The sequence below is a fragment of the Bos taurus genome, chromosome X (genome assembly GCF_002263795.3).
Source record: "Bos taurus isolate L1 Dominette 01449 registration number 42190680 breed Hereford chromosome X, ARS-UCD2.0, whole genome shotgun sequence".
Classification (NCBI taxonomy): domain Eukaryota; kingdom Metazoa; phylum Chordata; class Mammalia; order Artiodactyla; family Bovidae; genus Bos; species Bos taurus.
In genome coordinates this window covers 73,308,684-73,380,772 of record NC_037357.1, presented here as the reverse complement: position 1 = coordinate 73,380,772, position 72,089 = coordinate 73,308,684, and the positions used below count along the sequence as shown (strand labels likewise).

Below are 72,089 nucleotides of genomic sequence, written 5' to 3'. Positions count from 1 at the left end.
TACATATGCTGTCGACAAGAGACCCATTTTTATCCTAGGGACATGTATAGACTAAAAGTGAGGAGATGAAAAAAAAAATTCATGCAAATGAATATCAAAAGAAAACTGGAGTAGCAATAAAAATAGACTTTATATATAAATAGACTTTTTATATTAAAAAAATAGACTTTTTATATAAAAAATAGACTTTAAAATAACTACTATTACAAGAGACAAGGAAAGGGCTTCTTTGGTGGCTCAGTGGTAAAAATCTGCCTGCCAATGCAGGAGACACAGGTTTGATCTCTGGTCTAGGAAGATCCCACATGCCACAGAGAAACTAAGCCCATGCAAAACATCTATTGAGCCTATTCTTTAGAGTCTGTGTTCCACAACAAGAGAAGCGACCACAGTGAGAAGCCTGTACACCACAACTAGAGAAAAGCCCATGCAGCAACAAAGATCAAGCATGGCCAAAATAAATAAATAAAATTATTTTTAAAAAGAGACAAGGAAAGGAATTACATAATAATTAAGAGATCAATCAAAGAACAAGATATAACAATTGTAAATATATATGAACCTAAAATAGCAGCATCCCATATATAAGACAAATACTAACAGCCATTAAAGGAGAAATAGATAGTAACTCAATAAGAGTAAGAAACTCCAAGAACCGACTTACAACAATTGATAGATCATCCAGACAGAGAATTAAAAAAGAAAGAGAAACTGATAGACTTAATTGGTATTTATAGGACATTCCATCTGAAAGCAAAATAATATAATATCTTCTCAAGTACACACAGAACATTCTCCAGGACAGATCACATCTTGGGCCACAAATCAAGCCCTAGTAAATTTAGGAAAATTTAAATCATATTAAGCATGTTTTCTGACTAAAACAATATAAGATTATAAATCAACTACATGAAAAATGCTGTGAAAAGCACAAATGAACGGAAGCTAAAAAAAATGTTACTAAAAAACCAATAAATCAGTGAAGAAATCAATGAGGAAATTAAAAAAAAAAAAAACTAGAAACAAATTACAAATGAAACACAATGATCCAAAAACCATGGGACATAGAAAAAGCAATTCTAAGAGGGATGTTTATAGGAATACAATCACCTCAAAAACAAGAAAAATCTCAAATAAATAGCATAAACTTACACCTAAAACAACTAGAAAAAGTAAGAAAAACAAACAGTAGAAGGAAGGAAATCATAAAGATCTGAGCAGAAGTCATTGAAATAGAGACAAAACAATCAATAGCAAAAATCAATGAAACTAAATGCTGGTTCTTTGAGATGATATACAAAATTTATTAACATTTAGCCAAACTCATCAAGAGAAAAACAGAGAGTTCTCCAGTCAATATAATGAAAAATGAAAAAGAATTTACTAGGAACACCACAGAAATACAAAGATAATAAGAGACTACTACGAGTAACTACACACCAATAAAATGGACAGCCTAGGAAAAAAACCAACAAATTCTTAGAAAGGTACAACCTTACAAAACTGAGCTTGGAAAAGATAGAAAATATGAACAAATTAATCACAAATACTGAAATTTAAACTGTGATTAAAGTTCTGAATGAGACAGGGCATTCAGGTCCGGTGCACTGGGACAACACAGAGGAATAGGATGGGGAGGGAGGTGGGAGGGGGGTTCATGATGGGGGACACGTGTACACCCATGGCTGATTCATGTCAATGTATGACAAAAACCACTACAATATTGTAAAGTAATTAGCCTCCAGTTAAAATAAATAAATTAATTTAAAAAAATCTTCCAACAAAGAAAAAGTCCAGGAGCAGATGACTCCACAGGCAAAATCTATCAAACATTCAGAGAAGAGTCAACACACGCCCTTCTGAAACTCTTCCAAAAGTGTGCAAATTGCAGAGGAAGGCCATCATAACTCTGATTCAAAAACCAGCAAAGGATATCAAGACAGAAAACAACAAAATTCTGCAAAGCATTATCCTTCAATTAAAAAATAAATTAAAAAAAAGAAAATTACAGGCCAATATCACTGATGAACATAGACACAGAAATCCTTAACAAAATCCTAGCAAACCAAATCCAACAACACATTAAAAGGATCATACACACATGGTCAGGGGGATTTAGCCCCATGATGCAAGGGATTTTCAGTATCTGCAAATCTATCAGTGTGATATACCACATCAACAAGTTGAAGAATAAAAAACATGATCATCTCAATAGATGCAGGAAAAGCTTTTGACAAAATTCAGCAAACATTTATGATAAACACTCTCCAAAAAATGGGTTTAAAAGGAACCTACCTCAACATAATGAAAGCCATAAGACAAAATCATATCCAACATTATTCTCAATGGTGAAAAAACATTTCCTCTAAGATGAGAAACAAACCTAGGATGTCCACTCTTGCCATTAGCATTCAACATAATTTTGGAAGTGCTAGTCATGACAACCAGAGGAAGAAAAGAAATAAAATGAATCCAAATTGGAAAGAAAGAGGTAAAATCGTCAATGTTTGCATATGATGTGACCCTGTACATAGAAAATTTTAATCATGCTACCAGAAAACTACTAGAGTTCAACAATGAAATTGGGGTATAGTTGATTTACAATGTTGTATTAGTTTCAGGGGGCTTCCCTCGTGGCTAGGCTCTCCTGGTGTCTTAGACAGTGAAGAGTCCACCTGCAATGCTGGAGACTTGGGTTTGATCCCTGGGTTGTGAAGATCTCCTGGAGGAGGGCGTGGCAACCCACTCCAGTATTCTTGCCTGGAGAATTCCATGAGCAGAGGTGCCTGGAAGGCTACAATACATGGGGTCACAAAAAGTTGAACACGGCTAAGTGACAAAGGAAAGCACATTAGTTTCAGGTGTACAGCAAAGTAAATCTGATATATGTATATATATAATCTTTTTTAGATTCTTTTCCATTTTAGATTATTTTCTTACATAGGCCATTGCAGAGTATAGAGTTTCCTGCTGTATACAGTATGTCATTATTAGTTTTATATTTTATATGTAGTATGAGGTATGTGCCAATCTCAATTTTCCAATTTATTCATTCCCCACTTACCCCTCCAGTAACCATAAGTTTATTTACTATATCTGTTTTGTAGATAAGTTTACTTGTATTCTTTTTAAGATTCCACATATAACCAATATCATATAACCAATATAACCAAATCATAAGATATTTGTCTTTCTCCATCTGACTTATTTCACTCAGTATGACAATCTCTATGTCTATCCATGTTGCTGCAAATCACATCATTATTTTGCTTTTTTATGATTGAGTAATATTCCATTGTATATATCGACCAGATCTTCTTTATTCATTCCTCTGTTGATAAACATATAGGTTGCTTTCTTTCCCTGGCTATTGTAAATAGTGCTTCTATGAACGTTGCAAAAGCTCTAAATAGGCATTTCTCCAAAGAAGACATAAAGATAGCTTAATAATACATGAAAGCATGGTCAACATAACTAATTGTTACAGAAATGTAAATCAAAACTAAAATGTGGTATCCCCTCACATTGGTTAGAATGTTCATTATCAAAAAATATCTACAAACAATAAATGCTGGAGAGGCTGTGGGGGAAAGGGAATCCTCCTAAACTGTTGGTGGTAATGTAAATTGGTACAGCCCCTATGGAGAACCGTATGGAGGTTCCTTAAAAAACTAAAACTAGAACTACCATATGATCCAGCAATCCCATTCCTGGGCCTATATCTGGAGATAAACAATTTGATATGATACATACACCCATGCATGCATGACACTCCTTCTTGATAGAAATTCAACAAACTAGGAATAGAAGGAAACTACTTCAATATAATAAAGGCCATATGCAAAAAGTCCACAACTAACATTATACTCAATGGTGAAATACTGGCATCTTTCCTCTCAATTCAGGAATAAGACAAGGATGCCTTCTTCCACTACTTAACACAGTACTAAAACTCTTAACCAGAGCAATTAGGCAAGAAAAAGAAATAAAAGACATTCAAATTTGAAAAAAAAAATAAACAGAGTTTTCTCTATTCACAGAAAACAAATTTTATATGTAGAACACCTAAATATTTCACACACGCACACACATACACACACACACACATGAACTTTAAGAACTAATAAATGATTTCAGTAAAGTAGCATAGTATAAAGTCAAACACTAAAGTTAGTTGCATTTCTAGACACTAACAATGAGCACTATGAAAGGAAAAGTTTAAAACAATTCAATTCACAAAATCATCAAAAAGAATAAAATACTTAAGAGTGAGTTTAATTATTGGGATTAAAAACTTGTATACTGGAAGCCACTCTGTGTGCTAACTCACTTCAGTCGTGTCTGACTCTTTGCGACCCTATGGACTGCAGCCAGCCAGGCTCCTCTGTTCCTGGGGATTTTCTGGGCAAGAATACTGGAGTGGGTTGCATGCCTTTTCCAGAGGTGACCTAGGGACTGAACCCACATCTCTTATGTCTCCTGCATTGGCAGGCAGATTCTTTACCACTAGTACCACCTGGGAAGCCCTGGAAGCCACAAAATCTTGCTTTAAAAATTAGGAAAACACCAAGAACTAAATGGAAAGACATTCTAATGTTCAGGGGTTGAAAGACTTTATATTGTTGAGATATCAATACTACCCAATGCAGTCTACAAATTTAATACAATCACTATCAAAATCCTAATAATATTTTTTCAGAAATAGGAAAACCCATTCTAAAATTCATGTGGGACCTTAAAAGGTTGCTGTTGTGAGCCCTGTATTACACTGGGATTTGTGACCTCCAAAGGAGATGATTTCCATCTGGGGTCAGAGACAAGGTTTGACTACTTGGAGATTTTGTGTAGCAAAGTTTTATTAAAGTATAATAGCAATAGGGAAAGCTTCTGACATAGACATCAGAAGGAGACAGAAAGAGTGCCCCCTTGTTAATTTTTTAGCAAGGGGTTTTATGTCTGTTGAAGTGAAAGTGAAAGTTGCTCAGTCGTGTCAGATTCTTTGCGATCCCATGGATGCTACACAGTCCATGGGATTCTCCAGGCTAGAATACTGGAGTGGGTAGCCTTTCCCTTCTCCAGCGGATCTTCTCGACCCAGCAATCAAACCTGGGTCTCCTGCATTGCAAGTGGATTCTTTACCAATAATCAGATAAGAGAGACATCTTAAGGCTGAGGGAGTTTTACCAGGCACCTCTCCCACAATGTGCACTTTTAGGATAGGATAGCATGAGGTGTGTCATCCCCAGGACATAAAATAACTGACAGGAATATGGGTTTGTTAAGCCATTATCAGCCCAAGGTTTGAGAAAAGAAAAAAGTTAGTCTTTTGAGGAACCATTTTGAAGAAAGGCAGATTCCAATGCAAATACACAGCTTCATTAACATAGCTTAAGAAAAACATTTCCATAAGAAAAATGTATTGGTTGGCTCAAGGCAGAACCAGGTGTCCTTAACAAAGAATTAAAGCGGTCTCTTTTAAATCTGTGTAGAGAAGGAAAAAATATCTGCCAATTGCAGTGTATTTCCTCCTGCCACTTGGGGATCTCTGGCCTTCCTGCTTGCTATCTTCTCAATTTCCAGGGGCCCAACATTCTGAGTGCATACTCGAATTTTTTTTAAGTAGGAAATCTCACACTTGCTGATAACCAATCTTACTAAAAATCCATAACAATAAAACAGTATTTATTAGCATAAAGACAAACATTCAGACAAATGGAGTAGAGCTCACAAATAAATGCTCATATGCATTGGTAAATGATTTAAAAAATATGTATTTAGCTGTGCCGGGTCTTAGTTGTGGCATGTGGGATCTTTTGATGCAGCCCACAGAGGAAAATTCTGAAAGAGATGGGAATACCAGACCACCTGACCTACCTCTTGAGAAACCTATATGCGGGTCAGGAAGCAACAGTTAGAACTGGACATGGAACAACAGACTGGTTCCAAATAGGAAAAGGAGTACGTCAAGGCTGTATATTGTCACCCTGTTTATTTAACTTCTATGCAGAGTACATCATGAGAAAAACTGGGCTGGAAGAAGCACAAGCTGGAATAAAGATTGCCGGGAGAAATCTCAATAACCTCAGATATGCAGATGACACCACTCTTATGGCAGAAAGTGAAGAGGAACTGAAAAGCTTCTTGATGAAAGTGAAAGGCTTAAAGGTCAACATTCAGAAAACTAAGATCATGGCATCTGGTCCCATCACTTCATGGGAAATAAGTGGGGAAACAGAGGAAACCGTGTCAGACTAAAATTTTTTCTGGGCTCCAAAATCACTGCAGATGGTGATTGCAGCCATGAAATTAAAAGATGATTACTCCTTGGAAGGAAAGTTATGACCAACATAGATAGCATATTGAAAAGCAGAGATGCTACTTTGCCAACAAAGGCCCGTCTAGTCAAGGCGATGGTTTTTCCTGTGGTCATGTATGGATGTGAGAGTTGGACTGTGAAGAAAGCTGAGCGCTGAAGAATTGATACTTTTGAACTGTGGTGTTGGAGAAGACTCTTGAGAGTCCCTTGGACTGCAAGGAGATCCTTGGACTAAAGGAGATCCTTTAGTCCATCCTAAAGGAGATCAGTCCTGGATGTTCATTGGAAGGACTGATGCCGAAACTCCAAAACTTTGGCCACCTCATGCGAAGAGTTGACTCATTGGAAAAGACTCTGATGCTGGGAGGGATTGGAGGCAGGAGGAGAAGGGGACGACAGAGGATGGGATGGATGAATGGCATCACCGACTTGATGGACGTGAGTTTGAGTGAACTTCGGGAGTTGGTGATGGACAGGGAGGCCTGGCCGTGCTGTGATTAATGGGGTGGCAAAGAGTCGGACAAGACTGAGTGATTGAACTGAGCTGAATAGATTCTAGAGTGTGAGTGCTTCTGTAGTTGCAGTACACAGGCTTACTTGTTCTGTGGCATGTGAGATCTTAGTTCCAAAACGAGGGATGAAATTCACATGCCCTGCATTGCAAGGTAGATTCTTAAGCACTGCACCACCAGGGAAGTCCCTCAAATGAGTTTTTGTGAAGGGAATCAAGACCATTTAATGAGGATAGATAATTCAACAATTTGCTTTGGAAAAATTAAGCATCCATATACAAGAGAATGAATTTGAAGCTTTATTTTTTACCTTACAAAAATTTACTTAAAGTGAATCAAAGAACAAAATAAAACCTAAAACTTCAAAGCTCTTAGAAGAAAATATTAGGAACAAGCTTCCTGACATTGATTATACAATAACTTTTTATGTAAGACATCAAAAGCAAAGGCATAATTTTTTTTTAATAGATAAGCTGAATTTCATCAAAATTAAAAACAGACACAAAGATCAAGTGGGGAAAAGAACAAAACTGGAACTGGAAATTGAAAAATGCATACTTTTCAATTTCAAACTAACTACAAAGCTACAGAAATCAAGCCTATGTGGTATTAATATAAGTATGAACACATAGATCAATTGGATATAACTAGAACCCAGAAATTAAAAATAATGATTTTTCTTTTCAACAAATAATACCAGGACAACTGGATATCCACATGTATATGATAAAATCTGCCCTCCTTAATTTACACACATAAATTAACTCTATGTGAATCACAAATATAAATGCAAGAGTTAAAGTATAAAGCTTCTAGAGTAAAACATAGCTTAAAGTATTCTTGATATTAGAAATGCTAATTATTACTTGCATATGACACAAAAATCACAGACAACACAAGTAAAAATAGACTAAATAAAACTTTGAACCTTCTGTGTTTCAAAGCACACAATGTATAAAGTAAAAAGGCAATTTACTGAATGGGAAAATATTTGCAAATCATATATATGATAAGGGATTAAAATCCAGAATATATAATTAACTCCAGCTCAACTGAAAAAACAAAACAACACACTTTAAAAAATTATAAAACATTTGAATAAATTTTTTCCTAGTAACATATGCATTAATGCTAAGTTGCTTCAGTCATGTCCCACCAGGCTCGTCTGTCCACAGGATTCTCCAGCCAAGAATACTGGAGTGGGTTGTCATGCCCTCTTCTGGGAGATCTTGCTGATCCAGGGATGGAACCTGCATCTCTTAATTCTCCTGCATTGGCAGATGAGTTCTTTACCATTAATTCCACCTGGGAAGCCTATAAAATGGACCAAATAAGTACATGAAGAGATGTTCGTTATCACTAAACATTCAGTTCAGTTCAGTTCAGTTCAGTCTCTCTCTCAGTCATGTCAGACTCTTTGCAACCCCATGGACTGCAGCACACCAGGCTTCCCTATCCATCACCAACATCTAGAGCTTGCTCAAACTCACGTCCATCGAGTCAGTGATGCCATCCAACCAACTTATCCTCTGTCATCTCTGTCTCCACCTGCCTTCCATCTTTCCCAACATCAGGGTCTTTTCCAATGATTTGGTTCTTTGCATCAGGTGGCCAAAGTATTGGAGCTTCAGCTTCAGCATCAGTCCTTCCAATGAATATTCAAGACTGATTTTCTTTAGGATTGACTGGTTTGATCTCCTTGCTGTCCAAGGAACTCTCAAGAGTCTTCTCCAATGCCAGAGTTCAAAAGCATCAATTCTTCGAGCTCAGCTTTCTTTACGGTCCAACTCTCACATCCATGCATGACTACTGGAGAAAACATCTTTAACTAGATGGACCATTGTCTGCAAAGTAAAGTCTCTGCTTTTTAACATGCTGTCTATGTAGGTCATAGCTTTTCTTCTGAGAAGCAAGTGTCTTTTAATTTCATGGCTAAAGTCACAATCTGCAATGATTTGGGAGCCCAAGAAAATAAAGTCTGCCACTGTTTCCTTTGTTTCCCTATCTATTTGCCATGAAGTGATGGGACAGGATGCTATGATCTTAGTTTTTTGAATGTTGAGTTTTAAGCCAACTTTTTCACTCTCCTCTTTCACCAAGAGGCTTTTTTAGTTCTTCTTCACTTTCTGCCATAAGGATGGTGTCATCTGCACATCTGAGGTTATTGATACTTCTCCCCACAATCTTGATTCCAGCTTGTGCTTCATCCAGCCTAGCATTTCACATGATGTACACTGCATATATGTTAAATAAGCAGGGTGACAATATACAGGCTTGACTTACTCCTTTCTCAATTTAGTACCTGTCTGTTGTACCGTGCCCAGTTGTAACTGTTGCTTCTTGACCTGTATACAAGTTTCTCAGAAGGCAGGTAAGGAGGTCTGCTATTACCACCTCTTGAAGAATTTTCCACAGTTTGCTGTGATCCACACAGTCAAAGGCTTTGGTGTAGTCAATAAAGCAGAAGTATATATTATTCTGGAACTCTCTTGCTTTTTTGATGATCCATTGGATGGTGGCAATTTGATCTCTGGTTCCTCTGCCTTTTATAAATCCATCTTGAACAACTGGAAGTTCATGGTTCACATACTGAAGCCTGACTTGGAAAAGTTTGAGCATTACTTTGCTAGTGTGTGAGATGAGTACAACTGTGTGGTAGTTTGAATATTCTTTGGTATTGCTTTTCTTTGGGATTTGAATGAAAACTGACCTTTTCCAGTCCTGTGGCACTGCTGAAGTTTCCAAATTTACTGGCGTATTGAGTTTAGCACTTTCACAGCATCTTTTTTTTTTTTTTTTAATTTATCCATATTTTTGCTTATTGTATTTTTTAATATAAATGTATTTATTTTAATTGGAGGCTAATTACTTTACTATATTGTATTGGTTTTGCCATACATCAATATGAATCCACCATGGGTGTACATGTGTTCCTCATCCTGAATCCCCCTCCCAACTCCCTCCCCATACCATCCCTCTGGGTCATCTCAGTGCACCAGCCCCAAGCATCCTGTATCATGCATCAAACTTGGACTGAAAATTCATTTAATATATGATATTATATATGTTTCAATGCCATTCTCCCAAATCACCCCACCCTCTCCCTCTCCTACAGAGTCCAAAAGACTGTTCTATACATCTGTGTCTCTTTTGCTGTCTTGCATAAAGGGTTATTGTTACTATCTTTCTAAATTCCATATATATGTGTTAGAATACTGTATTGGTGTTTTTCTTTCTGGCTTACTTTAATCTGTATGCTGCTGCTAAGTCACTTTAGTCGTGTCCAACTCTGTGTGATCCCATAGATGGCAGCCCACCAGGCTTCCCCGTCCCTGGGGTTCTCCAGGCAAGAACACTGGAGTGGGTTGCCATTTCCTTCTCCAAAGGATGAAAGTGAAAAGTGAAAGTGAAGTCACTCAGTCGTGTCCGACCCTCAGTGATACCATGGATTTCAGCCTACCAGGCTCCTCCATCCATGGGATTTTCCAGGCAGGAGTACTGGAGTGGGGTGCCATTGCCTTCTCCGTCACTCTGTATAGTAGGCTCCAGTTTCATCCACCTCGTCAGAACTGATTCAAATGTATTTTTTTAATGGCTGAGTAATACTCCATTGTGTATATGTGCCACAGCTTTTTTATCCATTCATTTGCAAAGCATCTTCTTTTAAGATTTGAAGTAACTCAACTGGAATTCCATCACCTCCACTAGCTTTGTTCATAGTGATGCTTCCTAAGGCCCATTTGACTTTGCATTCCAGGATGTCTGGCTCTAGATAATTGATCACACCATAGTGGTTATCTGGGTCATGGAGATCATTTTTAATAGTCTTTTGTATAGTGAAGCCCCTCACAAATCATTAGGAAGATGCAAATCAAAACCACAAGGAGATACCATCTCACAGCCATTAAGAAGGCTGCTATCAAAACAAACAGAAAATAGAAAGTGTTGACAGCAATGTGGAGATACTGGAATTCTTGTGCTCCAGTAATTAGACTGTAAATAGTGCAGCCATTTTGTAAAATTGTATAATGATTTCTCAAGAAATTAAAAACAGTTACCATGGGTCCCAACAATTTCACTGCTCATTATATAACCAAATGAATTGAAAGCAGGGACTTGAAGAGATATTTGTCCACTCGTGTTCATAGCTGCATCACTTACAGTAGCCAAAACGTGGCAGCAACCCAAGCGTTCATAAACAAATAAATAGCTAAACAAAGTGTGGTAATATAAATACAATGGAGTGTTACTTAGCTTAAAAAAAGAAGGAAATTCTGGCACATGCTACAACATGAATGAATGTTAGTGACATTATGGGAAGTGAAATAAGCTTGACACAAAAGGAGGCATACTCTGATTCCACTTATATATTTATCTAGAGTAATGAAATTAATAGAGACAGAAATTAGAAGAGTGGTTTTCAGGGACTGAAGGAGGGAAGAATGGGGAATTATTTCTTAATATTTATAGCATTTCAGTCGTACAAGATGAAAAAATTCTGAAGATGGATGGTACTGATGATACCATTCAGTTCAGTTCAGTTCAGTCGCTCAGTCGTGTCCGACTCTTTGCGACCCCATGAATAGCAGCACGCCAGGCCTCCCTGTCCATCACCAACTCTCAGAGTTCACTCAAACTCACGTCCAAGTCGGTGATACCATCCAGCCATCTCATCCTCTGTCATCCCCTTTTCCTCCTGCCCCCAATCCCTCCCAGCATCAGAGTCTTTTCCAATGAGTCAACTCTTCACATGAGGTGGCCAAAATACTAGAGTTTCAGCTTTAGCATTAGTAGGCAGTAGGAAGGCACTTATCTCAGTGACTGTAAAGTTAAAGTGAAAGTGAAGGTCACTCAATTATGTCTCACTCTTTGCAACTCCATGGACTATTTAGTCCATGGAATTCTCTAGGTCAGAATATTGGAGTGGGTAGCTTTTCCCTTCTCCAGAGGATCTTTCCAACTCAGGGATCAAACCCAGGTCTCCTGCATTGCAGGCTAATTCTTTACCAATTGAACTATGAGGGAATCCCCTCATACAGTGACTGAACTGTATAATTAAAATGGTTAAGATATTAAGTTTTATGCCATGTGTAAAACAGAAATACTAGAAAATTGCCAAATAGTATGGGAGACTAAGGGAACATAATGAGTAAATGCAAGTATGGTTCACTGGAATGGATCCTAGAACAAAAAAGGGATATCAGTACAAATACTGGTGAAATCTGAATAATGTATGATCTTTTGCTAATTATGTGGAATCAATATTAATCTATTATTTTGAGAAGTGTATCATAGTTATGACAACATCAATGGAAAATGGATATAAGATATCTAGGGACTCTGTACTGTATCTGCAACTTTTCTATATCTGTAAATTGATTTTGAAATTAGAAGCTTGGGAGGAGCTAAGATGGCAGAGGAGTAGGACGGGGAGAACACTTTCTCCCCCACAAATCCATCAAAAGAACATTTAAACGCTGAGTAAATTCCACAAAACAACTTCTGAATGCCGGCAGAGGACATCAGGCACCCAGAAAAGCAACCCAAGTCTTCGAAAGGAGGTAGGGAAAAATATAAAACACAAAAAAAGGGACAAAAGAAGGAGGGACAGAGTTCCGTCCCTGGAAGGGAGTCTTAAAAAGAGAGAAGTTTCCAAACACCAGGATACCTTCTCACTGCCGAATCTGTGCCGAGCCTTGGAAGCACAGAGGGCAACATAACAGGGAGGAAAAATAAATAATTAAAACCCACACATTGTGAGCCCTATGGTAACTCCCCCAGCGGAGAAGCAGCGCAGACGCCTGCATACTCCATTAGCAAGCGGGGGCTGGGCAGGGAGGTGCGGCGCGGGCTGCATCGCAAGGATCTGGCCTGAATACCCCGAGCACTATCTGAGCGAAATAATTTGGGCTAGCAAACCAGACTGTGAGATATCTACCACGCAAAAAGCCAGCCCTAACCTATGACACCGCCAGGCCCGCGCACGGAACAAAGGACTGAACAGAGATAGCCGGCGGCAGACCATCCCCCTCCGGTGATAGGCAGCCAGAGCCAGAAGGGGACAATCGCAGCCCCAAAGAGACATTATCTATGAAACTGTAAGCAGGCTTCTTTGCTAACTAAAACTTCTTGGGGGTCTGGACGGTCAACATCTGCCTGAGAAGGTGTGCCGGTGTGCAACTAGATAACCGAGCGGCAGGGAGGCGATAAATCGCAGCAATCACGCACGCAAAACACCTCATCACCTGAGCTGCTCGGATCTGGGAAGGGCACAAAACGCAAGCCCAATGGAGAGTCTGCACCTCTGAGGACTACCCGAGTGCCTGAACCTGAGCGGCTTGGACCTGGGAAGTACAGGCAGCCCAGGGCCAGCTGCGGATGGTTCATGGCGGAGCAACCTAGAGCCTGAGCAGCATGGGCAGAGAGGCTACACGCGCCGTGAACAGGGGCAGACCCAGTGTGGCTGAGGCACTGCGAGCACACGCTAGTGTTATTTGTTTGCAGCATCCCTCCCTACCTCCCCTCAGTGCGACTGAACAAGTGAGCCTATAAAAAAAAAAAAAAATTAAGTCCTCTATTATTCCTTTAATTTCCACTTTTATAATTGATTACTTTGCAAAAAAAAAAAAGAAGACCCTATTTTTTTTAAAGCAAACTTCATATATATATAATTTTTTTAAATAATTTTTTGACCTTTTTTTTTCTTTTTCCTTCTTTTCTTTAACATTGTATTTTTGAAATTCCAAACTCTACTCTAGATTTTTAATTTTAGCTTTTTAGTATTTGTTATCAATTTTGTACCTATAGTTTGTTTTTGTTTTTATATAATTTCTGGGACTCTTTTTTATTTTTTCTTTTTCTTTTTCTCTGTTTCTTTCTCTTCTTTTAAATAACATTGTATATCTGAAATTCCAAACTCTATTCTAGATTTTTAATTTATGCTTTTTGGTATTTGTTATCAATTTTGTACCTGTATTCTTTTTTTATATATATAATTTATGTGACCTTGTTTTTTTTTCTCTCTCTTTCTTTTTCTTCTTCTTTTTTTTTAACATTGTATTTTTGAAATTCCAAACTCTACTCTAGATTTTTAACTTTTGCTTTTTGGTATTAGTTATCAATTTTGTACCTATATTTTCTTTATAATTTTTGTGACCTTGTTTGTTTTTGTTTGTTCGTTTTTTCTCTCTTTCTTTTCCTTCTTCTTTTCTTTAACATCGTACTTTTGAAATTCCAAATTCTACTCTAGATTTTAAATTTTTGTTTTTATGTATTTGTTACCAATTTTGTACCTTAAGAACCCAATCTTCAGTACCCATTTTTCACTAGGGAGCGAGATTACTGGCTTAATTGCTCTCTCTCCCTTTGGACTCTCCTTTTTCTCCACTAGGTCGCCTGTGTCTCCTCTTTAACCCCTCTGTACTCTACCCAACTCTGTGAATTTCTGTGTGTTCCAGACGGTGAACACTTAGGGAACTGATTACTGGCTGGATCTGTCTCCCTCCTTTTCATTCCCCCCATTTATCCTCCTGGCCACCTCTGCCACCTTCTTCCTTCTTCTCTTCTCTGTATAACTCTGTGAACAACTCTGAGCAGTCGAGTTGTGGAGTGCACATAAGGAAGAGATTACTGAATAGCCCACTCTCTCCTCTATTGATTCCACCTCATCTCATTTGGGTCACCTCTAACTCTCTCCTCACTCTTCTCTTCTCCATATAATGCTGTAAACCTCTTTGGGCGAAACAAGTTTCAGGGCAAGACATACCAAGCAAATTCTCCAGCAGCAAGGAACACAGCCCTGAGCTCCAAGATACAGGCAGCCCAAAGTCACTCCAAAACCATAGACATCCCATAACTCATTACTGGACATTTTATTGCACTCCAGAGAGAAGAAATACAGCTCCACTCACCAGAACACCGACACAAGTTTCCCTAACCAAGAAACCTTGACAAGCCACCTGTACAAACCCACAAAGAGCGAGGAAACGCCACAATAAATAGAACTCCACAAACTGCCAGAATACAGAAAGGACACCCCAAACTCAGCAATTTAAACAACATGAAGAGACAGAGGAATACCCAGCAGATAAAGGAACAGGATAAATGCCCACCAAACCAAACAAAAGAGGAAGAGATAGGGAATCTACCTGATAAAGAATTCCGAATAATGATAGTGAAATTGATCCAAAATCTTGAAATCAAAATGGAATCACAGATAAATAGCTTGGAGACAAAGATTGAGAAGATGCAAGAAAGGTTTAACAAGGACGTAGAAGAAATAAAAGAGAGTCAATATAAAATGAATAATGCAATAAATGAAATTAAAAACACTCTGGAGGCAACAAATAGTAGAATAACAGAGGCAGAAGATAGGATTAGTGAATTAGAAGATAGAATGGTAGAAATAAATGAATCAGAGAGGATAAAAGAAAAACGAATTAAAAGAAATGAGGACAATCTCAGAGACCTCCAGGACAATATTCAACGCTACAATATTCAAATCATAGGGGTCCCAGAAGAAGAAGACAAAAAGAAAGACCATGAGAAAATACTTGAGGAGATAATAGTTGAAAACTTCCCTAAAATGGGGAAGGAAATAATCACCCAAGTCCAAGAAACCCAGAGAGTCCCAAACAGGATAAACCCAAGGCGAAACACCCCAAGACACATATTAATCAAATTAACAAAGATCAAACACAAAGAACAAATATTAAAAGCAGCAAGGGAAAAACAACAAATAACACACAAGGGAATTCCCATTAGGATAACAGCTGATCTTTCAATAGAACGTCTTCAAGCCAGGAGGGAATGGCAAGACATACTTAAAGTGATGAAAGAAAATAACCTACAGCCCAGATTATTGTACCCAGCAAGGATCTCATTCAAATATGAAGGAGAAATCAAAAGCTTCTCAGACAAGCAAAAGCTGAGAGAATTCAGCACCACCAAACCAGCTCTCCAACAAATACTAAAGGATATTCTCTAGAAAGAAAACACAAAAACAGTGTATAAACTCAAACCCAAAACAATAAAGTAAATGGCAACGGGATCATACTCATCAGTAATTACCTTAAAAGTAAATGGGTTGAATGCCCCAACCAAAAGACAAAGACTGGCTGAATGGATACAAAAACAAGACCCCTACATATGTTGTCTACAAGAGACCCACCTCAAAACAGGGGACACATACAGACTGAAAGTGAAGGGCTGGAAAAAGATTTTCCATGCAAATAGGGACCAAAAGAAAGCAGGAGTAGCAATACTCATATCAGATAAAATAGACTTTAAAACAAAGGCTGTCAAAAGAGACAAAGATGGTCACTACGTAATGATCAAAGGATCAATCCAAAAAGAAGATATAACAATTATAAATATATATGCACCCAACACGGGAGCGCCACAATATGTAAGACAAATGCTAACAAGTATGAAAGGAGAAATTAACAATAACACAATAATAGTGGGAGACTTTAATACCCCACTCACATCTATGAATAGATCAACTAAACAGAAAATTAACAAGGAAACACAAACGTTAAACGATACAATAGACCAGTTAGACCTAATTGATATCTATAGGACATTTCATCCCAAAACGGTGAAATTCACCTTTTTCTCAAGCGCACACGGAACCTTCTCCAGGATAGATCACATCCTGGGCCATAAATCTAGCTTTGGTAAATTCAAAAAAATAGAAATCATTCCAAGCATCTTTTCCTGCCACAATGCAGTAAGATTAGATCTCAATTACAGGAGAAAAACTATTAAAAATTCCAACATATGGAGGATGAACAACACCCTGCTGAATAACCAACAAATCACAGAAGAAATCAAAAAAGAAATCAAAATTTACATAGAAACTAATGAAAATGAAAACACAACAACTCAAAACCTGTGGGACACTTTAAAAGCAGTCCTAAGGGGAAAGTTCATAGCAATACAGGCATACCTCAAGAAACAAGAAAAAACTCAAATAAATGACCTAACTCTACACCTAAAGCAACTAGAAAAGGAAGAAATGAAGGACCCCAGGGTTAGTAGAAGGAAAGAAGTCTTAAAAATTAGGTCAGAAATAAATGCAAAAGAAACAAATGAGACCATAGCAAATATCAACAAAGCCAAAAGCTGGTTCTTTGAAAGGATAAATAAAATTGACAAACCATTAGCCAGACTCATCAAGAAACAAAGGGAGAAAAATCAAATCAATAACATTAGAAATGAAAATTGAGAGATCACAACAGACAACACAGAAATACAAAGGATTATAAGAGACTACTATCAACAATTATATGCCAATAAAATGGACAACGTGGAAGAAATGGACAAATTCTTAGAAAACTACAACTTTCCAAAATTGGACCAGGAAGAAATAGAAAATCTTAACAGACCCATCACAAGCACGGAAATTTAAACTGTAATAAAAAATCTTCCAGCAAACAAAAGCCCCGGTCCAGACGGCTTCACAGCTGAATTCTACCAAAAATTTAGAGAAGAGCTAACACCTATCCTGCTCAAACTCTTCCAGAAAATTGCAGAGGAAGGTAAACTTCCAAACTCATTCTATGAGGCCACCATCACCCTAATATCAAAACCTGACAAAGCTCCCACAAAAAAAAGAAAACTACAGGCCAATATCACTGATGAACATTGATGCAAAAATCCTTTACAAAATTCTAGCAATCAGAATCCAACAACATATTAAAAAGATCATACACCATGACCAAGTGGACTTTATCCCAGGGATGCAAGGATTCTTCAATATCCGCAAATCAATCAATGTTATACACCACATTAACAAATTGAAAAACAAAAACCATATGATTTTCTCAATAGATGCAGAGAAAGCCTTTGACAAAATTCAACATCCATTTATGATAAGAACTCTCCAGAAAGCAGGAATAGAAGGAACATACCTCAACATAATAAAAGCTATATATGACAAACCCACAGCAAACATTATCCTCAGTGGTGAAAAATTGAAAGCATTTCCTCTAAAGTCAGGAACAAGACAAGGGTGCCCACTTTCACCATTACTATTCAACATAGTTTTGGAAGTTTTGGCCACAGCAATCAGAGCAGAAAAAGAAATAAAAGGAATCCAAATTGGAAAAGAAGTAGTAAAACTCTCACTGTTTGCAGATGACATGATCCTTTACATAGAAAACCCTAAAGACTCCACCAAAAAATTGCTAGAACTAATCAATGATTATAGTAAAGTTGCAGGATATAAAATCAACACACAGAAATTCCTTGCATTCCTATACACTAATAATGAGAAAACTGAAAGAGAAATTAAGGAAACAATTCCATTCACCATTGCAACGGAAAGAATAAAATACTTAGGGATATATCTACCTAAAGAAACCAAAGACCTATATATAGAAAACTATAAAACACTGGTGAAAGAAATCAAAGAGGACACTAATAGATGGAGAAATATACCATGTTCATGGGTTGGAAGAATCAATATAGTGAAAATGAGTATATTACCCAAAGCAATTTATAGATTCAATGCAATCCCTATCAAGCTACCAACAGTATTCTTCACAGAGCTAGAACAAATAATTTCACAATTTGTATGGAAATACAAAAAAACCTCCAACAGATAAAGCTATCTTGAGAAAGAAGAATGGAACTGGAGGAATCAACCTGCCTGACTTCAGGCTCTATTACAAAGCCACAGTTATCAAGACAGTATGGTACTGGCACAAAGACAGAAATATAGATCAATGGAACAAAATAGAAAGCCCAGAGATAAATCCATGCACATATGGACACCTTATCTTTGACAAAGGAGGCAAGAATATACAATGGATTAAAGACAACCTCTTTAACAATTGGTGCTGTGAAAACTGGTCAACCACTTGTAAAAGAATGAAACTAGACCACTTTCTAACACCATACACAAAAATAAACTCAAAATGGATTAAAGATCTAAATGTAAGACCAGAAACTATAAAACTCCTAGAGGAGAACATAGGCAAAACACTCTCCAACATACATCACATCAGGATCCTCTATGACCCACCTCCCAGAATATTGGAGATAAAAGCAAAAATAAACAAATGGGACCTAATTAAACTTAAAAGCTTCTGCACAACAAAGGAAACTATTAGCAAGGTGAAAAGGCAGCCTTCAGAATGGGAGAAAATAATAGCAAATGAAGCAACTGACAAACAACTAATCTCAAAAATATACAAGCAACTCCTACAGCTCAACTCCAGAAAAATAAATGACCCAATCAAAAAATGGGCCAAAGAACTAAATAGACATTTCTCCAAAGAAGACATACAGATGGCTAACAAACATGAAAAGATGCTCAACATCACTCATTATCAGAGAAATGCAAATCAAAACCACTTTGAGGTACCATTTCACACCAGTCAGAATGGCTGAAATCCATAAGTCTACAAGCAATAAATACTGGAGAGGGTGTGGAGAGAAGGGAACTCTCTTGCACTGTTGGTGGGAATGTAAACTAGTACAGCCACTATGGACAACAGTGTGGAGATTCCTTAAAAAAATGGAAATAGAACTGCCTTATGATCCAGCAATCCCACTGCTGGGCATACACACTGAGGAAACCAGAAGGGAAAGAGACACGTGTACACCAGTGTTCATCGCAGCACTGTTTATAATAGCCAGGACATGGAAGCAACCTAGATGCCCATCAGCAGATGAATGGATAAGAAAGGAGTGGTACATATACACAATGGAGTATTACTCAGCCATTAAAAAGAATACATTTGAATCAGTTCTAATGAAGTGGATGAAACTGGAACCTATTATACAGAGTGAAGTAAGCCAGAAAGAAAAATACCAATACAGTATACTAACGCATATATATGGACTTTAGAAAGATGGAAACAATAACCCTGTGTACGAGACAGCAAAAGAGACACCGATGTATAGATCAGTCTTATGGACTCTGTGGGAGAGGGAGAGTGTGGGGAGATTTGGGAAAATAGCATTGAAACATGTATAATATCATGTATGAAACGAGTCGCCAGTCCAGGTTCGATGCACGGTACTGGATGCTTGGGGCTGGTGCACTGGGACGACCCAGAGGGAGGGTAGGGGAGGGAGGAGGGAGGAGGGTTCAGGATGGGGAACGCGGGTATACCTGTGGCGGATTCATTTCGATATTTGGCAAAACTAATACAATATTGTAAAGTTTAAAAATAAAATAAAATAAAAATAAAATAAAAAAATAAAAAAAAAAGACATTAGAAGTTTGTCTTGTTTTGTTGTTGTTGTTGTTTAGTCACTCAGTCATGTCCAAGTCTTTGCAACCCATGTCCGACCCATGGACTGTAGCCCATCAGGGTCCTCCATTCACTGGATTGCTCAGGCAAGAATACTGATGTGGGCTGCCATTTCCTTCTCCAGGGCATCTTCCCTATCAAGGGATCAAATGTGCATCTCCTGCATTGTCAGATGGATTCTCTACCACTGAGCCACCAGGGAAGCCAGAAGTTTTCCTACAAATTATTTTTAAAAACATACGAAAAATTTTCATGATCCAGGGCTAGATACAGAAGTAAGCTTGGCACTAAATGCACAATCCATAGGAAGTGAAAAGTATAAGTTTGCTCTTTGAAGGATCTTTTTTAAAGAAAGATAAAAACACAAGCTAAAGAAACTGGTAGAATAAATTTATTTAATATATGTCCAACAAAAGACTATTACCTAAAATATATAGAGTTCTCAACACTCAAAATTAAATAAAAAATGACGAAGTGCTGAGCAGACACTACACAGAAGAGTAACAAATAAGGGCCTGAAATGATGTTCAACTTCATTAGCCATTGGAAAAATGTAACTAAAACCACAATGATATATCTGAATGACAAAAATAAAAATAAAAATAATAATAGCATCAAATTCTGGTGAGGAAGCAGATAAATTGAGTTGTAAATATATTGCTTGTGGAGAGGTTAACCAATATAGTATAGCTAATTTTGAAATAGTTTGGCATTTCTTATAAACTAAACTGCATTTACCATACAATCCAGCAACTGCGCTTTGGAAAATTTGTTAAAAGTTTATTGTTTCCCCACTAATTTTTCTTGACAGCCTGGTTGAAAATCAATTATGACATAAATATAAATGATTATTTCTAGTGTCACAACTCTATTCCATTGATCTATATATTTATGTATATGGTTATGTTGTTATGTCAGTTATCTTCATTACTTTTACTATGTAGGAAAGTTTGAAAAAGGAAAAATTTCTTCATCCAGATGGTGTCCAATTTCATCGATTTATTTCAGGATTGTCTTGGCTATGCTGGGACCTGTGCCTTTCAATATGTATTTTAGGATCAATTTGTCAATTTGTGCAAGAAATAAAACAACACTCCGGAGATTGTTCAGTTCAGTTCAGTTCAGTTGCTCACTTGTGTCGGACTCTTTGCAGAGATTGTTAGTGATTGAATTTAACTTGCAGCTCAATTTGGGGAGTATTGTTATCCGAACAATATTAGGTCTTCTGACCCATGAATATAAATTGTCTTTCCATTTATTTATATGTTCTTTAACTTTTGTCAACAATATTTTGTAGTTTTCAGTGTAAATATATTCCATTTACACAAATATTTTAAGTACTTTTCTCACCAATTGGAAAAGAAATAGCTTTCTAAATTTTTTTGAATTGTTCTTGTATAGAAATAAAAATTGAAATTTTTTTAAATATTGAACTTTTATCCTACAACTTTGCTGAACTTATTTATTGGTTCATGAAATTCACTAGTGAATTCCTTAGGATTATTTGTATGTGATATCAGGTTATATGAGAATAGAGATAGTTTCACTTGTTCCTTTACAATCTGTATACCTTTAATATATTTTCTTTGTATAACAAATTGTTTAGAAATTATAGTAGAATGTTAAATAAAAGGGACAAATCTGTATAGCCTTACATTTTTGGTGATGTTACATGAGAAAAATTCAATCTTTTACCATTTAGTATAATGTTAACTGCAGGAATTTTTTGTAGATGCCTTTTATCAGATTGAGGAAGTACTCATCTATTCTTAGGTCACTGAGAATTTTAATAATGAACGTGTATGAAATTTTGTCAAATGTTTTTTTTCTGCATATATTAAGATCATGTGTTTTTTTGGTGTGTTTTATTCTATCATGTATTTTATTGACTTTTTTTCATATTTTGAATCAATTTTGTATTCTTGGGATAAATCTCACTTGGTGTTGCTAAAATAGTCTTTTTTTGTATATTCCTGGATTAGGCATTCTAATATTGTTCAGGGTCTCTGTATCTGTGTTCATAATGGATATTGATCTATAGTTTCATTTTCTTGCAAATTTGTTCTGATTTCTTTCAGTATAATCTGACCTTGTAAAATCAGTTAATAAGTACTCTCTCATATTTTATTTTTTTTTTGAAGTGTTTGTGAAGAATTTTTATTAGTTTCTAAAAACAATAATTGGTAGAATTCACCAGTAAGTCATCTGTGCCTGGACTTTTCTTTATGGAAATTTACTTATTTATTTATTTAAACATTTTATTTTGTATTGGGGTACAGGCGATTAATAATGTGATAGTTTCAGGTTAACAGCCAAGGGACTCAGTCATACATATACACGCATCTATTCTTTCCCAAACTCACCTAGCCTCCAGGTTGCCACATGACATTTAGTGGAAAATTATTTATTTATAATAAACATAATATATATTTAATAGGTACATTTAATATATGTCTATATATATTAAAATTTCAACAGCAATTTCATCTGGAATTTAACTGGAATTTCATCACTTACACAGGCTTTCTTTGTAATGATGCTTCCTAAGGCCCACTTGACTTTGCATTCCAGGATGTCTGGTTCTAGGTGAGTGATCACACCATTGTGGATATCTCAGCCACACTGAGACCTAATTTCTTGTACATGATGTCTTCATACTGGCTAATGATGTCAAATATCAGATAGTTCAAGAAGGTATTGAATAAAGATCCATCAGAATGTGTGATTATGATGCATTTGACAACCTTTAATAAACCAATTTTAGTACAGAAGAGGTAGTGGAAGCCAGGTATCAGGTATTGCATTTGTAGAATGAGCATAGAGAAGGTTATTGGCATAAGGAAAATGCAATTATTCAAGTGAGGAAGGTAAAAGGTTAGTATATAGTTAACCTTTCAAACTTTGAAGAAAGACTATACTAAGCTCAAATACAGTCTATTAATCCTGGGCCTATTAACTGACTTCTCTGAATGTCAATTTCCTCAGGAGTAAAATATAAACTTCTGTCTTGCAGTATTGTTGTGAGGGTTACATATAATGGATGTAAAACGTTTTATATATCAATATTAGGCATTTATTCTTTAAAGGAATTGAGGAAAGAGTTATGATTCAAAGGAGGCTAGTGCTGTAAGAGAGGATAGTCAAAATTATTTGACCCAGTGCCTATTAAATGTAAGTACCAGGAGTGGTACTTACATTTTTGGGGGGATTCCATATTTCTTTCAGATTTTGATGAAAGCTTTGAATTCTCTTCTAGAAAATTTCACGTACACACAAACTTTTACAAGTAATTTCAGTGGCTTCACTGGTCTCATGAAGGTTAAAAACAATAATTTACATGTATTGAATGTTTACTATATGTCAGACACTACTATCAGTTCTTCACATACATGAACCTGTGCTCTTTTTAAAATGAAGAGATAGGCTCATACAGGTTAGGAAAGTTGCTTAAGGTCACACAACTAGTAAGTAGGAGGGCTAGGAATCAAACCCAAACCACTCTATTATGTTACTTTATAAATTCATATGCTGAAACGCCATAGGTAAAATGATATTATTTACAGAACAATTTTCAATAGTAAGAAATTATAGACCATTAAATAACCAGTGGAAAAGAATTAAATAAATTATTAAATAGTCAAATTGTAAAAAATTATTGGTACCTCTATTTTTACAGATAAACAATTATATCTAAGATAATTTACTAAGTGGAAAATCAAAATGCAGATGGATGTATGTAGTATACTACTTTCTAGTATAAAAAACAAGAGAGCAAACACATGTGTGTGCTTGTATGTGCATAGAGTATCTGTCAAAGCATAGATAAGGACCTAAATATGGTGGTTGCCTCTGAAAGAGCGAAGTTGAGTAAATCTGATCACAGTCTGCATTGTATTATAGCACTACGTGTACACATCTCTAAACCTTCTAAATTAGGTTTCAAATTACTTAAGAGCAAGGACTTATTTATCACTGAATCCACCCAAACATATCCTAGAACAAGATCTTGAATTCAAATGAATAAAGGAAAATAAAGACAGAGGAGAAAGCAAAGAGTATACCAAAGGTACATTTGAAGGTAGCCAAAAACGACCTACAGGGAACATATCACTTTCACATTAATGTTAGAATAATATAATATACCATTATTCCCAGCATTAAATGTTGTTTAACTATATCTATAGCTATTTAATCATTATATTTTGACTAAAATTTTAAACAGTGCCCTATATGGTTACCTATGAAACATGATTTGAGACATGGATTCATAAGGTGTGCTCTGTGGATCCTTGAGGGTATTTAGACTTTTAGTGAGCCCTCAAGATCAAAACTATTTTCATAATAATACTAAAACAATTTTTACTTTTCCATTGTATTGATATTTGCACTGATGGTACAAAAGCTATGGAGGGTAAAACTTCTGATGCCTTAATATCAATCAAGGCAGTTGTATCAAAGTATACAAGTATTCTTCATTGCCATAAATTTATTTGTTAAAAAAAGGAGTTTCTCTTAATAATGTCCTCAATAGATGCAGAGAAAGCCTTTGACAAAATTCAATATCAATTTATGATAAAAACTCTCCAGAAAGCAGAAATAGAAGGAACATACCTCAACATAATAAAAGCCATATATGACAAACTCACAGCAAACATTATCCTCAATGGTGAAAAATTGAAAGCATTTCCCCTAAAGTCAGGAACAAGACAAGGGTGTCCACTTTCAAGACTACTATTCAACATAGATTTGGCCACAGCAATCAGAGCAGAAAAAAGAAATAAAAGGAATACAAATTGGAAAAGAAGAAGTAAAACTCTCACTGTTTGCAGATGACATGATCCTCTACATAGAAAACCCTAAAGACTCCACCAGAAAAGTACTAGAGCTAATCAATAAATATAGTAAAGTGGCAGGATATAAAATCAAAACACAGAAATCCCTTGCATTCCTATACACTAATAATGAGAAAATAGAAAGAGAAATTAAAGAAACAATTCCATTCACCATTGCAATGAAAAGAATAAAATACTTAGGGATATATCTACCTAAAGAAACTAAAGAACTATATATAGAAAACTATAAAACACTGGTGAGAGAAATCAAAGAGGACACTAATAGATGGAGAAATATACCATGCTCATGGATCGGAAGAATCAATATAGTGAAAATGAGTATACTACCCAAAGCAATCTATAGATTCAATGCAATCCCTATCAAGCTATCAATGGTATTTTTCCCAGAGCTAGAACAAATAATTTCACAATTTGTATGGAAATACAAAAAACCTTGAATAGCCAAAGCAATCTTGAGAAAGAAGAATGGAACTGGAGGAATCAACCTGCCTGACTTCAGGCTCTACTACAAAGCCACAGTCATCAAGACAGTATGGTACTGGCACAAAGACAGAAATATAGGTCAATGGAACAAAATAGAAAGCCCAGAGATAAATCCATGCACCTATGGACACCTTATCTTTGACAAAGGAGGAAAGAATATACAAGGGAGGAAAGCCAATCTCTTTAAGAAATGGTACTGGGAAAACTGGTCAAACACTTGTAGAAGAATGAGACTAGAACACTTTCTAACACCATACACAAAAATAAACTCAAAATGGATTAAAGATCTAAGCATAAGACCGGAAACTATAAAACTCCTAAAGGAGAACATAGGCAAAACACTCTCCGACATACATCACAGCAGGATCCTCTATGACCCACCTCCCAGAATATTGGAAATAAAAGCAAAAATAAACAAATGGGACCTAATTAAACTTAAAAGCTTCTGCAAAACAAAGGAAACTATTAGCAAGGTGAAAAGACAGCCTTCAGAATGGGAGAAAATAATAGCAAATGAAGCAACTGACAAACAACTAATCTCAAAAATATACAAACAACTCTTGCAGCTCAATTCCAGAAAAATAAACGACCCAATGAAAAAGTGGACCAAAGAACTAAATAGACATTTCTCCAAAGAAGACATACAGATGGCTAACAAACACATGAAAAGATGCTCAACATCACTCATTATCAGAGAAATGCAAATCAAAACCACTATGAGGTACCATTTCATGCCAGTCAGAATGGCTGCGATCCAAAAGTCTACAAGCAATAAATGCTGGAGAGGGTGTGGAGAAAAGGGAACCCTCTTACACTGTTGGTGGGAATGCAAACTAGTACAGCCACTATGGAGAACAGTGCAGAGATTCCTTAAAAACCTGGAAATAGAACTGCCTTATGACCCAGCAATCCCACTGCTGGGCATACACACTGAGGAAACCAGAATTGAAAGAGACACGTGTTCCCCAATGTTCATCACAGCACTGTTTATAATAGCCAGGACATGGAAGCAACCTAGATGTCCATCAGCAGATGAATGGATAAGAAAGCTGTGGTACATATACTCAATGGAGTTTTACTCAGCCATTAAAAAGAATGCATTTGAATCAGTTCTAACGAGGTGGATGAAACTGGAGCCTATTATACAGAGTGAAGTAAGCCAGAAAGAAAAACACCAATACAGTATACTAATGCATATATATGGAATTTAGAAAGATGGTAATGATAACCCTGTATGCGAGACAGCAAAAGAGACACAGATGTATAGAACAGTCTTTTGGACTCTGTGCGAGAGGGAGAGGATGGGATGATTTGGGAGAATGGCATTGTAACATGTATAATATCATATATGAAACGAATCACCAGTCCAAGTTCGATGCATGATACTGGTTGCTTGGGGCTGGTGCACTGGCATGACCCAGAGGGATGGTACAGGGAGGGAGGAGGGAGAGGGTTTCGGGATGGGGAACACGTGTATACCTGTGGCAGATTCATGTTGATGTATGGCAAAACCAATACAATATTGTAAAGTAATTAACCTCCAATTAAAATAAATAAATTTATATTAAAAAAGAGTGTCCTTAATGCAGCAGTAAAACTAATTTTATTAAATCTTGACCATTGGGTACAAATCTTTTAATATTTTAATGGAGTATATTTGCTTTACACTGCTGTGTCAGCTTCTGCTATACAGCAAAATGAATCAGCCATAGGTGTACATATATCCCCATTTTTTTTTTTTAATTTCTCTCCAAGTTAGGTCTCCACAGAGCACCAAGTAGAGTCCCTGTGCTAAATTGTAGGTTCTCATTAGTCATCTATTTTATACGTAGTAGTGTATATGTGTCATTCCCAATCTCCCAGTTCATTCCACCTCTCCTTACCTCTTGGTATCCAAACATTTGTTCTCTATGTCTGTGTTTCTATTTCTGCTTTGCAAATAAGATTATTTCTACCCTTTTTCTCAACTCCACATATATAAGTTAATATGCAATATTCATCTTTCTCTTTCTGACATGCTTTACTTTGTATGACAGTCTCTAGATCCATCCACGACTCTGTAAATGACACAATTATATTCCTTTACATGGTTGAGTAATATTCTATTGTATATATGTACCACATCTTCTTTATTCATTCCTCTGTTTCTGGGTATTTAGGTTGCTTCCACGTCCTGGCTACTGTAAATAGTGTTGCAATGAACACTGGGATGTATGTATCTGTTTGAGTTATGGTTTTCTCTGGGTATATGCTCAGGGGTAGGATTGCTGGATGGATAAAAGTCTTTTTAATGTTTTGTGTAAAAACAAATAGGGAGTATATACAATGTACTTCTGCCACACATTGAAGTATAATGGTTGTCTCAAAGAAAAACACTTGTAAATTATTTAAGGTTTGTGCTGAACTAGACACTCTTGCACAGAACATCCTTTTTACTTGAAAGAAGGATGGAAAGAAGATTATGGTTTTTCAAATTTGAGTATTTGGCAGACATTCCTTAGAAATGATCATAGTAAACGTGTCACTTCAAGGAAAAACAACTGATAAGTGTTTGTTGCCAATGTTAAAACTTAAATTTTCAAGTAAATTAGAAATTTGGACAACTTTCACCCATCATGCTATCCTTGATGGTTTCCTATTACTTACAGACTTTCTGATGAAATCAGTGGTGATGGTAACAAATGTGATGAATTTTTGATTCTGTGTAGTGAATGATATCAACAGTAGCATAACTCAATGAACCAACATGTTCCAAAGCAAGTTGTTACAAATAATGCACGGCTAAATGATCCATTCAAAATGCAAGCTATATCAATTAATTTTATTAAAATAGAATAGGAAAAATTCCTTGATGGGTTTTCAGAATTCAAATTGCAATTATCCTGTAAAAGACTGCTGCTAAGTCACTTCAGTCGTGTCCGACTCTGTGCAACCCCATAGATGGCAGCCCATCAGTCTCCCCCTTCCCTGGGATTCTCCAGGCAAGAACACTGGAGTGGATTGCCATTTCCTTCTCCAATGCATGAAAGTGAAGAGTGAAAGTGAAGTCACTCAGTCGTGTCCGACTCTTAGCGACCCCATGGACTGCAGCCCATCAGGCTCCTCCATCCATGGGATTTTCCAGGCAAGAGTACTGCTAGTTTATTTTTGGTGTTGTTACAAAGAATAGTGCTTGTGCTAACTTGTTTCAGTCATGTCTGAATCTTTGCAACCATATGGACCTTAGCCCATCAGGCTCCTGCTTTGGCAAGCAGATTCATTACTGCTGAGCCACTGAGAAAGCCCTCTTACAAAGAATATGTGCAATTAAATAAAAATATTATTAAAATGCTCACCCTTTTTCATCTCATTCATATGAGATCATATATTTTCTCCTAAATTACAACCAAAACAATATATCACAACAGATTGAATGAAAAAAATAAAGGTATTAGAGTCCAGATATTTTCTGTTAAGGAGGTTTGCAAAAATACAAAACATTGTCGCTTTTTTTTTTTTTGCAAATTAGTTCTATCTCACAAAATAGGTGTTACTTATGTTAACATACAATTTTTATTATTTTAAGTGGATTAATAAACTAAAGTTTTTTATTAAAGTATAGTTGACTTACAATATTGTGTTGGTTTTAAATGTACACAAAGCAATTATATTTAGATTATATTCCATTATAGGTTATTGCAAGATATTGAATATATTTCCCTGTGCTATGCAGAAAATCCTGTTTCTCATCTATTTTACATATAGTAGTTTGTATCTGTTAGTCCCATACCCCAAAGGATTCCCAGGTGGTGCTAGTGACATAGAACCTGCTTGCCAGTGCAGGAGACATAAGAGACACAGGTTCAATCCCTGGGTCAGGAAGATCCCCTGGAGAAAGACATGGCAACTCACTTCAGTATTCTTGCCTGGAGAATCCCATGGACAGAGCAGCCTGGTGGGCTACAGTTCATGGGGTTGCAAAGAGTTGGACATGACTGAAGTGACTTAACATGTGCACAGTCCTATACCCTGATTTGTTCCTCCCCACATCATCTCCCCTTCAATAATCATAAGTTTGTTTTCTATGTTATCAATTTTTAATGTCTAGTATGGGAAATATTGATAGTGTTGAAACAAATAGACAAATTTTGTTTGTTGAAACAAAATAGCCAGATATTTTTCCAGCAAACATGGGTTTATCAGGATCAACAGAGAATTGCGATTTGGGGGTCTATAAACATGATGTGCCAAGTGTAAGTCCCTACACAGAAAGGGAAGGAGAGTGCTTTATAGAGAGGAAAAGGAAGCTGGGAGGGTGATAATAAACAAAGAGTCTGTGGCTTTTCATTCACTGAATACTTGCTAGGAAAGAAGAGGAGTCTTTCTGGGCTCAGTCATAGTTGTAGAGCTTGAGAGCTTCACCTTCTGGACTCCCAACTCTAAGCTTTTGTTTATTACTTACAATAGATACAACCCGTATAAGCAAAAACATTTTGGGGATTCCAAATAATTTTTAAGAGTGTAAAGGGGTCTGAGAGAAAAAGCTTGAGAATTGCTTATTTGGAGAATTTTATTTAATTGCTGATTTGAAGAATCTTTGCCACTTGTCAATGCCTGAAATTTCAGACACTTGGAATACATTCGCATGTGTTTGCAGTGTCCAAATCCTAAAAAACCTTCCCGTTTTACTGTTAAAGACCTAATCACATCAAATTCTTTTGTGACAGCAGGATCCCAGAGAGTCTAGAAGGCACCATATCCTTGGAGAGAAAGCTGAACAAAAAGGCCAGAAAAAGAAGGTAGGACACAAATATAGCCTTCACCTATTCCACCACTTTCCTAGTGAAATACATAAAGTTAGTAAGCCTCATAGCAAGGAACCCAAAATAAGAAACCTAGAGAAGAAATATTTTTCCTCATCCCTTGGCTTTTTGCCCATTGTTTATAACTTTGATTATATAAAAACAATTCACAACATCTATATACAACCAGCCAGTTAGCTGAAGAAACCTTCTTCTTATGGAAATTTTCTGAAATACATTTCTTTAGAAATTCACAACCTGTGAGACTAACCATTTCCCTTTTCAGGATTGTAGGTTCCTCAGAGGGGGTCTCAAGAAGTTGCCCTATGCTTATATTTGTCTTCAGAACAAGCTTCTGGGGTTCAGGGAAAGTAATTCCTCTTCCAGTTGCAAAGTAAGGTCTTCCCACTGGAGAGAAATATTTTAGTGTATGAATCAAAAAAAGTTTTAGTGAAAAATATGCAAAAACTAAACCCCTTCAAAGACTGCTTGTGAAGATTCCTACTTGTGAAGATTCACTTCCTCTTTCATTTTTATTGATTACAGTTTTGTGTTCTTTTAAGAAAACTAGTTCTTTTGAAATTACTCTTTATCTTCATTCTTACTTAACTAAGAGTATTCTTAATTAATGCTCTTGTTATTAATACCTTAAATTTAAATTATTGGTGTTTCCTCCATTAGGGCTCTCCAACTCCTGTTTCATCTTTTTCCCAATGCATTCTGTGCACCTTTGTCTCAGTAATCCTTCAGGAAGTGGTAGTAAAGAGGTTGGGCTTTGGAGTCAGACATACTCGGATCTGAATCTCTCCTCTCCCACTTATTTGTTGTATGATATTAGGGAAGTTAACTTCTCTGTGCTTCAGTTTATTTATGGCTAAGACAGGACATAATATTAGTCCCTATTCCTTAGGATTATTCTGAGGATTAAGTAAAATGATGCATGCAAATTGCTTAAAATGGTGACCAGTACAAAGTACACACACTAAATAAGACTTTTTAATTTCCCCCTCTCAGCTCTGTTTAAAAGCATTCAATGATTTCTTTTATCCTATGGCTTCTATGCTCTTAAGTTCTTTGTATGGTTTCACCCTCAAAGTTTCTTTCCTTCTGTTCCTTAGCATGCCCTTGCAGTAGTCTAAATTTTGTCCTCACTGTCACATAAATAGTATGCTTATTCTTCTTTCACATCCTTGGCAATATTTCTTCTCTCTCCTGGAGTCCTTTGACTTCCCTTCTCTCTTTAAGATGATATTTGTTAAATTTACGATATGCAAATCTCTCTCTCTATTATGTTTGTTATATCTACTTACCCTCCATGGAGAAGGACAAGGAAGCCTGGTGTGCTGCAGTCCATGAAGTCGCAAAGAGTCAGACACGACTGAGCAACTGAATTGACTGACTTACCCTCTATACTTTTATTTGTGTGTGTGTTGCTTAATCAAACTTTTAAAAACTTAGCTACCTACTTTAGCTTCATCTTAAGTAGTATTATGCATGAAATCATAGATGTGAAGTACAATTTTATTACATTTTAGAGCCTTAAAAACAAACTGTATAACTTGAAAATGTTTAAAAAGGCATTCCTTGTACCACCCAAAATAAACTTGCATGTCTCCAGTGGGACATGGTTCACTCATTGCAAATACTTCTGAAACCAAATTTGTCTATTGAGCAAAGACCAGCCAATCTTCCCAGATTTAGCCTGTACTGAACTCATCTTAACTTCCACATAATTTAATAGTAAATCATACTGTTTATGTTTTCTAATTTGTTTATGAGTGATTAACCTGTTACTTAAACTATGTATTCTTGGAAGCTAGAGGACATATTTTACGCTTCTGAATCCCACTCTTCCCACTAAGTATACCAAATCAATCATTGTTATAGCTCCATAAGTATCTATTGAATGATTATTTTTGGAAAAGTGCAGGAATAATCTGTGTTTACAGAATCAGATATAGGAAATTCTTAAAGACAGTTTATCTGAAGCAATTAATACTCACTAGTTCTAATGGAATGGAGAAGATGATGGCACCCCACTCCAGTACTCTTGCCTGGAAAATCCCAAGTATAGAGAAGCCTGGTAGGCTGCAGTCCATGGGGACGCTAAGAGTTGGATATGACTGAGCGACTTCACTTTCACTTTTCACTTTCATGCATTGAAGAAGGAAATGGCAACCCACTCCAGTGTTCTTGCTTAGAGAATCCCAGGGATGGGGGAGCCTGGTGGGCTTCCATCTATGGGGTCACACAGAGTTGAACACGACTGAAGTGACTTAGCAGCAGCAGCAGCAGTTCTGATGGAAAAGGAATTGAAATCACAACTCACTCTTTCCTCTTTTTTTTTCACTTTTTGTTATACTATTGTTCCAGAAAGAATTGAAGATAGTTTAAAAGGATGCATACTATAGTAAGATATATAAATGAATAATAGGTGGACATAACAAAGAAAAAATAGAAAAGGTCATAAAATTAAAGCCATGAAAGAAAAGTACACCATAAAAATATCTCCAAACTTGCAATCAGCAGACCTAAATTAGGTCCATGGTTTTCAGCAGACTCTATAAAAAGGACACATGTCACAATTATCACTATCTGTTAGGAATTTAATCAAACCAATTAGGAAAAATCTAGCTCTTCCCAATATCCCTTTTAGAAAACATAGTGTATTGTAACAAATGATATCCTCAACAATAGCTATCACACCTAATACACTGTTGCGGTTAGTGAAGACATAAGAGCCTTTGAAGCAACAACTCATAAACTTTCCCAGATCTAGTAAAGATATTATGCCCCAGTTAAACTTTGAAAGTGTACATATGAGAAAAGGGAAGAATTCAGAACTATGAGCAAAATGGGGAAGCTGAACTATTTTTTTAGACTCTTATGACTGGTTATTTTTACTACTTGGTTTGAGATGATAATAAGTCTTAGATTATCAGTCATACTCAATAGTTAGAAGATGTTCTTCTAAAAGTTAATTGGAGATGATTATTAAATTATCATTTTTCTGGTTTGTGTACAGTTTTGCTCCTTTTAACTAACATTCAAAATTTTAGCTGAGTTAAAATATCCTTTGCCAAAAGTGGGTCACTGACTTCTGAGCTACTTTTGTTTCCCTTTTTAGAACTAATGAAAGGAGAAGATACTTGCGTGCAAGAGAGCAATGAAGCAAGCTGGCAAGCCATTTTCTTTGCAATGTTAAGATGTTGTCTGGGAAATGAAGGTAGTGGTAATGACTATAGCTAATTGTCAGGAAAGGGTTCTTTTTATCCTTTTGTCCTAAGGTTTGGCTTTAAAAATCAACAGGTCTGAAATTTTCTTTGGCCCGAGAAAGATCATAGCTTAGGAAAACTGGCTCATGTTTCCCCAGCTCAGAAAGGATGAATTTGTAACAGAAAGACAGTTTAATATTAATAATTTATACTTAAGATTAGAACTACCAAATGGAATGAAACATGTGTTGGCCTATCAGTGCATTCTCCTTTCAGTAGGTATGCCAAGTCAGCAAACTAAATTAACAGATTGGAGCTGTATAAATATATAAAATAAGAGTTAAGAAGGGGATTGTGAGGTCAGGCATGTTTCATTTGATATACCTCAGCCAGGATGGGTACCCTCTTCCTTTACCAGTTCTTACAAGCCATGGCTTTTTCATCAATCAGTTAAAGTTCTCAGTTTCTAGTGATGAAAGTGTATCTTTTCCATCTCTCTATGCCCTTGAAATTTATATTGGTGATCTCTGAGTGTCGGGCATTGCTCCATGATTCTAGTTTTACAGGGAGATCCAGGTTGCCTTTTACAAAAATTTTGTCATCCACTTCCTTCTTTAATCAGCCCTATCCGTAAATCTGAATGCTAGTGTTTGATTTAACCAGCAGTATTTTTTTTCTCCTTTGTTATTATTATTACCCAGAAGTCTCTTTGCAGTTCTAGGCCCTGGATTCTAAATGCAATTTCCTCACATGCCCACAGAGGTTTGTGTTGCTTTGCAAGACTTGTTTTTCAGAACTACTCTATAGTCCCCAAGTGTATGATCTTTCTTTACTTGCATACTTTTAAAGGCCCCACAGACATCACAGAAACTGAAACCTTGGTACATTGGTAAATTGGAGGGAGACTGTAGGATATACGGTTCATTTATTTATTCATTATTTGAATATTTTTTCATTCATTCTTTCACTTTTTCATTCAACAATCATTCATGAAAGTGTCTGTGCTAGACTAGTTAGAAATACAAGAACAAGTCAGATATGATTTTTGCCCCTAAGCAGTTTGCAGTACACTAAGAAAGCCTTGAGATGAAAGGCTGAAGGAAGGGTACTACAATTGGAAGGAATAGCTTAAGCAAATGTAGTCCTACTGCTATTAGTTCTGACACATATTCTTGAAGTTTTCTCACTCTTTACCTCTCAGGTTTGAAAAAATTGCTCTTTTCTTGTTCTTAGATAAACTGTATTCAGATTTTGCCTCAGAATCCCATCTTAACATAGAGCTTACTGGAATATAGTGAAATGGATAGGCATGTGGGTTGTGTTGGAAGGAGATAGGGTAAGAAACAATGAGGAAAGCTGGTATGTAGTCATCGTTTGATTTTGCACATTCTTTGGCTCTCAGCTTTTTGAATTTCTTTGCACCAACAAAATAAAAACTAAATAAAACGAGTAATATCTTCTGCTCAAGGGACTTACCTTTAGGTTTCTGTGGTGAGACACCAAATGCACTCAACTTCCTCTTTCAATAACAAATTTGTCAGTTATCAGTAGGCTCCGAGCCACCAAGAGTTAGGCTTTTTCACCACCAACTCCCTGCAAAGAAACAAGCCCAGCAAGGCTCCAAGGTAAGTTTCAGCTTAACATATGGGAACTGGTAAAATTCCACGTGGGAAGGTTGGTGGGGGCATGAAGATCCAAGACAAGGGCAGACATGAGACCAGTGTCCAATTTTAAAATGGTCTCTGGCTTCTTTCAGACTTATTACAGCAGGAGCAATGGTGATTTTCCTTGGTTCTGATTAGAATACAAAGTTAAGGTTAATGCCATTAGTCCACACCATTATTACAGGATCAAGGAGTCTGTGATGCAGCTCACTCTTTGCTGAGGGCTCTTTGCTTCACTATCATTCAGGTAAGACAGCACAAAGTGGTAAGGAAAGAGTACATTCAGTAATATTTATTGGGACAGCTTGACCTATTCGGCCAGAAAAAGAGGATTTGGATTTCTGCTCTGTAGTTGCTTAATAATCATAGATTTTGGAGATGAAGGAGCTCCTAGGGATCCAAATCCCTCACAATACAGATGGGAAAACTGAGAGGCTATGAAATGAAGACATTTGAGATCACCCAGCTGGTCAGTGGCAGAGCTGGAACTAGAACATATGTCTTCTAAATCATGGTCTCTTTTTTCTACAGAAGCCTGTATCTCCCAGAGAATACTGTAAATATATTTATAACTATGTTGGATTGTAGGTTAGGAAGGAAGAAAATATCCCAGATGACAAACTTTGTTAAAATTATTTCAATCTGTTCAAAGGCATTTCTTGATCCTTTGAAAGCTGTATTTTGACCCAATTTCAGACCTACTAGATAACAGAGCTCCCAGAAGTGGTGCCTATCTTTTCAGCAGTTATCATTCTTATTATGTTGAGTGCTAGCAACCTTTCTGGTTCTGAGCTAAGATGACTGAATCTAAAGAAAACTTCCAGTTGAGGAATTCTTCAAGGTGAACTGTGCCACAACAGTTGGTACCAGGATCATTTTGGATATAATGATAACAAGCTTTGTGGTGCATTTTGGATGGAGTGGTCTCAGTCCCAAGAATCCTGCAAGTGGGAATATTTTTTATTTTTTTTTCCAAATGGATGTGGGAGTCATTGTCCTTTCTGTTATTTGAGGAGGTTATCCCTTAGCAACTGCAACACAGTGAAATTATTCACTGTTAAAAAATATGTGATATGCTGATATATTGAGGTGGAAATGGCCTGAAAGAAAATAAAGTCATGCATTTGGTGTAATAATGTTTGCAACAGTTCCTGTCGAACAAAGGTCCTTCTTTAGTCAAAAGCAGTTCTTTTTTTTTGGGTCAACTGGAAAAATTGTTGAATTTAAATTGTACAAACTGTGTAAATCCTGGCAGTTGTGGAACACAAGACTTCAAATGAGTGAATATACTTCTGGATGGTTTTGGGTGACTTTTCACAGCTTGTTGTGTTTGAGGTAAGTCAATCTATGTCCTAAGAAGCAGGAAGGTGTATGGTCCAAGTAAAGAGGACAGAGCTGTCTTTGTGAATCCACCTTTTCTAAGTGTTTCTACAATCAGGGTAATGACTGGCAGGAAGTCTATGCTTTATTTAAAAACTCTTGCTAAAAATGTCTACTTATATTTCAAGTCAGGATATTTTGCATTTAAATTTTCATCTAGTATTGATTCACATGCATCACAGGCAGAGTGATGAAATATATGGACCAAAGTGCAGAAAGAAACCTTGATTTTAGTTCAAGTTCTGTCAAAGATTCACTTTTGGCTTTGGGCAAGTTACTTTATTTTTCTGAGTCTCAGTAGTCTCATCTATAATAAGGTGGGGGCTTGAAATAGATAGTCTTTTAATTTCCTTCCTAGTAGAGTGGTTTGACTCTAGGCTCCTGGTGCCTGAGAAGAGTATATCATGAAGTGGTAAATAATGAGACAGTAGGGAAATCTAACTACAGTTAGAACCTTCTGGAAATACAGTCTAGCTTTCAAAGGGAACTCAGTAATCTATGCTGAGGGCCACTATACTTCTTTCAGATTAATGCCATCATGAGAGTTTTAACTTTTAGACCACAGGCAAGTGTTTTGTAAATAATTTCCTTTTTTTAAATAATAAAATGAAAACACACAAGGGAAAGAATTATGAAATCTGATTTACACACTGACAGTGTCACTTAATCAGTATTTCTTAATCTTTTAAATGAAAAGTTCCATTTGAAAAACATAAAAGTCTTACTGCAAAGTTATTGTGGACTTGACTAATTAGGAACTAGATCCTGATCCTGGACTCCTAAAAAGACTTATCCCATCACATTGACATTTTCCAAGTACTGTGGGACAAACAGGCAAAAAGATTTTTGTAGATCTGTGCTTTCAGTTTGTATTATACGGAAAATAATTTTGATTTCTAAATGTATTTACCATAATAAGGATCTTTTTTTCAAGTAATACATGTTTCCCACTCTTTTACATTAAGAATTATTGCATTAATCCTACTCAATATTTCTCAGACCTATGCTTTTGGGGAGATTTTCTAAACTCAGAAAAGTACACGATCCAACCAAAAGCTCATGGAGGTTACTCTCAGTACAAGTAAAGTATAAATGAACTAACATTTATTTAATGTATACTGTGTACCAGACAGGATTATTGATATGTTTTCTACTTTTTTGTCATTGTTGTTCACTCAGTCCTGTCTGACTATTTGTGGGATGGACTGCAGCACACAAGGCTTCCCTGTTTTTCACTATCTCTTGGAGTTTGCTTAAACTCATGGTCATTCAGTCGATGATGCCCCTTCTCCTCCTGCCCTCAATCTTTCCCAGCACTAGAGTCTTTTCCAAAGAGCCGGCTCTTTTTATCAGGTAGTCAAAGCATCAGTCCTTCCAATGAATATTCAGGGTTGATTTCCTTTAGGATTGACTGGTTTGATCTTGAAAGTGAAAGTGAAGTCACTCAGTTGTGTCTGACTCTTTGCAACCCCATGGACAGTGGCCTGCACCAGGCTCCTCTGTCCATGGGATTTTCTAGGCAAGAGTACTGGAGTGGGTTGCCATTTCCTCCTCCAGGGAATCTTCCCGACCCAGGGATCGAACCCAGGTCTCCTGTATTGTAGACAGACGCTTTACCATCTGAGCCACCAGACTCCTTAATCATGTACATTTCTTATTTAATCTTTGCAATGATATATTTAAAGGTACTATGACCCTAATGTTATAAATGAGGAAACTGAAGCCACTAAATATGAAGTGAGTCATTTCAGGCTGGAGAGCTAATAAGTGAGTCAAGACATTACCCTAGGTCTGTCCAAAGAACATGATTCTTTCCATCTGCAAAATACTGCCCCAAATGCAAAAATGATGAATAATTAGGCCTCCTTCTTATCTGATTAAAAATCCAATAAAGATACATGCATGGAAGTTCAATTCAAATTTTATTTAATTCATTTTAAGGATAAAAATAATTTTCACTTCTAATTTATAGGGGAAATGTCTAGACTTGGAGAACATTTCTGAACTTCTATATTTCTGAAATCAAGCCAGGTTATTTACAGTTGATTTTAATTAACTCAGGAAATGGTAGAGCTCCAAATTCCAGTTGCTCTTCTTTGGCTGTGGTTATGAATGATTGAATGAAGGACACTGTGCGCATGGGTATCTGACTGGCTTGGGTAGTTCATGTGAGACTTTTATGATTCAAATAAGAAGAAAAATGCTAAAAAAAAAAAAAAGGCAAGTTACATTCCCAAATGGCTGGTGAATATTCTCCCCTGGAAAGTGGGGAGGTCCCCTATCAGCAACCTTTCTCTAATTTTCTCTTTTCCTCCCAAGATAATAAGCCCACATGCTGGTCCTATTATCAAAGAAAATAGGAGACACATATTTGATTTTTGACATTTGATAAATTTGTTCACTTAATGGTATTACTGACTTAGTGATGAGAGATGAAGAGAGGGAGAGGACTGAGAAGCTAAAGCTTTGTAGAACTGAGTGGTTACCTCGATGCCAGAAGCCTAGATTCCACACTCTTCACTCTGCCATTTGTATAGCACTCAGGTAAATGTGATAAATGTGATGACTTCTTTGAGTCTTACTTTTGTGATCTGTAGAATGGGAATGACCTAATTTGTTATATATATATATATATATATATATATATATATATATATATATATACACACATATACATATACATATAGTGTAATACGTATATATGAACTTTAAATAATAATTAATAGCAATTATAGTTGTAATAATGCTTTGTAAAGTGCAGGTAGGTTGAGATGGTGACAGTTGCATTAATGATGGAAGTGGCAGTGCTGATGGTATTAGTTAGAGGCAGGGGTTTAGAGAGTCCAGGCCCATAAAGTCATGGCAAGTTAGAGCAGAAGGTAGTTAAGATCATACAGTTCATATTATTTTATCTTAATAATGAGGGAAATGAAACTCGCATAAAGGAAGGGGAAGTATTATAGCTCCAAATCCAGTGTTCTTTATAATATATTTTACAGCTTCTGAGTCTTCCCCATCTTACATGATTTGTTACATTTGGCTCACTACTATTAGGGCTTTCCAGGTGGCTCAGTGGTAAAGACTCTGCCTGCCAATGCAGGAGACTCAGGACACATGGTTCAATCCCTGGATCAGAAAGATCTAGAGAAGGAAATGGCAATCCACTCCAGTATTATTGCCTGGAGGATCACACGGACAGAGGAACATGGAGAGCTACAGTCTATGGGTTTGAAAAGAGTTGGAGATGACTGAACAAATGAGCATACAATACTCTTATAAATCCATCATTCCAGTACTTTATCCATAGATCTATTGTGGTTTGGGTTCATAAGCAAAACTTGTTAAAGATTCCTGGTTTTGATAGTACCGTACCCAGACACCTGGTGGCAATCATTTGCCATATATGTGCAGTGATACATCACTTCATGAGAAATAGAAAGGGAAAAGGTGGAAACAGTGAAAATCTCTTCTTAAGCTCTAAAATCACTGTAGATGGTGACTGCAGCCATGAAATTAGAAGATGACTGCTTCTTAGCAGGAAAGCTATGACAAACCTAGACAGTGTTTTGAAAAGCAGAGACATTACTCTGCTGACAAAGGTCCATATAGTCAAGGCTATGGTCTTTCCAGTAGTCATGTTCAGATGTGAGAACTGGACAAGAAAGAAGGCAGAACGCTGGAGAATTGATGCTTTTGAACTGTGGTGCTGTAGAAGACTCTTGAGAGTCCTTTGGAAAGCAAGAAGACCAAACCAAAGATCTTAAAATAAATCAACCCTGAATACTCTTTGGAAGGACTGATGCTGAAGCTGAAGTTCCAATACTTGGGCCTCTGGATGCGAACAGCTGACTGATTAGATAGAACCCCGATTCTGGGAAAGATTGAAGGCAGAAGGAGACGAGGACAACAGAGGATGAGATGGTTGGAGGGAATCACTGATTCAATAGACATGAACTTGAGCAAACTCCCAGAGATGGTGAGGGACAGGGAAGCCTGGCATGGTGCAATCCATGGGATCACAGAGGCAAATACAACTTGGTGACTGAACAACAACAAAAACATAGTCATAAAAGTGCTAGACATACAACTGAGATTATTAGCATCTTCGCCTCTGAAGAATGGTTTTATCCATATAAATGTGACTTTAACCTATTTTTGTGCAACAAATTGCTTCCAAAGGAAAATTTTTAGCTTTCTCTGCTCATGAAGAGCCTCATTATGACTGAAATTTTAATAACTGAGACTTTGAGGAAGAAGCAATAATTTTGAGTCTTCATTTTCTGATCTATAAAAGGGTATGAAAGTGTTAGTTGCTCAGTCGTGTCTGACTCTTTGCAACCCCATGGACTGTAGCCCATCCAGGTTGCTCTGTCTATGGAATTCTCCAGGCCAGAATACTGGAGTGGGTTGCCATTCCCTTCTCCAGGAAATCTTCCAGACCCAGGGTTCGAGCCAAGGTCTCCTGCACTGCAGGCAGATTCTTTAATGTCTGAGCCAACAGGGAAGCCCTAAAATCAGTATAATAATAACAGGGTTCTCTCAAAGGTCAAAGGTAATATATTAGTAATATCACTTATCTAGTGGCAGGATGCAAGTGGAAACTTCTTGTACTTAGTATTTCACTGAAACTTAGGAGTCTGAAACAAATTCTAATGCCATCATAATATAAGTTCACTTTGTGCCTTTGCAAAAACACAGCATTGAGCCAGTTGGTAGGGAAGTGAAGCTGCTTTTACATAGACATTATTAGTACCTACAATGTTCTTGTATTCAGACTCACTGATTCATATTTAGAGGCCTGACCTAACTTTGTGTTCTAAAACAAAATTTAGTTATTGTGATCACTCACCTAGAGCCAGACATCCTGGAATGTGAAGGCAAGTGGGCCTTAGGAAGCATCACTAAGAACAAAGCTAGTGGTGGTGATGGAATTTGAGTTGAGCCATTTCAAATCCTAAAAGATGATGCTGTGAAAGTGCTGCACTCAATATGTCAGCAAATTTGGAAAACTCAGCAGTGGCCACAGGACTGGAAAAGGTCAGTTTTCATTCCAATCCCAAAGAAAGGCAATGCCAAAGAATACTCAAACTACCGCACAATTGCACTCATCTCACAGACTAGCAAAGTAATGCTCAAAATTCTCCAAGCCAGGCTTCAGCAATACATTAACCATGAACTTCCGGAAGTTCAAGCTGGTTTTAGAAAAGACAGAGGAACCAGAGATCAAATTGCCAACATCCCCTGGATCATCGAAAAAGCAAGAGAGTTCCAGAAAAACATCTCTTTCTACTTTATTGAGTATGCCAAAGCATTTGACTGTGTCGATCACAATAAACTGTGGAAAATTATGAAAGAGATGGGAATACCAGACCACCTGACCTGTCTCTTGAAAAACTTGTATGCAGATCAGGAAGCAACAGTTAGAATTGGTCATGGAACAGCAGACTGGTTCCAAATAGGAAAAGGAGTACATCAAGGCTGTATATTGTCACCCTGCTTATTTAACTTCTATCCAGAGTACATCATAAGAAACGCTGGGCTGGATGAAGCACAAGCTGGAATCAATACTGCTGGAAGAAATATCAATAACCTCAAATATGCAGATGACACCACCCTTATGGTAGAAAGTGAATAAGGACTAAAGAGCCTCTTGATGAAAGTGAAAGAGGAGAGTGAAAAAACTGGCTTAAAGCTCGACATTCAGAAAACTAAGATCATGGCATCTTGTCCCATCACTTCATGGCAAATAGATGGGGAAACAGTGGCTGACTTTATTTTTCTGGGCTCCAAAATCACTGCAGATGGTGACTGCAGCCATGAAATTAAAAGACACTTATTCCTTGAAAGGAAAGTTATGACCAACCTAGACAGCATATTGAAAAGCAGACACATTACTTTGTCAACAAAGGTCTGTTTAGTCAAGGCTATGGCTTTTCCAGTGGTCATGTATGGATGTGAGAGTTGGACTATAAAGAAAGCTGAGTGCTGAAGAATCAATGCTTTTGAACTAGTGTTGGAGGAGACTGTTGAGAGTCCCTTGGACTGCAAGGAGATCTAGCCAGTCCATCCTAAAGGAGATTGGTCCTGAGTGTTCATTGGAAAGATTGACATTGGAGCAGAAGCTCCAATACTTTGGCCAGCTGATCTGAAGAGCTGACTCCTTAGAAAAGACCCTGATTCTGGGAAGGATTGAGGGCAGAAGGAGAAGGGGGTGACAAAGGATAAGATGGATGGATGGCATCACCGACTCAATGGACATGTGTTTGGGTGGACTCCAGGAGGTGGTGATGGACAGGGAGGCCTGGCATTCTGCGGTTCATGGGGTCACAAAGAGTCAGACGCGACTAAGTGACTGAACTGAACTGAACCGATAAAGTCAAATGTTTAATGACAGAATTCTCACTTAACCTTATGAAATTGCTGCTGGTTTTAAAATAAAAGGTTTAGATTACAGGCTTTGGAGCTTTTAGGTATCCAGATATGTTAGATTCCAACCTTATTATCCTTGCCTTGACCATAGTTTTCTCAGTAACAAAGGGAGAAAAACTATGACTATTGCTTGGGAGAGTAGCTTATAGAATAGACATTAGAAGTAAAACTGACTAAGACTCTGCTAATATGTACTTATTCTCCATACTGTTCCCTTTATAAACCAATGTTTATGAGCTGAGTTCCTACTGCATGCTTAACCCTCTGCTAAGCAAAATGAGAGATATAAAAGTGCAAGATACAGTCGTCCCTCATGGAGACTACATTTTTATAGTGTAGCCTAAGTGTCCAATGAAAGTACAAAGGAAAAGGTCTGAATAGATTTCCCCATGCAAGGAAATGATTAGAGTTGAGATAGGATCTCAAGAGAAGAGTAAATTACTGACTTCTGAGATGGGATCCAGGGAGAAAAGAGTTTGATGAAGTTTCATCAAACTTTATACCAATCTTCATTATCAGAAATATTCTTACAGCAACACATTGGAAGTGAATCTTGTTAGTTCAGTGAAGGTAGCTAATTATCCTCTTTGATTATTAGATTAGAAGTCTATGCTGATCATTCCCTTTAGAGTTTGGCTCCTGTTACCAGAACTCTTTTTAAAGGAAAGAGGCATCCCTCTATGAAACTCCTGGCCTTTGATGTAGGCAGAATATACTCTGGATAGAGCACTGACACTGGTTAAACCAAGAGGCGGTTACTTTTTTAAGAATGGTATTGGAGGCACTGGGAATTTGATCCTCATATCTATCTGGGTGGTTCACAATAATACAGCTAGGAGTTCAAGTATATTCTGAAGATATTGTATTTTCACAGCTTATAATTTTTCCTGGGTTGTGTTATCTGTGTGGTGATCCTGATTAGCTGAGTTGGTTATGCAACAGCAATGAGATTAACTTTTGAAGGTTAATCCCTACATGGACCAGTTAACATCAATTTTTAAAATAGTGCTGTATATTTAGCCTTGCTTTGGGTTTAGAGAGAAAGACAGAACAAAATTTAGGGCATAACCTCTGACTTCACAAAGCTCACAGCCCAGTTTAGAGTGATTCATAAACAAATGAACAACAAATGTGTTGTCATAAGGCAGAATATTTACCCACTTAAAATATTTACTAACTGATTATGTATCGATAATTCTGGAAATTTAAAGAAAGTCATAGCCTTTGCCTTCAAAATGCTCATAGTTTAGCTAGAAATAAAGAGATATGAATGAAAACACTCAATATGGTGCACTAAGTACATTGTTAAAGCAATCCCTGTGACAGCATGGTAATCCAGATTTGCCATTTTGATATATCATTTTGGCAGCAGAGTATAGAATATATTTTTAAGAGAGCAGTCCTAGAACCAGGTAGATCAATTAAAGAATGGTTTAATAATTCAGAGAGAGGAGAGAGAATGAGTCGAGAGAGAGAAAACTTGGTTGACTGAATTAGAGAGGAGTCTAGAATTTTTTTAAGTATTCTGGCTCTTGTAATTGGATAGATGGTGGTGGATAAGTAAAAGGTCAGAGAGTATGATGAATTTAGTTTTGGGCATTTTTATTTAGAAATGCCTAGAAAACACTGAACTGGGAAATCTCAGCTGAAAATTGGACATACAGATTTAATATCTGAGAAGAGGCCAGCCCTGGACAAAGAGACATAAGAGCCATCCGGATATGGGTGGTGATTGAAGTCATGAAAGTGGGTGATGTTACTTAGCATGAAGACACTGAATAAGGAGAGAATATGCAGACCTAGGGAAAGCAAACATTTAAAGGATGTGCAGAGATGAAAGAAAACATAAAGAAGACTCAGTATGAATGGGCCGATAGTTAAGAGGAGACTCAAAACAGAGTTGTGGCTTAGAAGCCAACAAGAGAGAGCATTTCAAAAACATGGAAGTGGTCAGACTGTCTAACACAGCAGAAAAGCCCTGCTTGATTTAACAACATGATGGCCACTTGTTACCTTTACTAAAGCAGTTTCAGTGAGATTATAAAGACATGCATGCCACATTGTAGTGCATTAATTATATAAAGTGAGGAAAAGAAAGCAATCAGTGTCAAAAAATACTATGAGATGTTTATTTAAGAAAAGAAGGAACATGACACAAAGCTAGAATAAGATGCATTGACAAGAGAAATATTATTGTGGAAGTTGAAGAGACTTAATGACAAATATCTAGCTGAGAGTGAAGGACAACATGATGATCTGGGAGTGAAAGGGAACAATTAATGAAAGAAAATCCTGAGAAAGCTAAAAGGGATTAAGAGCATGGGAATTCAACTTGTACAACAGGAAAGACAGCTTTGTTGGGAAGGATGCAGTTATAGATAAGATTGCGTGTGTTGGAAGGGGACAGTGTTTGAAACTGAGTTACTTCTCATTCAATAGCCTCAATTTTCTTGTGATTTAAGAGGTAAGAGCCTCTGCTGAGAAATATGAGGATGGGAGAGCAGAAGAGTAGAAGAAATTTTAGTAGAGTTATGAAAGTGCTAAATAGCCAGCACTCTCTTTTTGTGCACCTTGATTAATTTCTTAGGAGAATAAACTAATCAGAGGTGTGGAAAAAGAGACTGAAGCAAAAAAAAATCTTCTATGTAAAGTGCTGAAACTAGAAATTTATGATTTCTAGTTTTAGCACTTCAAATAGATCCTGGTATTTTTAATAAGATCATTCATCAGTTTGGATAATAAAAAAATAAAATGGTTTGTGGACTTAATCTGGGATTAAGACCTTGCCAGGCTTCCCTAGTGGCTCAGACAGTAAAGAATCAGCTTGCAATGAGGGAGATCTGGGTTCCGTCCCTGAGTTAGGAATATCCCCTGGAGAAGGAAATGGCAATTCACTTCAGTATTCTTGCCTGGAGAATTGCATGGACAAAGGAGACTGGCAGGCCACAGTCCATGGGGTTGCAAAGAGTAGGACACAACTCAGGGACCAACACTAGCTTTTTAAGCTGGTACAGCAGAAGAATGGTGAGCAAAGAAGGTTGAGGATTCTTGTGTAAGAATAGTTAATTTGACCATTGAATCTAGTCTGCATAGAGAACGAAGCAAAATGAGGGAGGGTGCCAGATTGGGCCATGAGAAATGGAGAGAAGTTTAAGGTCTCTGTGAGTGTGTGGTGCAAGCTAACATGATGCAACTTGCAGTGAAGTTCAGTGATTGTAATGTTATCTTTTTAATTAATTTATTTTAATTGGAGGATAATTGATTTACAATATTTTGATGGGTTTTGCCATATATCAACATGAACTGACCATAGGTATACATGTGTCCTACGTGTCCTACATGTTGAGAGTCCCTTGGACTGCAAGGAGATCAAATCAGTCAATCCTAAGGGAAATCAGTCCTGAATACTCACTGGAAAGACTGACACTGAAGCTGAAACTCCAATACTTTGGCCACCTGATGTGAAGAACTGACTCATTGGAAAAAACTCTGATGCTGGGAAAGATTGAAGGCAGGAGGAAAAGGGGATGACAGAAGATGAGATGGTGGGATGGCATCACCAACTCGATGGACCTGAGTTTGAGCAAGCTCTGGGAGTTGGTGATGGACAGGGAAGGCTGGCATGCTGCAGTCCATGGGATCGCAAAGAGTTGCACATGACTGAGTGATTGAACTGAACTGAACTGATACATGTGTCTCCCCCAACCTGAATTCCCTTCCCACCTCCATTCCCACCCTATCCTTCTATGTTGTCCCAGAACACTGGCTTTGGGTGCCTTGCTTCATGCATCAAACTCACATTGGTCATCTATTTTACATCTGATTATGCATATGTTTCAATGCTATTCTCTCAAATCATCCCACCCTCTCCTCCTACTGAGTCCAAAAGTCTGTACTTTATGTCTGTGTCTCTTTTACTGCCCTGCATGCAGGTAGGATCATTAGTATCATCTGCCATGGCAAAGGTAAGGGAATATGGAGAGAAGCATGGGTTCCAATTCTAATATACCACGTCTACACTATGTGAGTATTGTGACTTTGGCACAATTTATTTAACCTCTCTGTATCTCAGTTTCCTCATTTGTAATATGGTAATAATCATTGGGCCACTATGAGGATTAGAAAGGCAGCAGTGGAAATGAAGATGGATTGGAGATAGACTGCAGAGATTTTAAGGGCAAGATAATCACCTGGTTTCTGTTTAGATATGGGTGAAATGTAGTGATAGGAGTTAGATGAATTCCCAGTTTCTGTCTGTAATGTTTAGGAAGCTGGTCATGGCACAGACTAGAAGGAGAGCTTAGATTCAAGAGTAAATCACCAATTTCATATCTTTCCTAAGAGTGGAACCAAAGATATATCCAGATTTAAAGGGATAGAGATTGGTAACATAGAGGGCACAAACCAACCAAAAATAGTCAATAATAAAGCCAAAGGGAGAAACACAAAAGAGATAGAAACAGGCAGAGACTGAGAGAAGAAACATGTTTTGACTTTGGCCCTTCCATTCAACCTATTTTTGTTAGTGGCTTCTTAAGTTGTTCTCCTTTCTAAATTTCAGAAGCGTCACAGATTGCTAACAGGAAGTGAAATGTTCCCTATCTGAGAGAGTTTATATTTTCACCCTACCCAACATAAATTCCCCCAGTCTCCTATCACCATGGAGATTTTACATTTAATTGTCACCAAACATATTTGGGGAAAAACCCTTTCTACCTCCCCTTCAGTCTGGAGGAGAAAAATCATTTTGGAAAGCAAGCCATACAAATCTCTAAACTTGAAATAAACTGAATTGCAGAGGCATAATAAACCACAGAAACAAATAAGTTGTGATCATGACCTCTAGCTTGCTGTTTTGGACTAATAGGACTTTGTTATTTAGCACAGAGGTATAAATACAATCTGCTTCTTTAATAAGAGAAAATTTCTGTACCAATGAAGCAGAAACAAATATCCATGTTTGTAAAATGCAGAAGTGGAGGTGTGAATGGGTGGGTGTGAGTTGTTTTTAGTTCTTAGTACTGTAATGCACCTTATGTAGCCTGCCTTGTTCTTTCACAGCCTATGCATAAGTAATAGATTATAGTAGAAATAAGATCAATACTGAAGTCAAAGTGGGTGGTAAGGGAGGGTTGGTGACATGTATGATGACAGATGTTTAGTTATATCTTGATGGCATAGCTAGAGCAGTCCTAAGGTTATAAGATCCTGAGGTCCTTCTATGAGATGAGAAAAATTCTGCCATAATGTGCTCTCTGGATGGCACAATGATCTTAATGTTATTAAAAAGTCCCTCTTGAGCAGGGAGAGGCAAATAGTTATAATGGAAATAGTACAGACTTTGGAGCAAATCAGGCTTGATAATAAATCTCATTTTTAAATTTGCTACCCAAGACAATTTACTGAATCTCTCTGAACCTCAGTTTCCTCATCTGAACTATAAGAATAATAATGGAACTTCATCTTAGGATGGTTGTGAGAATTAAATTACATAATGTATATGAAAAATTCCATTGAAGATTCTGGCATATATCATTGATCAGATCATAGTAATTATTTACTTTCTTTTCACCTGTGAGTATCCTTCTACTTTTGTTCTGAGTCATACATACATAAGAAAGATGACTGCATGACTCTTTAGGATCTATCACAGATAGACTAACTAGGGAGTATATGAGGAGGGAAGATGAAAGTATTATTTACAGTATTGGTAGCTGATAAAGTCTACTCTCTTATCTGTGAATTAATCTCTTGGGGTTCTTTTCTTTTATCATTTATCTATTTCCTGGAGTAAGACTTAGAATGATATAGAAAGTCATTCTGCTATTTACAAGGAGAATCTCAAAGAAGCCACTCTGTTTTTGTAAACATACTTAAAAGGAAACCAAATAAAACATACCAACAACAAATCTCCATTTGAGGAACAACCTCTGCACTTTTTTTTCTCTACTTCTAGCTTTAAAGGCAATAAACATTCCTGCACTATGGATAGAAGCTATGTTTGTAAAATTTGTCTTTAGGAGGAAAACAAATGATGAACAGAAGGGTGTGTATAAAGATTAACTGCTCTGTCTTCCTATTTCAAGTCTTAGATCCTTCATTTAGTATATTTGTGGTCTTAATAAACTCCCCTCTGGCCTTGCTTATTCTACCTTAATAAGATTAAGTCCAAGAAAACTTTTCCCATTACAAAGACTACTTTAATAAAATTAAACCTTACATTGTTTCAAAAGGTTTTAGTGACCTATTTCGCTAATACCCTAATCAGTATTCACCATGATTTTGGATAATCTGCCATGGGATGATGTTGCACCAGTATAGTATTTCCCTTAGATAGAGAATAGGTTTCTCCCCTTCCCTAGTACATAAGTGGAACTATCGTGGTTTAGCTTCTAAATTCATTTCTTGTTGTTTAGTCATTAAGCCATGTCCAACTCTTTGCGACTCCATGGACTGCAGCACACCAGACTTCTCTCCCCTTCACTATCTCCTGGAGTTTGCTCAAATTCAAGTCCATTAAGTCAGTGATGTTATCTAACCATCCTGTCTTCTGTTGTTCCCTTCCCCTCCTGCCTTCAGACCTCATGCCCAGCATCAAGGTCTCTTCCAATGAGTTCATTCTTCGCATCAGGTGGCCAAAGTATTGGGGCTTCAGCTATAGCATCAGTCCTTCTAATGAATATTCAGGATTGATTTCCTTTAGGATTGACTGGTTTGATCTCATTGCTGTCCAAGGGACTCTGAAGAGTGTTCTCCAGCAGCACAATTCAAAAGCATCAATTCTTCATCTATCAGCCTTCTTTATGGTCCAACTCTCACATCTGTACATGACTACTGGAAAAATCATAGTTTTCACTATACAGACCTTTGTCAGCAAAGTGATGTTTATGCTTTTTAATATGCTGTCTAGCATCTTTTAATTTTTTGGCTGCAGTCACCATCCACAGAGATTTTGGAGTCCAAGAAAATAAAATCTGTCACTATTTCTGCATTTTCCCCATCTATTTACTATGAAGTGATGGGACTGGATGCCATGATCTTAGCTTTTTTTTCCTTTTATTACTGAAAAGTTTCATGCAAATTTGGAAATTAAACCTAAGCCGAGAGAGAGAGAGAGAGAGAGAGAAAGAGAGAGAATGCATGAAAACCACCAGCTATTGTGATAAAATAATAAGGAAGTAATTTTCCCAAGCCACAAAGATCAGCTAGGACACTGGTACTGCAGGCTAAAAGAGGCAAATCTATTTTCTCAGTGCTGTGGTGCCAAGTTAGGAAGTCAGAACCCAATGGGAAAGGTGGTGGACAAAAGAGAGGCAAGCAGATCAGAACAATAAGACTGAATTTCTACCATTGAAATTGGGAATGAGTGAACAGTGTTCATACTAACCAGAGGCAAGAGAAATATTGATGCAAAAGAAACAGACTCAAATATCATATTCTTTTTTTCTGCTATTAGAACAAAAGACTGAGTATTTCAGGACTTCCTTGTGTGCAAGACACAGCTTAGACAATCTGGCAAGGCAGTTTGAGGACAATTCTGTGGTTCTTTGGTTCACTGGATGGGCTTGGATAAACAGTATACCTTCCTTTAGCACCTATAAACAGATCCCTTCTAATTTTAATATCCTATGACTTTGTGGGTATAAAAACAAATCTAGTAATAACTCATTTTTAATTTGCATTTCTCTAATGATTATTGATGTTCAGCATCTTTTCATATGCCTGTTGGCCATCTGTATGTCTTCTTTGTATGTCTGCTTAGGTCTTCTGTCCGCTATTTTCTTGTTTTTTTTTTTTTTTTAATTGAGCTGTGCAAACTGTTTATATATTTTGGAAAGTAAGGCCTTGTCAGTAACATCATTTGCAAATAATTTCTCTCCCATAGGTTATCTTTGTGTTTTGTTTATGTTTTCTTTTGCTATACAAAAGGTTTTAGGTTTAATTAGGCCCCATTTGTTTATTTTTGCTTTTGTTTCCTTACTCTAATAGATGAATTCCAAAAAAAAAAAAAAAATCATGGTAACTTATGCCAAAGAGTATTCTGCCTATGTTTCCTCTAGGAGTGTTATAGCGTCTAGTCTTTAATTCAGATATTTAATCTATTTTGAGTTTGCTTTTGTATATGGTGTAAGAGAATGCTCTAATTTCATTCTTTTACATGTAGCTGTCCAGTTTTCCCAACACTATTTATTAAAGTGACTATTTTTTCTCCATTGTATATTCTTGCCTCATTTGTCATTAGATTAATTGACCTTAAGTGTGTGGGTTTATTTCTGTGCTTTCCATACTGTTCCATTGATCTATATGTTTGTTTCTGTGCTGGTACCATAATATTTTGATTACTGTAACTTCGTAGCATAGTCTAAGGTCAGGGAATATGATTCCTCCAACTCTATTCTTCTATCTCAATATTGTTTTGGCTCTTCTGGGTCTTCTCTGTCTCCATGAAATATCACCTCACACCAGTCAAATGACCATCATAGAAAAGTCTACAAATAATAAATACTGGAGAGATTGTGGAGAAAAAGTAACGTTTCCACACCATAGATGAGAATATAAATTGGTACAGTGACTATGGAGAACAATATTGAGGCTTCTTTAAAAGAAAAAGAATACAGAAATAGTTACCATATGATCCATCAATCCCACTTCTGGGCATATAGCCAGAAAAGGCAAAAACTCTAATTCAAAAAGCTACATGTATCCCAATGTTCATAGCAGCACTATGTACAAAAGCCAAGACATGGAAACAACCTAATGTTCCATCTACAAATGAATGGATTATTAAGATATTGTGTGTATGTATATATATATATATATATATGTATATATATGTGTGTGTGTGTGTGTGTGTGTGTGTGTGTGTGTATATATATATATATATATATATATATATATATATATATATGGAGTATTACTCAGCAATAAAGAGAATGAAATAATGTCATTTGTAGCAACATGGATGGACCTAGAGATTATCATACTGAGTGAAGTAAGTCAGACAGATAAAAACAAATGTCATGTGCTATCACTTACATTAGAATCTAAAGCAATAATACAAATGAACTTATTTACAAAACCAAAATAAACTCACAGACATAGAAAACAAACAGTTACCATAAGGGAAAAAGAAGGATGGATAAATTAGAAATTTGAATTTAAGAGATATACACTTCTATATATAAAATAGATACACAACAAGGATGTACTGCGTAGCACAGGGAACTATACTCTATATCTTGTAATAACCTCTAATGGAAAAGAATCTGAATATATATATATAGATAGATAGATAGATAATCACCTTGCTGTACACTTAAAGCATTGTGAATCATCTAAATCAACTAAGCTTCAATTTAAGAAAATCTGGATGTCAGCTAAAGTGGTTAACCATGATACTGTTTTTTTGTTTTGTTTTCTTTTGGGCAGGGATTATAACTTCATGGCTTACCTTGGTAAATGCTGAAATATTCAAGATGAGCAGCAACAGTACCAGCGATGCTGAGACTATCTGCAATGAAACATATTTGACATTTCATTACCCTCTCTACGCAACCACCTACATCCTCATATTCATCCCTGGTCTACTGGCCAACAGTGCAGCCTTGTGGGTTCTGTGCCGCTTTATCAGCAAGAAAAATAAAGCCATTATTTTCATGATAAACCTCTCTGTGGCTGACCTTGCCCACGTGCTGTCCTTACCCTTCCGGATTTACTATTACATCAGCCACCATTGGCCTTTCCAGAGGATCCCTTGTCTGCTATGCTTCTACCTGAAGTATCTCAACATGTATGCCAGCATTTGTTTCCTGACATGCATCAGCCTTCAGAGGTGCTTCTTTCTCCTCAAGCCCTTCAGGGCTAGAGACTGGAAACGTAGGTACGATGTAGGCATCAGTGCTGCCATATGGGTCATCGTGGGTACTGCCTGTTTGCCATTTCCCATCATGAGAAGCACAGACTTAGCAAACAACACTGACTCTTGCTTTGCTGATCTTGGTTACAGGAAAATGAATGCAGTGGCTTTGGTTGGGATGATTACAGCTGCTGAACTGGCAGGATTTGTGATTCCAGTAGTCATCATTGCATGGTGCACCTGGAAAATGACTATATCCTTGAGACAACCACCTGTGGCTTTCCAAGGAATCAGTGAAAAGCAAAAAGCACTGAGGATGGTTTACATGTGTGCTGCAGTCTTCTTCATCTGCTTCACTCCCTATCATATTAACTTTATTTTTTATACCATGGTAAAGGAAGCTATCATTAGCAGTTGTCCCATTGTCCAAAGCACACAGTATTTCCATCCTTTTTGTCTATGCCTTGCAAGTCTCTGCTGCCTTTTGGATCCGATTCTCTATTACTTCATGGCCTCAGAGTTTCGTGACCAACTATCTCGCCATGGCAGCTCTGTGACTCGTTCCCGCCTAATGAGCAGGGAGAGTGGTTCGTCAATGATTGGTTAAAAATAAAACAGCTCTTGATTATGGATTTGTTTAACTATGTTTCATTACTTTTGCCAAAGACCAAAATGACTAGACACACCGTTTCTATAACTGAACTTTGGGAAGAACAGGAATACTTGTGCTCACAGGGGTGTGACAATAGAGGCAGAGTGTGAAATGTGGGAGAGGAAGGGAAAATGAGATTTGCCTGTTTCCTCTTTGAAATTCAAGTCACTTTCTTACTTGAGAGATTTAGATTAAGATTTTACATATGTTTTAAACAAATGAAAATTGCTTATTTTATCTTAAACCTTTCTTTAGTAAATGTGATGCTGTTAATGATACAATAAATGCATGAATCCTTCACACAATCCAAAAGCAAATCTCTTTCATATGAAGAATATTACCTGTAAATGAAAGCAAAACATTCTCCAGTCTTTATAAGGCATAAGTGCACAGGCAAGGGGTTGTGAGCATTGAAGCAACATGTGAATAAATTTGAGGATACAAACCCTTACTGAAGAAAAGGCATGGGAATGTGTTTATTCATTGAAAATATATTGGATGCCTATTGCATTCTGGGTTGCCATTCTCTCGGGTATTTTCACCTACAGCATCTCATCTGGCTTTTCTAATAAACTTGTGGAAGGTTCCAATCCAAATGAATAAATGAAACCTCAGAGAGATGAAGCGACTTCACTGGGGATAAAGAGTGTTAAGGCAAAATTTGCCCTGAATACACCACATATGCTTAGGATATTGCCTCTATTTCTGTTGTTATTTGTTAGGTTAATGCTAAACTATCTACTACTGCTTTATTGACTATGCCAAATCCTTTGACTGTGTGGATCACAACAAAGTATGGGAAATTCTTAAAGAGATGGGAATACCAGAACACTTTACCTGCCTCCTGAGAAATCTGTATGCAGATCAGAAGCAACAGTTAGAACATGACATGGAAGAACAGACTGGTTCCAAATTAGGAAAGGAGTACATCAAGGCTGTATATTGTCACCCTGATTATTTAACTTATATGCAGAGTATATGGTGTGAAATGCCAGGCTGGATGATGCACAAGCTGGAATCAAGATTGCTGGGAGAAATATCAGTAACCTCAGATATGCAGATGACACCACCTTTATGGCAGAAAGCACAGAAGAACTGAAGAGCCTCTTGATGAAAGTGAAAGAGGAGAGTGAAAAAGTTGACTTAAAACTCAACATTAAAAAAACTAAGATCATGGCATCTGGTCCTATCACTTCATGGCAAATAGATGGGAAAACAATGGAAACAGTGAGAGAAATTATTTTCTTGGGCTCCAAAATTACTGCAGGTGGTGATTGAAGCCATGAAATTAAAAGATGCTTTCTCCTTGGAAGAAAAACTGTGATCAACCTGCTGCTGCTGCTGCTAAGTCACTTCAGTCGTGTCCGACTCTGTGTGACCCCATAGACGGCAGCCCACCGGGCTTCCCCAGCCCTAGGATTCTCCAGGCAAGAACACTGGAGTGGGTTGCCATTTCTTTCTCCAATGCATGAAAGTGAAAAGTGAAAGTGAAGTCGCTCAGTCGTGTCTGACTTCTAGCGACCCCATGGACTGCAGCCCACCAGGCCCCTCCATCCACGGGATTTTCCAGGCAAGAGTACTGGAGTTGGTTACCATTGCCTTCTCCGGTGATCAACCTAGACAGCATATTAAAAAGAAGAGACATTACTTTGCCGACAAAGGTCTATCTAGTCAAAGCTATGGTTTTTCCTGTAGTCACGTATGGATGTGAGAGTTGGACCATAAAAAAAAATCTGAGCACTGAAGAACTAATACTTTTGAACTGTGGTGTTGGAGAAGACTCTTGAGAGTCCCTTGGACTGCAAGGAAATCAAACCAGTTAGTCCTAAGGGAAATCAGTCCTGAATACTCATTGGAAGGACTGATGCTGAAGCTGAAACTACAACACTTTGGCCACCTGATGTGAAGAACTGACTCATTGGAAAAGACCCTGATGGTGGGAAAGATTGAAAGCAGAAGGAGAAGGGGATGACAGAGGATGAGATGGTTGCATGGCGTCATCTACTCGATGGACTTGAGTTTGAGCAAGCTCTGAGTGTTGTTGACGGATAGGGAAGCCTGGTGTACAGCAGTCCATGGGGTCACAAAGAGTCAGACATGACTGAGTGACTGAAGTGAACTGAATACTAAGCTTTGTTTGGATGGTGAAAACGCAGACTAGGGCTAAGCTACACAAAACCAAGACCATTTGTACACAATTTGCTGAAGATTATCTGAAAAGTCTGTAGATTGTGGGGATGATGTGTCAGGCTTCAGGTTGCAAGATATCAAATAATAAATAGCTTGATCTAATACTGTCTCAAACTTGATATCAGGTCAGTTCAGTCACTCAGTTGTGTCCGACTCTTTGCGACCCCATGAATCACAGCACGCCAGGCCTCCCTGTCCATCACCAACTCCTGGAGTTCACTCAGACTCATGTCCATCGAGTCAGTGATGCCTAGATATCTAGATATAAGATGCTCCAAATAGTTAATTATTTAGCACAAAATATATTGTAAGTCTTAATGTGGGTAATATAAACTCCATGCATAGATGAAAGAAAGAAGATGAGTATTCTGTAAAATTATTTTTTTTTTAGTTTGCCCATTCCTAAACATTGCTATACATTACTCTGAACAAATTTGTGTTTATAAGAAACTTCTCTGTGAGTAAAACTCACAGAATTGCATTGGAAACAAAATATTATCACGTCATCAATGAGTGGTGAAAAGTATATGTCCTCCTTCTCACAATCCTCTTATCTTCATTTTTTATGGATTATGAATATTATTTCAGCATTACTATGGAGGATTTAAATACAAGCAATCCTCAGATTCTCCTGTTGGCATTTACGAACCTAAATCCATCATTCTCATTTTTTTTTTTTATTCCAGCAATTTAAAAACATGGACACTTGGTGTGCAAGGGAAGAAGGGAAGTGGTAGTCCTCAGACATCCATTTGAGTAGAATGTCTATGGAAGAGGAAGTTGGGACAACTGAATAGGCAGTCATTAAAAGAGAAAAATACATTTTATAGGAAAGAATAAAATTCTGTAATTATAAAGCAATTAAAATGTTTTTCTTGTGCTTAATTAATAAACATTTAAAGGCACAACCCAAAGAGGGTTGCCAGATATGTTTGGAGTTAATGGTAGCATTATCAGAATGATTACATAGACAGCCCCACCCTAAGGAGATGATTTGGAAAGAAACCCATTTGAAACTACACCTCCTGCTATCTTTATGAAGAAAAGGAACCACAGTTGTAAAGAGCCACACTTCATATTCTCTCCTTTCAGATTTCTGAAAAAAGGTTATGCTACAAGCAACAGATCTGCAGATTAGTGGACAAATTAAATTTCATTTTTCCACCATTAAAGTGAAATCTTTGGGCTTTTCTGACATGTGAATCCCTATTTCAGTGAGAGAGAAAAAGATAACTTGGAAACAAACAACAATTTGTTCTAGAATTTTTAATTATAAGGGATTAGAATTTAATTTATTTTTTTAATTTTTATTTAATTATAAGGGATTAGAATGTAATTTCTAATCCCTTACAAAATGTTAGGGGGAAAGTACCCCTAAGATCAGGAACAATACAAGGGTGTCCACTTTCACCACTATTATTCAACATAGTTCTGGAAGTCCTAGCTACAGCAATCAGAGAAGAAAAAGAAATAAAAGGAATCCAGATCAGAAAAGAAGAAATAAATCTCTCAGTGTTTGCAGATGACATGATACTGTACATAGGAAGCCCTAAAGATAGTATCAAAAAATTACTAGAGCTAATCAGTGAGTTTAGCAAATTTGCAGGATACAAAATCAATACACAGAGATCACTTGCATTTCTATATACTAGCAATGACAAATCAGAAAAAGGAATTAAGGAATCAATTCCATTCACCATTGTTACAAAAAGAATTAAATATCTAAGAATAAATCTACTAAGGAGACAAAAGAACTGTACACAGAAAATTATAGGGTAATAATGAAAGAAATCAAAGATGATATAAACAGATGGAGAAATATTCCATGTTCTTGGGTAGGAAGAATTAATATTGTGGAAATTACTATGTTACCAATTACAGTCTACAGATTCAATGTTATCCCTATCAAATTACCAATGGTGTTTTTCACAGAACTAGAACAAAAAATCTCACCATTTATATGGAAGCACAAAAGAACCCAAATAGCCAAAACAGTCTTGATAAAGAAGAATGGAGCTGGTGGAATCCACTTTCCTGACTTTATATTATACTACAAAGCCACAATCATCAAGACAGTATGGTACTGGCACAAAAACAGAAATATAGACCAATGGAACAAGATAGAAAGCATAGAAATAAACCCACGCACCTTATTTTTGACAAAGGAGGCAATAATATACAATGGGGCAAAGACAGCCTCTTCAATAAATCATGCTGGGAAAACTGAACAGCTATTTGTAAAATAATGAAATCTTCATAACATCATACACAAAGATAAACTCAAAATGGATTAGAGACCTAAATGCAAGACCAGAAACCAGGAAACTCCTAGAGGAAAACATAGGCAGAACACTTTCTGACATAAATGAAAGCAAGATCCTCTATGACACACCTCCTAGAGTAAAAGAAATAAAAACAAACATAAACAAGTGGGACCTGATAAAACTTAAAAGCTTTTGCACAACAAAGGAAACTGTAAGCAAGGTGAAAAGACAACCCTCAGAAGTGGAGGAAATAATAGCAAATGAAACAACTAACAAATGATTAATTTTCAAAATATACAATCAGCTCATACAACTCAATGCCAGAAAAATAAACAACCTAATCAAAAACTTGGAAAAAGGACTAAACAAACACTTCTCCAAAGACGTCATTGGCTAACAAACACATGAAAAGGTGCTCAACATTACTCCTTACTGGAGAAATGCAAATCAAAAGTACAATGCAGTATCACCTCACACTGGTCAAAATGGTCATCATCAAAAAGTCTACAAACATAAATGCTAGAGAGGGTGTGGAGAAAAGGGAATGCTCTTGCAGTGTTGGTGGAAATGTAAATTGATACAGCCACTATGAAAAATGGTATGGACATTCCTTAAAAAACTATAAATAAAACCACCACAGGACCCAGCAATCTTACTCTTAGGTATATACTGTAAGGAAACCAAAATTGAAAAAGACACATGTATTCCGATGTTCACTGCAGCACTATTTACAATAGCTAGAACATGGAATCAAGCTAGAAAACCATTGACAGATGAATGGATAAAGAAATTATGGTACATATACACAAAGGAATATGTCTCAGCCATAAAAAGGAAAGCATTTGAGTTAGTTCTAATGAGGTGGGTGAACCTAGAACCTATTATACAGAGTGAAGTAAGTCAGAGGAGAAAGATAAATATTTTATTCTAATGCATATATATGGAATCTAGAAAAATGGAACTGAAGAATTTATTTATAGGGCAGCAACGGAGAAACAGACATAGAGAATAGACTTATGAACATGATGAGAGGAGAGGAGAGGGTCAGATGTATGTAAAGAGTAACATGGAAACTTACATTACCATATGTAAAATAGATAGCCAACAGGAATTTGCTGTTGGAAATGGTGCAGGAAACTCACACAGGGGTTCTGTATCAACCTAGATGTGTGGGGTGGCGGGGAGGGGGGGAGGTTTAAAAGGGAAGGAAGGGACATATGTATACCTATGGCTGATTCATGTTGAGGTTTGACAGAAAACAACAAAATTTGTAAAGGAATTTACCTTCAATATAAAATAAATAATTAAAAAAAAACATTATAAAAAGGCCTACTTGCTTGTCTTATAGGTTCTGTTTTAGGAGCAGGATTCAGGATCGGTACACATTTAGGGGTAACTGAAGACCACTATTGTATTCTTGCCTTGAGAACCCCATGGACAGTATGAAAAGGCAAATAATTATGACACTGAAAGATGAACTTCCCAGGTCAGTAGGTGCCCGATGTGCTAATGGAGAAGGATAGAGAAATAACTACAGACAGAATGAAGAGAGAGAGCCAAAGTGAAAACACTGCCCAGTTGTGGATGTGACTGATTATAGAAGTAAAGTCTGATGCTGTAAAGAACAGTTTTGCATACAAACCTGGAATGTTAGGTTCATGAATCAACGTAAATTGGAAATGGTCAAACAGGAGATAGCAAGAGTGAACATCAACAATTTAGAAATTAGTTCAGTTCAGTTCAGTCTCTCAGTCATGTACCACTCTTTGCAATCCCATGGACTGCAGCACGCCAGGCCTCCCTGTCCATCACCAACTCCCGGAGTTCACTCAAACTCATGTCCATTGAGTCGGTGATGCCATCCAACCATCTCATCCTCTGTCGTCCCCATCTCCTCCCGCCTTCAATCTTTCCCAGCATCAGGGTATATTCAAATGAGTCAGCTCTTTCCATTAGGTGGCCAAAGTATTGGAGTTTCAGCTTCAATATCAGTCCTTCCAATGAATATTCAGGACTGATTTCCTTTAGGATTGAGTGGTTGTATCTCCTTGCAGTCCAACGGACTCTCAAGAGTCTTTTCAAGTGAACTAACATTGACCAAAATGGGTGAAATTAATTCAGATGCCTATTCTACCTACTACTGTGGGCAAGAATCCCTTAGAAGAAACGGAGTAGCCCTCATAGTCAACAAAAAAGTCCAAAATGCAGTACTTGGGTGTGATCTCAAAAGTGTCAGAATGATCTTTGTTTGTTGCCAAGGCAAACCATTCAATATCAGAGTAATTCAAGTCTATGGCCTAATCACTAATGCTGAAGAAGCTGAAGTTGAATGGTTCTATGAAGACCTCCAAGACCTCTATGATGATCTACAAGAAATTTTAGAACTAACACCAAAAAAACTTGTCTTTTTCATCATCAGGGACTGGGATGCACAAGTAGGAAGTCAAGAGATACATAGAGTAACAGGCAAATTTGGCCTTGGAGGACAAAAAGAAGCAAGGCAAGTTCTAACAGACTTTTCCAAGAGAACACACTGGTCATAGCAAACATTCTCTTCCAAAAACACAACAGAGGACTGTACACATGGACATCATCAGTCAACACCAAAATCGGATTGATTATATTCTTTGCACCCAAGGATGGAGAAGCTCTATACAGTCAGCAAAAACAAGACTGGAAGCTGACTGTGGCTCAGTTCATGAACTCCATATTGCCAAATTCAGGCTTACATTGAAGAAAGTAGCAAAAACCACTAAACCATTCAAATATGACCTAAATCAAATGCTTTATGATTATACTTTGAAAGTGACAAATAGATTCAAGGGATTAGATCTGATAGACAGAGTGCCTGAAGAACAATGGACAGAGATTTGTGACATTGTATAGGAGGCAGTGATCAAGAGCATCCCCAAGAAAAAGAAATGCAGAAAGGCAAAATAGTTGTCTGAGAAGGCCTTACAAATAGCAGAGAAAAGAAGAGAAGCTAAAGGCAAAGGAGAAAAGGGAAGATATACCCATTTGAATGCAGAGTTTCAAATAATAGCAAGGAGAGGTAAGAAAGCCTTCCTCAGTGATCAGTGCAAAGAAATAGAGGAAAACAATAGAATGGGGAAGATTAGTGATCTCTTCAAAATAATTAGAGATACCAAGGGAACATTTCATGCAAAGATGGGCACAATAAAGGACAGAAGGTATGGACTTAACAGAAGCAGAAGATACTAAGGAGAGGTGGAAAGAATACACAGAAGAAATATACAAAAAAGACCTTCATGACCAAGATACCCATGATGGTGTGATCACTCACCAAGAGCCAGACATCCTAGAGACTGAAGTCAAGTGGGTGTTAAGAAACATCACTCTAAAAAGAGCTAGTGGAGGTGATGGAATTCCAGCTGAATTAATTCAAGTCCTAAAACAAGATGCTGTTAAAGTGCTATACTCCATATGCCAACAGATTTGGACAACTCAGCAATGGCCACAGGACTCGATGGGGTCAATTTTTATTCCAATCAGCAAAAAAGGCAATGTCGAATTTTCAAACTATAGCACAATTGTACTCCTCTCACATGCTAGCACAATAATGCTCAAAATTCTCCAAGCCAGGCTTCTACAGTACATGAACTGTGAATTTCCAGATGTTCAAGCTGGGTTTAGAAAGGGCAGAGGAACCAGAGATCAAATTTCTGACATTCAGTGGATCATTGAAAAAGCAAACGAGTTTCAGAAAAACATCTACTTCTGTTTTATTGACTATGCTAAGCCTTTGACTGTGGATTACAATAAACTGTGGAAAAATCTTAAAGCGTTGGGAATACCAGACCACTTTATTTGCCTCCTGAGAAATCTGTATGCAGGTCAAGAAGCAACAGTTAGAACTGGACATGGAACAACAGACTGGTCAAAATTGGGAAAGGAGTATATCAAGGCTGTATAGTGTCACCCTGCTTATTTAACCTATATGGAGAGTACTTCATGCGAAATTCAGGGCTGGATGAAGCACAAGCTGGAATCAAGATTGCCGGGAGAAATATCAATAACCTCAGATATGCAGATGATACCACCCTTATGGCAGAAAGTGGAGAGGAACTAAGGAGCCTCTTGATGACAGTGAAAGAGGAGAGTGAAAAAGCTGGCTTAAACTTAACATTCAAAAAACTAAGATCATGGCATCCGGTCCCATCACTTCATGGCAAATAGATGAGGAAACAATAGAAGCAGTGTCAGAGTTTATTTTCTTGTGCTCCAAAATCACTGTAGATGGTGACTGCAGCCATGAAATTAAAAGACATTTGCTCCTTGGAAGAAAAGCTATGACCCACCTAGACAGCATATAAAAAGGCAGGGACATTACTTTGCTAACAAAAGTCTGCCTAGTCAAGTGTATGGTTTTTCCAGTAGTCACGTATGGATGTGAGAGTTGAACCATAAAGAAAGTTGAACTCCAAAAAATTGATGCTTTTGAATTGTGGTGTTGGAGAAGACTCTTGAGAGTTCCTTTGACCGTCAGGAGATTAAACCAGTCAATCCCAAGGGAAATCAGTCCTGACTATTCATTGGAAGGACTGATGCTGAAGCTCCAATACTTTGGTCACCTGATGGGAGGAACTGACTAATTGGAAAAGACCCTGATGGTGGGAAAGATTGAAGCCAGGAAGAGAAGGGGACAACAGAGGATGAGATAATTGGATGGCATCACTGACTCGATGGGCATGAATTTGAGCATGCTCTGGGACTTGGTGATGGACTGGGATCCCTGGTGTGCTACAGTCCATGGGGTCACAAAGAGTTGAACATGACTAAGCAACTGAACTGACTGACTGAAGACCTGTCAGAGCATGTAGGCCAGGGGCCATGTTTGTGTCCTCTTCCTATCTCACTACAACCTCACTACAACTCACAGTTTTTCTCCTAAAATTGAGTTTCTACGATTATCTGGAGACTAATTCTTGTGACTCCCTCCCATGTGATACCTCTAGATCACCTGGCTTTGGTGGCCAATGGGGCTTATGTTTGCATTTCCACAGAACAATATATATTTGAACTCTTTTAAAGCTGTACATGAGGGTTTGGCTTCCAATCAGCATAAATTTTTTATTGACTGAGATCCTCAACTTAGGGATACTGACTCTCCCAAAGGTCTTGGAACACCTTCAACTTGTTGTTTGGCTGCTAAGTTGATTCCGACTCTTTGTGACTCCATGGACTGAGGCATGCCAGGCTTCCCTGTCCTTCACTGTTTCCAAGAGTTTGCTCAAACTCATGATCCCATACAATCATCACATTTTCTGTTGCCCCTTTCTCCACTTGCCTTCATTTTTCTCCAGCATCAGGGTTTTTCCAAAATAGTTGACTCTTCATATAAGTTGGCCAAAGTTTAGGAATTTCAGCCTAAGAATCAGTCCTTCCAAAGAATGAATATTCAGGTTTATGTCCTTTGGGATTAGCTGGTTTGATCTCCTTGCTATCTCAAGAAGACTCTCAGGAGTCTTCCCCAACACCACAGTTTCAAAACATCATTTCTTTGCACTCAATCTTGTTTATGGTCCAACTCTCACATCTGTACATGACCACTGGAAACACCATAGCCTTGACTGTACAAACCTTTGCTGACAAAGGCATGTCTCTGATTTTTAATACATTGTCAAAATTTGTCATAGCTTTTCTTCCAAGGATCAAGCATCTTTTAATTTCATGGCTGCAGTCACCATCTGCAATGATTTTGAAGTCCAAGAAAATGAAATGTGTCACTATTTACACATTTTCCCCATCTATTTGCCATGAAGCATAGGGTTGAATGATAAGTTTTATATACTACACAATTTGAATCTTTCAAGACTGGAAGAGGTGGCTGTTTGATCCTGTACATAGAAATAAACAAGGAAAGTCAGGGAAAGTGAAGGAATAATGAAATATGTTCCAAGTGAAAGAATAAGATAATTCAGGGGGGAAAATAAACCTTAATTAAGTAAAAATATGTAATTTACATATTAAAGTGTTAAAAGTGATGATCATGAAGATGCTTACTAAAATCAGGAGCAGAATGGTAAGAACTTCAACAAAGAGATAGAAAGTATGAGAAAGTACTAAGCAAAAGTTGCAGAGTTGAAAAAAATGCAAACGTTTTACTGAAAAGTAAAATACTAGAGAGATTTGACTGAAGAGTACATAAAGAAGAGTGAAAAATCAGTAAATTCAAACAAAGGGCATGGGAACTCACCCAATCAGGGCAGCAAAAGAAAGAAAGAAAGTAAAACACACTTGGTGCCTTGGTGGTGGGGTCCTACAGAGAAGAGACAATTTTCCTTGGCTGCTGGGACAGTTGAAAGAGCTGGAGAAACCTAAATTTCACTCATGAAGAGTGCATGGGTGCTGACTTACAGAGTGGAGAGAGCCTGCACTACCAGATGCCACACTCCCCAATCCAAGTCAGGTGAACACCCTGGCCCACTCATTCCACAGCACAGCTTTGTGCTGGATCTGTGCCATCTGGACCTTAGGAAAAAAACTAGTAATACAGAGAAATGGTCCGGGGACCTGGTGTGTGGTCCACATGAGACCTCAGAGGCCATTGTCAGTTCTTCCTGTGGTGGTACCTCCAGAATCACGGTGACCAGTGTGCCATGGTGATCTCACAGCCTATTAAGTCCTCCAGCCCCACCCACTCCACACTAGAACTTGGTGCTGGATCTCAAGCAGAAAGGTCTTGGGATCTAGGGATACAAAAGGCTTTGGGTGTGGCCCAGGTAAAGGAGCAGTGTCCATTATTTGCAGTTATACAGGTAGCACCTCGGGAGCCACTGCAACCATCATATTGCAGTTTGTTTCCTAGCTAAGCAATCGATCTGGCCTCATCCACTCCACACCAGAACTTGACACCTCATCTGGAGCAGTCAGGTCCTAGGAGAAGACTGCCACAGAAGTAAACTGGATCTATGAGGGCATTTTAATTCCTGCAGCCACAATCCCCAGCCCCCATGTAACGATTGCCCCAGTCTTGCCCATTCTACACCACAGCCTTGCACTAGATTTGGAACCACCAGAGCAGGGGAAGAAATGCAAACTTGAGCTGTATCTGAATGGAGCCATGATTGCTTATAAAGATGGTGCATCAGACTTCTTTTTTTTTTTGCATCAGACTTCTATAAGTGCACTGGCCTCACTTGCTTCAGCACTCCCCTCCTCTGAGGTAAGACACTCAATAAAGAGGAATAATGCCTGATCAAGGCTGCTCCTGGGGGTTTCTGATCTAAGGACAGAAGAGCAGATTCCACCCCTGAAAAGGTGATAACAGCCTTGGAGGAGGGAGGAAGTCCTGGCTCCTGTACTGCATAAGTTTTAGATCTTCCAACACTAACTAAAGCCCCTTTCAAGGTGATAGTGGCCAGCATACTCTGAATAAAGACATGGCTGGCATCCATATCAAAATAAGCTCCCACACCAAAGACACTGAACACACAGAGTCTACATAGAAAAGTTCTCATATGAAAACATCCCTTCAAGACCACAATCAATAACTATTTCTCCTAAATTCATAGAGACAGATAAAGTTAGGTAAAACAAAAAAGTAGAGGAATGACTTCCAGGGAACACATGTACACCCATGGCAGATTCATGTTGATGTATGGCAAAACCAATATAATATTGTAAAGTAAAAAAAAAAATAATAATACTAATAAAAAGGCAAAAATAAATAAATAAAAGAGTAAGAAAGTTGCCCTGAAAGAATAAATAATGAAATAGAGATTACCAATCTGTCAGACACTGAGCTCAAAAAGGTTTATTAAAATTCTAACTTAATTAAGAAAGATTATTGTAATAAGGAACTAGAAACTATAAAAATGAATCAATCGAAAATAGACAATTCAATTATCAAAATTGAAAGTAATCTGAAAGTAATAAATAGCAGGCTAAATGACATGGGTGAATGAATAAGTGATCTGGAAGTTAGAATAATGGAAATCACAGAATCAGAACAGCAGACACAAAGACAATGAAAAAAGTAAAAGAAAGTAACATACAAAATTGATGGGATAAAAAAAATTGATGGGATAATATAAAATGTTCTAACCTATACAAAATAGAGATTCTAGAAGGAACATAAAGAGAGGGGAATTGAAAATGTATTTGAGGAAATTTTTCATGAAAATTTCCCAGATCTAAAGACGGAAACAGATATCCAGATACTAGAAACATAGATGGTTCCAAACAAGATGAACCCAAACAGACTCACACCAAGATATATAATAATTAAAATGGTAAACTTTTTTAAAAAAGAGAATTCTATGGGTAGTTAAGAGAAAAATAAAGAGTCAGTAACAAGGGAACCCCCATAAGGTTATCAGCTGATTTCTCTGCAGAAACTTTGCAGGCCAGAGGGAGTAGCATGATATATTCAAGGTGCTAAAAGGATAAAATCTGCAACCTAGGACACTCTACCCAGCAAGAGTATCATTCAGAATAGAAGAAATTAAGAATTCCCCAGACAAACAAAAATTAAGCAATACTAAGCCTACCGTAAAAGAAATATTGAAGGATCTTCTCTAAATTAAAAAAGAAGCAAGAATCCTTAGAAAATCACAATAGAAAAGGCAAATACATAATCAGGATTGAAAATCACTTAACTAAGTTGTTACAAAATTAAAAACAATAAAAAATTGTAAAAGCAATTGTAATTATAATAGCTGGCAGTTGGCTCTGGTTACTCCCAAGTGTTACTTTCACCAGGCCACCAGCACAGATTCACTGAAGTCAGATCCCTGGACTGTAGTAGTTGTGCACCTTGATCTGCTGTTGGGACTATGGAGGCAGGTAAGACTTTGGCCTGGCCCAACCCCATGTGTACATGCCCATGAAGCCCATAGCTGCTAAAGCCAAATGCATTCTACTTGCAGAACTTATCCTTTCAGATGTTTCACTAATATTGAATTTAAATGCAACTTCATGGTTCACATGGTCACAAGGAGAAATTTCAGCTCTTCTTTCTTACGCACAAGGCCCCTGGGGCTCAGCTGTAGTTTCAGCCCCACTTCTGTATGTGTTCCTCCAACCAGAGTCTGCTTCAGAGATTCCTGGGGCACACAAGCCCCTCAGGCAGGAAGGAGCCAAGGCAGAAATCAGGGCCAGTAGGCCACCCCTGTGGTAGGATACTGAAGTAGCATTTGGAATGCGTGAACCCTTCAGGCAGAGATCAGGAAATTAGGCTGAGTGTGCTACCCAGGTGGCAGAGTGCTAGGGCAATGATTGAAATGTGTAAGACCCTCAGGTGTTGAGCAGGGGGAGTGGGCTGCACAGGCGGAATGATGTTGGTAGAGCAATTGGAACTCATGTGCCCATAAGGTGGTGTGTTGCCCAGGCAGGCAGAGAAGGTGATGGCAGAGGTGCATTAGCCAACTCTTTGGATCCCTCCTGAGTGTTTGTGAAGCTAGGTAGTGGTAGATGAAGAGAGAGGCTGCAGTGGTTTCCCTGCCCTTTGTGCATCACTCAACAATAGTGCTTCGATTCTGTGGCAGCCTGAGCTTCCTCCATGAACATTCTCAGTTGTGGAGCTACTCACTCCCATTCCTTTCAGGCTATTTACTCACAGCCAACAGCGGTCCTCTCCCTGAGTCTGCTCTCCTAACCTTATGTTCCAGCTCACAGCACTTGTGTACACTGGTAGACATCCATCTCAGGCTGGGGCATGCAGGGCTATGACAGAGACCATCGGCATAGGTCTCACTCTGTCCTGCCTGTCTCTAACGAGTTGTTAGGCTCCTTTTCAAGGCTCTGAACCTCCTCTTCTCTCTCAGCTGATCTCCCCACCAGTGAGCAGGCGTCTCCAGATGTGGGAACCTCTCCTAAACTTCAGTTCCTTCACAGGGTTGCAGTCCCACTCTACTTTTTCTCTTCTTTTTCTCGTCTTCTTTCTTTTGTCCTACCCAGTTATGCGGGGATCTCTCTTGTCCTTTTAGGTGTCTGAGGTCCTCTGCTCATATTTAGCAGATGCTTTTTGAGAACTGTTTCATTTGTAGATGTATTATTGATGTGTCTGTAGGGAGAGATGAACTCCACATCCTCCTATTCCTCAACAATCTTGGAAAGCCTTCTAAGGTTTTAATTTAAATGCATAAAATTTTCCATAGTCTTTTTTGCTAGTCTTTTATGTATGGAGAGTCTACAACAAAGTACAAAGTTTTAGAAAATTATTCTTTTTTTTAATTTTTTTAAATTTTTATTTTATTTTTTAACTTTTCAATATTGTATTGGTTTTGCCATATATCAAAATAAATCCACCACAAGTATACATGTGTTCCCCATCCTGAACCCTCCTCCCTCCTCCCTCCCCATACCCTCCCTCTGGGTCGTCCCAGTGCACCAGCCCCAAGCATTCAGTATCATGCATCAAACCTGGACTGGTGACTAATTTCATATATGATATTATACATGTTTCAATGCCATTCTCCCAAGTCATCCCACCGTATCCCTCTCCCACAGAGTCCAGAAGACTGTTCTATATACCAGTGTCTCTTTTGCTGTCTCGTATACAGGATTATTGTTACCATCTTTCTAAATTCCATATATATGCGTTAGTATACTGTATTGGTGTTTTTCCTTCTGGCTTACTTCACTCTGTATAATAGGCTCCAGTTTCATCCACCTCATTAGAACTGATTCAAATGTATTATTTTTAATGGCTGAGTAACACTCCATTGTGTATATGTACCACTCCTTTCTTATCCATTCATCTGCTGATGGACATGTAGGTTGCTTCCATGTCCTGGCTATTATAAACAGTGCTGCGATGAATATTGGGGTACATGTGTCTCTTTCAATTCTGCTTTCCTCAGTGCTTATGCCCAGCAGTGGGATTGCTGGGTCATAAGGCAGTTCTATTTCCAGTTTTTTAAGGAATCTCCACACTGTTCTCCATAGTGGCTGTACTAGTTTGCATTCCCATCAACAGTGTAAGAGGGTTCCCTTTGCTTCACACCCTCTCCAGCATTTATTATTTGTAGACTTTTGGATTGCAGCCATTCTGACTGCCATGAAATGGTACCTCATAGTGGTTTTGATTTGCATTTCTCTGATAATGAGTGATGTTGAGCATCTTTTCATGTGTTTGTTAGCCATCTGTATGTCTTCTTTGGAGAAATGTCTGTTTAGTTCTTTGGCCCATTTTTTTTGTTGGGTCACTTATTTTTCTGGAATTGAGCTGTAGGAGTTGCTTGTATATTTTTGAGATTAGTTGTTTGTCAGTTGCTTCATTTGCTACTTTTTTCTCCCATTCTGAAGGCTGTCTTTTCACCTTGCTTATAGTTCCCTTTGTTGTGCAGAAGCTTTTAAGTTTAATTAGGTCCCATTTGTTTATTTTTGCATTTATTTCCAATATTCTGGGAGGTGGGTCATAGAGGATCCTGCTGTGATGTATGTCGGAGAATTTTTTGCCTATGTTCTCCACTAGGAGTTTTATAGTTTCTGGTCTTATGTTTACATCTTTAATCCATTTTGAGTTTATTATTGTGTATGGTGTTAGAAAGTGTTCTAGTTTAATTCTTTTACAAATGGTTGACCAGTTTTCCCAGGACCACTTGTTAAAGAGATTGTCTTTTCTCCATTGTATATTCTTGCCTCCTTTGTCAAAGATAAGTTGTCCATAGGTGCATGGGTTTATCTCTGGGCTTTCTATTTTGTTCCATTGATCTATATTGCTGTCTTTGTGCAAGTACCATACTGTCCTTATGACTGTGGCTTTGTAGTAGAGCCTGAAGTCAGGCAGGTTGATTCCTCCTGTTCCATTCTTCTTTCTCAAGATTGCTTTGGCTCTTTGAGGATTTTTTGTATTTCCATACAAATTGTGAAATTATTTGTTCTAGCTCTGGGAAAAACACCATTGGTAGCTTGATAGGGATTGCATTGAATCTATAGATTGCTTTGGGTAGTATACTCATTTTCACTATATTGATTCTTCCGATCCATGAACATGGTATATTTCTCCATCTAGTAGTGTCCTTCTTGATTTCTTTCACCAATGTTTTATAGCTTTCTATATATAGGTCTTTTGTTTCTTTAGGTAGATATATTCTTAAGTATTTTGTTCTTTTCATTGCAATGGTGAATGGAATTGTTTCTTTAATTTCTCTTTCTATTTTCTCATTATTAGTGTATAGGAATGCAAGGGAGTTCTGTGTGTTAATTTTATACCCTTCCACTTTGCTATATTCAGTGATTAGCTCTAGTAATTTTCTGGTGGAGTCTTTAGGGTTTTCTATGTAGAGGTTCATGTCATCTGCAAACAGTGAGAGTTTTACTTCTTCTTTTCCAATTTGATTCCTTTTATTTATTTTTCTTCTCTGATTGTTGTGGCCAAAACCTCCAAAACTATATTGAATAGTAGTGGTGAAGGTGGGCACCTTTGTCTTGTTCCTGACTTTAGGGGAAATGCTTTCATTTTTTCACCATTGAGGATAATGTGTGCTGTGGGTTTGTCATATATAGCTTTTATTATGTTGAGGTATGTTCCTTCTATTCCTGCTTTCTGTAGAGTTTTTATCATAAATGGATGTTGAGTTTTGTCAAAGGCTTTCTCTTCATCTATTGAGACAATCATATGGCTTTTATTTTTCAATTTGTTAAAGTGGTGTATTACGTTGACTGATTTGCAGATATTGAAGAATCCTTGCATCCCTGGGATAAAGATCACTTGGTCTTGGTGTATGATCTTTTTAATATGTTGTTGGATTCTGATTTCTAAACTTTTGTTAAGGATATTTGCGTCTATGTTTATCAGTGATATTGGCCTGCAGTTTTCTTTGTGGCATCTTTGTCATGTTTTGGTATTAGAGTGATGGTGGCCTCATAGAATGAGTTTGGAAGTTTACCTTTCTCTGCAATTTTCTGGAAGAGTTTGAGTAGGATAGGCGTTAGCTCTTCTCTAAATTTTTGGTAGAATTTAGCTGTGAAGCTGTCTGGACCTGAGCTTTTGTTTGCTGGAAGTTTTCTAATTACAGTTTCAGTTTCTGTGCTTGTGACGGGTCTGTTAAGATTTTCTATTTTTTCCTGGTTCAGTTTTGGAAAGTTGTACTTTTCCAAGAATTTGTCCATTTCTTCCTAGTTGTCCATTTTATTGGCATATAGTTGCTGATAGTAGTCTCTCATGATCCTTTGTATTTCTGTGTTGTCTGTTGTGATCTCTCCATTTTCATTTCTTATTTTATTGATCTGATTTTTCTCCATTTGTTTCTTGATGAGTCTGGCTAATGGCTTGTCAATTTTATTTATCCTTTCAAAGAGGCAGCTTTTGGCTTTGTTGATTTTTGATATGGTCCCTTTTGTTTCTTTTGCATTTATTTCTGCCCTAATTTTTAAGATTTCTTTCCTTCTACTAACCCTGGGGTTCTTCATTTCTTCCTTTTCTAGTTGCTTTAGATGTAGAGTTAGGTTATTTATTTGACTCTTTTCTTGTTTCTTGAGGTATGCCTGTAATGCTATGAACCTTCCCCTTAGCACTGATTTTACAGTGTCCCACAGGTTTTGGGTTGTTGTGTTTTCATTTTCGTTTCTTTCTATGTATATTTTTATTTCTTTTTTTTATTTCATCGGTGATTTGTTGGTTATTCAGCAGCGTGTTGTTCAGCCTCCATATGTTAGAATTTTTAATAGTTTTTCCCCTGCCACTGAAATCTAATCTTACTGCGTTGTGGTCAGAAATGATGTTTGGAATGATTTCAATTATTTTTTGAATTTACCAAAGCTGGATTTATGGCCCAGGATGTGATCTATCCTGGAGAAGGTTCCCTGTGTGCTTTAGAAAACGGTGAAATTAATTGTTTTAGGGTGAAATGTCCTATGGATATCAATTAGGTCTAACTGGTCCATTGTATCATTTAAAGTTTGTGTTTCCTTGTTAATTTTCTGTTTAGTTGATCTATATATCTATACATAGTTGTGAGTGGGGTATTAAAGTCTCCCACTATTATTGTGTTATTGTTAATTTCCCCTTTCATACTTGTTAGCATTTGTCTTACATATTGTGGTGGTCCTATGTTGGGTGCATATATATTTATAATTGTTATATCTTCTTCTTGGATTGATCCTTTGATCATTATGTAGTGTCCATGTTTGTCTCTTTTCACAGCCTTTGTTTTAAAGTCTATTTTATCTGATATGAGTATTGCTACTCCTGCTTTCTTTTGGTCTCTATTTACGTGGAATATCTTTTTCCAGCCCTTCACTTTCAGTCTGTATGTGTCC

The 72,089-nt window shown here is 37.4% G+C and overlaps 1 protein-coding gene across 1 annotated transcript; it reads left to right on the top strand.

The window, feature by feature from the left end:
* The first annotated feature begins 34,996 nt into the window (after positions 1 to 34,996).
* P2RY10 (P2Y receptor family member 10) lies at positions 34,997 to 53,706 on the top strand. The gene is given in 2 exon segments (NM_001075699.2): positions 34,997 to 35,050; positions 52,328 to 53,706. A coding segment is annotated over 1 exon segment (987 nt). The 5' UTR covers positions 34,997 to 35,050; positions 52,328 to 52,374; the 3' UTR covers positions 53,362 to 53,706.
* The last annotated feature ends 18,383 nt before the right edge of the window (positions 53,707 to 72,089 follow it).